Source organism: Girardinichthys multiradiatus, chromosome 17 (genome assembly GCF_021462225.1).
Source record: "Girardinichthys multiradiatus isolate DD_20200921_A chromosome 17, DD_fGirMul_XY1, whole genome shotgun sequence".
Taxonomy (NCBI): domain Eukaryota; kingdom Metazoa; phylum Chordata; class Actinopteri; order Cyprinodontiformes; family Goodeidae; genus Girardinichthys; species Girardinichthys multiradiatus.
The window spans coordinates 6827164-6899252 of NC_061809.1; the positions used below are offsets into that span (position 1 = coordinate 6827164).

Below are 72089 nucleotides of genomic sequence, written 5' to 3' on the forward strand. Positions count from 1 at the left end.
CTCTTGTATTTACTCGTTATCTTTAATAGGAAAATATGCTTGATGATCCGAAACAACTAAATAGGTTAAAAAGGCAACTAGAGAAGAAATCTGTAAGGGGCACAGATCTGTACTCCAGGGGAACTGAAAGTCATCCATAAAGATTTTCTTTCAAACCAATTATTTCTATACATGATACGTTTCACTGCTGAATACATGTAGGCAAGAAGGTGCTTGGTTGTCACACTTTGTCAAAAAACTGGAATTCTCTGTTCAATTTATTTGACATTTGTGTGATGAAATGCTAAAGTACACTACGTAGATAAATCTGTTACAAAGACCAAATGGTTTAAAAAAAAAAGAGATTTCAGGAATACGTTTTTTTTAATGCAGCCTTTTATTTGAAAAGATTTTCAGAGTTTAGTTGAAACAACCTCATATAGAGGCAACAACCTCGAACTGAGAACATATTCTTAAAAACAATCAATTTACAAACAGCATTTAGAACAATACAGCAGAACAAACAAATGCCTATCCAAAGCCCTCTTATTCCATTCATTCACTTCCTGACAGATATATATATAGTAGCTTTCCAGGGGAGCAGTCCTAGTTGTGACCTTCAGGTCTACTTGGGTCTGCTGTATTGAAAGGGCTCTCCAGACACCAAACAGATAAGTTTATCTTCGTCTGAAGGTGACTATTTGTATTCAAGTTTGCAAACTTCTTCTAATACATCATTTATTTCCTCTTCTGCAACACATTATGAGCTCATTTTACTGCAGAATGTTTGTTCATTTATGGAAAATGTGGAACATGTGACCACCAATGCTAATTGTGACTTTTGTTGGCAGTTAAGTTGGAGAGCACATTATGAGCAAACTATTTAGCTCTGCCTTTAGAGTTTAACTGGTTGTTTCAATGAAAATCGTTGGGTATAGGCCTCAGAGGAGAATCACAGAAAAACTAAAATGCTACATTTTGATATGAAAAACACTTATCATCCTCTTATCTTTGTGTTAAACTATTGATATGGTCATGTACCTTATCTCTAGGCACCATGGTTTAACAGCGCCCTCTAGTGATAGATGAACCAACACCAGCTCTCAAAAAAAAAAAATGTGGGTTTGTTTGAAATATTCTGCTACGATACAAGATTACCTTACTTATTCCGTCTTTCCCAGGGCTGCCAATAAATGCTTCAACAGCTGTTCTTGTTTGCTATTTGAACGTTACCTTTAGCACATTTTTTTAATAATATTGAACAAAAGATCATTGCACGACTAAACACAACAAAACCAAGTCAGCAGTGTTACTAGAATGTTTATGATTTTCTTGAATTAGTTGTGAAAACATCACAAAAACAAAACTCACTTGACATCTTTCTGCCACCAAACAGTTAAAAATTATCCCAGCTGGAGGTCTGCGAAGTTCATGCAGCCTTCTGCCGGAACTGGCTTCTCTTGTGGGGGGGGGGGGGGGTTGCGACACATGTGTTTCCAGAAACTGAGATGAAGACAAGCTTATGGTACAAAAACACATTCTGAGGTGTATTCATGTTGTAGACGTTCTCAGACACTCAGATGACCACACGTACAAAATAATCTTCGGGGATTCTGCTAGTCACAAACATTTACTTTTATAAATGTCCTCACACACATATACAGTTAGAGCAGCAATCCTGTTGTACGAGGAAGATTACAGCAGTGCACCAGGTCCTTAACTCCTCCGAGTCCAGCCTGATCCAATCAGGTTTTGATGGAATCCCCCTTTCACCTGACATGGTCTGATCTGGTCTTAAATAGTAGACTGAACATCCAAGTTCGGGTCAGATCAGGTTCTCTTGTCTTCACTGTCCCCTTTTTTTTTACCGGGCCGTTTGATATAGCAGGACATCAGTCTCCTCGGTGCTCTGAAAGTACAACAAGAGTGTGAAGACCAAACTGCACAGAGTGGAAAAGAGTTCTAGGGTCATCCCATTTTTAAGTGGTTGTTCCAAAGCACAGGAGATACTCTAGAAATTAGGTTCCAGGAACAGAGGCCCTGATAGTTTGTGGGGGAAAAGTGGCAGACAACTGGAAATCAGCTTTTTAACAGGAAGACATCTCTATGTGGGTTTATCATCATTCCTCTGCCTCAGTCTGAAGCTCTGTTCCTGTGTCCCCCAGGTCTGTGTTGGCTTACTCACCAGTGGCCCTTGGCAGCAGTGCTCCTCCTCTGCTGTGAGATGCTGTAGATCTCCTGGAGTTGTTTTTTCTGATCGTCACTGAGTGGAGCCGTCAAACACTGGTACCAGGCAGGGTTGCTGTTCTGAATCCCTGAAACACATACACACACATTCTTCTCAGGAACCTATAAATGCAGGTTGATTTTTCCCAATGTTCATTACAAACATTCAGCACAAATTAAACATTCACATTTGTCAGTAAGTATTCTGTTTGCTGGAAAACAAAATTGCACATGGAGATGTGTCAAATATTTTGTTCTGCTCTTTTGTCTGGGGTTCAAGTACTACTGGTGAAACCTGGGTTGCCTTTAGTGGGACTAAAAATAAATCAACCATATAAACATGAAAGCCAAAGCTAATGTTCTGTATTGAAGAGCTTCTAAGTCCCTATTAAATGAGCTGTTCACGCAGGAAGTGATTTTTTCTTCTTCTATATTTCGAAAGGTTAACCTGAGAAGAGAAGAATTGCAAATGGTTACTCTACTCAACCATGTTCCAACTGCCATGTGGAAAACCACAGTGGTATGCCAAGCTCTGTATTCAGTGTGAAGCCAGGTATAGTTCTTTGCTTTTTATATATCCAATCACAAAGGAGCAGGTTGTTACAAAGAATGCACAGTAATGAGTGTGTGGGAAAGTTTAGATGACACCTAAACAAAACAGAGGACTTTCAGCTGCCACTAAACTCCGCTGTTTGGGATCATTAAAGTTTCTCATGCAGCTGCACTGGTAAAAGAAAGATGGACCGAACCAGAACTTTGCGTTTCTTTAACAAAGATAAGGTACGTAGCTTGCTCTGCACTTATGAAAGACTGGATATTGTTGAATAATTAATCTATCCATCCCTGCTTATTCTTTCTTTAATAAAAAAAATGATAAATCATACCAAATCTCCAGGCCTTTCCTTAGGGGCAACGTTTATTTGTTTGTCTTGACTGAAGCAAAGTGTCACACTTTTAATAAAAACCTTTCAGTGTTTTCCTAACAACACAAACTAGAAAAGTCCAACTCCTGTTGCATTACTGTTTCAAAATGTGTGTGAGGATTGTGGTGTTTGGAAACCTTAGGATTTACTAAGATGATACTTGTGACTAAAAGGTTAAGAATCACTGGTCTAAGTACATATTCCTCTACAAAGAGGAGGATTAACCCTAACCTGGAGTTTGTTGTCGGAGTTACCACTGCCTGTAGGTCAGATGTAGAGTATGAGTTGGCCAAATAATGCGGAAAACATTAAAAACTATACACTCTGTGAGACTTCAATTATGTCAATTTCATAAATAATATAATATAATATAGAAACATGTAGCACAAGTCTTTGTAGGTGGGACAGTGAGTTCGCTTCGTTCATCCTGGTCGGTGTTTACATCCCGCCGCAAGCTAACGTGCAGGTCGCAGAGCAAATGCTCGCCGACCAGATACTGAGTGTGGAGCGGACCAACCCGGACTCCTTAGTAATCGTCGTTGGTGACTTTAACAAAGGTAATCTCACCCACGAACTCCCCAAATATAGACAGTTTATAAAATGTCCGACCAGAGAGGACAACATTCTGGATCACTGTTACAGCACCATCAGAGACGCTTATCACGCCGTCCCACGTGCTGCACTGGGCCAATCCGACCACATCATGGTCCACCTGATTCCTGCATACAGGCAGAAACTAAAGCTCTGCAAACCTGTTGTGAGGACGACAAGGAAGTGGAGCAGTGAGGCTGTGGAGAATCTCCAGGCGTGTTTAGGCTGTACATACTGGGATGTGTTCAGGACTACTACCAACAGTTTGGACGAGTACACAGAGGCTGTGACTTCCTACATCAGCTTCTGTGAGGACAGCTGTGTACCATCATGCACCAGGGTGAGTTACAACAACGACAAACCCTGGTTCACAGCTAAACTCAGAAGGTTAAGACTGGATAAGGAAGAGGCCTTCAGGAGTGGGGACAAAGACCTATACAGAGAGGCGAAGTACAAGTTTGGCAAGGCAGTGAAAGAGGCCAAACGACTGTACTCTGAGAAGTTCCAAAACCAGTTCTCAGCCAACGACTCTGCGTCTGTCTGGAAAGGGCTCAAGCAAATCACCAACTACAAGCCGAAAGCCCCCCACTCCATCAACGACCAACGCCTTGCCAACGACCTGAACGAGTTCTACTGCCGCTTTGAAAGACAAAGGGACAGTCCTGCAACCATCCCCCACGACGCCCCCCAACAGCTGCAGCCACAATCCACCACCCCCACCTCCCCAACCTCAAGAGGGGCCTTGGCACCTCAAACCCCCACCCTGAAGTTCCCCCCCACCAGCCCCCTACCCACGCCGAGGACGGCTCTTTCCATCCAGGAGAGGGACGTCAACAAACTCTTCAGGAGACAGAACCCCCGGAAAGCTGCTGGTCCGGATTCTGTCTCACCAGCCAGGCTGAAGCACTGCGCTGATCAGCTGTCTCCAGTCTTCACAGACATTTTTAACACCTCACTGGTGACATGTCATGTTCCAGCCTGCTTCAAGTCCTCCACCATCGTCCCTGTTCCCAAGAAGCCAAGGACCACAGGGCTTAATGACTTCAGACCCGTCGCCCTGACCTCTGTGGTGATGAAGTCCTTTGAGCGCCTTGTGCTCTCACACCTAAAAGACATCACCGACCCCCTCCTGGACCCCCTGCAATTTGCCTACAGAGCCAACAGGTCTGTAGATGATGCAGTCAACTTAGCCCTTCACTTCATCCTCCGGCACCTGGACTCCACAGGAACCTACGCCAGGATCCTGTTTGTGGATTTCAGCTCTGCCTTCAACACCATCGTCCCAGCTCTGCTCCAGGAGAAGCTCTCCCAGCTGAGTGTGCCCGACTCCACCTGCAGGTGGATCACTGACTTCCTGTCTGACAGGAAGCAGCGCGTGAGGCTGGGGAAGCACGTCTCTGACTCCCTGACAGCACCGGTTCCCCCCAAGGCTGTGTTCTCTCTCCTCTGCTCTTCTCCCTGTACACCAACAGCTGCACCTCCAGTCACCAGTCTGTCAAGCTTCTGAAGTTTGCGGACGACACCACCCTGATCGGACTCATCTCTGATGGTGACAAGTCCGCGTACAGATGGGAGGTGGACCATCTGTTGGACTGGTGCAGCCAGAACAACCTTGAGCTCAACGCTCTAAAGACAGTGGAGATGGTTGTGGACTTCAGGCAGAACCCAGCCCCACCTGCCCCCATCACCCTCTGTGACTCCACAATTGACACTGTGGAATCTTTCCGCTTCCTGGGAACCATCATCTCCCAGGATCTCAAGTGGGAGCCAAACATCAGCTCCCTCATCAAGAAAGCCCAGCAGAGGATGGTCTTCCTGCGGCAGCTGAAGAAATTCAACCTGCCAAAGACTATGATGGTGCACTTCTACACAGCCATCATTGAGTCCATCCTCACCTCCTCCATCACCATCTGGTACGCCGCTGCTACAGCCAAGGATAAGGGCAGGCTGCAGCGTGTTATTCGGTCTGCTGAGAAGGTGATTGGCTGCAGTCTACTGTCGCTCCAGGAACTGTACACCTCCAGGACCCTGAAGCGGGCCGGGAAGATTCTGGCTGATCCCTCCCACCCCGGTCACAGACTCTTTGAGACTCTCCCCTCTGGCAGGAGGCTGCGGTCCATCCGGACCAAAACCTCACGCCACAGGAACAGTTTTTTCCCATCTGCCACCAGCCTGGTTAACAAAGCCCGGAAACCACCCTGACACTCTCCCTTTCCCCCACACACCCCCCTTTTTTGCTGACAGGACACCTGTAACCTGCAACTCTATGCGTTACATTAACGCTCAGCATGGACTCCTGCTTTACTTGCACTGCCATACTTGCACAATGATCACCTGCACTGTTGTACTGCTCTTGCATCTTATACTGCTCTACTTTTACTCTCACTCACTTAAAACTGTGCACATATATTTATATTATATTGTAGATATGTTTATACTGTTGAATTTGTACTGTATTGCACCGACTACGCCAAAACAAATTCCTTGTATGTCCAAAAACGTACTTGGCAATAAAGCTTTTCTGATTCTGATACACGGCAAAGAAACATAGTGCTTACAGTAACTTGAACGATTTAAACGTGTTTCAACTGCAAAAACCTTTTCTAGGATTCTGGGTAATTTTCCATTGTTATTAAAAAAGTGTGGGGGTTAGTTCTGTTTCCACTGCATTTACCAAGGTAAAAAGTACCTAGGGAGACATTTGCCTCCAAAACATACCCTGGAAGGGGAGGTAGTACTTTTTCCCATTTATTACTAACTAAACACTGCTGTGGAAAAAGCTGGTGGGGTTTTTTATTAGGAAAAAATAATTTGTGTCAGATTGCTTTAGTCTTATGGTTGTCTTTATCATCTGAATCATAACTTACTTAGCAGAGCGGAGGTAAAGAACTGATACTCGTCCTCTCCGTTGTCATAGTCCAGAGGCGTGCTGTACTCCTCAAGGGGCGTTCCCTCAAAGGCATCTTCGTCCCAATACTCATCCTCTTCATTGTCGTCATCGTCTTCACCTTCCTGGCCTGTAGTCAGGCTGGACTGCTGATGTATGGCATTTTGGCTCTCGTTCACCTCATCTTCATCGCTGGGAATCTCTTCTGCTCACAGACAAAATGAATCACTCATAGTCGAGTAATCACCGTTGATCCTCAGGTGAAACATGCATCTGAATTAAAACGGTTTTAGGCAAATAGAACTTTATGTGTTGAAGGGATAGCTTTTTTTTTTACCATTCTGATCTTCAATATGAACCCCTGCATGGGCTAGCAGGTCCGGTCTGTTGATGAGACGGGACGCATACAGGTGTTTAAGACCCAGGAAAAGTAGCAGGATAGAGGGGATGATCTGACCAGCTATTCTTTCCAGGGCTGCCGGCCGGCTGGGAAGCTCCATCAGCATGCTCAGACCGATGATGCACATCTTACGGTCATGGAGCCTGAGGAGCGGAAATGTACGTCAAATTAGGTTGTAGTCATATTATGAGTCTTTAGGGGCTTGTAGGGTGGCAGTGGGAGAGATGTATTAGACAGCAAGAAAACAACTTGTCAGAAATGAAGAGCTGAGAGGAGGAGAAACATCAGCAAGTGTAAATATTTGAGTAGGTTCGATAAAGGTTAATGTGTGCAGCCTGTAGGGACGTGCCAGTCTCCACAAGTTGGAATCAACAAAAACAGTAAAACTGAATCAAGGCTTACTAATACACATGGGAGATTTCTGCTTTCGACTGGTCCATGCTGCTCACTATGTTACCAACAGAAAGCACTAATAAATGTAGATTTCTGTAGCTGAATGCAGCTCCTACAAATGGTAAAAAGTTTTTTCATACTTTTTAAAAAAAGAACGCATTTTACACCTTCAGTCATATCCAAATACTGTGAGCTAAAATCCTAAATACAAGTAAAAAGAAAAATGAGTAACATGCAATGTTGTAGATGGAGATCTATAAGAAAGGTGATAAAGCCAAATAGAAATCTTTCAAATAAATAAATTCAAATTTCAATTAACATAGAATAGCATTTTAAATCATTACAGAAGGTAGTGATTAAAGTTAGCAACTATCATTATAAAAATGTATTACCCGCTTGCTGTAGTGGTCTGCTGCCACAATGGGGCCAGTAAAGGAAATTTCCTGTTGTGCTACTTGCTATTAACTTAATGAGTCATCACAATGGTTAAAAAAAGCATTTGGTTAACATTTTGTACCATTTTTTAATTAGGACATAGAAGATGTGACAGTTTCATACTAAGTTGGCACTTACCCCAGGAAGAACTCAGTGTCATTAATCCACTGGTTGATGAAGTGCGCTGTAATGGGCTGTGGGGTGTGTACAAAGTGCATGTTGTCCAGCGTCTGAATGAGCAGGGCTGGGTTGTAGTACAGAGCGGCAATGACCACCTGCAGACACATGGTCCTTAGCTCGCTAGACTTCACCCCCCGCATCAAACGCCCCAGCACTGCCTCCACAAACAGAGGGATGCACTAGTGCAGGAAAAACACAAATATGGATAGCTTAGGCCATAGCTTAGGTCTTTCAATAAATATCAAAAAGAAAAAGAGATGGAGATGCTGCCTGTGTGGTTAAATAATTTTTGTGGATTCTGACTATTAACCTGTCCAAGTGAACTGCTGAAAATAGATATTATACAAAAAATTCTTAAACAGCATGATGGTTGCTAAATTGAAAGAAAAACCTTTTAAAATGTCCCCACATGAACACGAGTGTGGAGCTGCTTCTGACCTGATCGATGCCTCTGCCTCTGCATTGTAGGATGATCACTTCTAATAGTTTAGCAGCATGACACTCTGCATCATCACCAGCATCTACAGTTAGCACCTGCAGCATTTAAAGATGGAGAAACTGTTAAACATCATCAGACAGGCAGTGACCATCACCATGCACTGCAGCAGGAACACTATTCCATCCTGACCTTTTTGCACATGCTGTAGATGACCTCTAAATGCCTTGGGTTGGATAGAAGCATGTCTGTGTCCACAGTAACATAATTGTGCAAAAGAGGCATCATATCTGGAACACAAATAAAATCAACTATAAAAATTCCAAAAACAGGTATAACACTTTTTGAAAAGGAAATAAGAATAAAAATAAAAATTTTGGAAAATGAAATAAATACAGAGATGTCTATGAGTGAAGCAACTGTTGCTTAGGGGGAATAATCCTGTTTAAATGCAGCAGTGTGTGTCCTTGGTCAAAACTACGCCAGGGTTGTTATGAAATTTTCATGATAACAAAATACAAATAAAAAGATGTACCATTGTTTCACCAATTTAAAAAAAAGATTTAAAACCTAAATGTATAACATTGTCTAATTAGTTTGATTCACAACAACTATTTCAACTGCTGCTAAAATTACATATTAAATATTGGTGTTATATCTATCAAATGTAAAACATTTGGTATTTTCATTTTGAAAAACTTCAGTATACAGTACCAGTCTTTTGACGGACACTTTCTCATTTAATGGTTTTATTTATGTTTATGACTATTACATTATACATAGATTCTCACTGAAGACATTAAAACTGTGAATGAACACACGTGGAATTAGGTAGCAAACAGAAAATGAGAAAATAACATCTTTCAAGACTCTTTGGAAAACCATTTCAGGTGACCACCTCATGAAGCTCAAGTAGGAAAAACCAAGAGAGGAAAGCAGTCATCTAAGCAAAGGGTGGCTATGTTGAAGAATCTAAAATATAAAAATGTTTAGAATTATTTCACACTTTTTCTTTACTATGAAATTCACAGTTTTGTTGCCCTTGGTGAGAATCTGCATTGTAAATATTCATGAAAATAAGGAGATCTATTAAGTGAGAAAGTATATCTAAAACGTTTGACCGGTAGTGTATATACGCTAAATGTAGTGTTGATATTTAAATAATTGTGTTTAATGCATGGCCTCGGACTTGGAGGAGCTGATCTTCATCCCAGCCACTTCACACTCGGCTGCGAACCGCCACAGCGCATGCTGTAGGTCTTGGCTAGAGAGGGGCCAGCAGGACCACGTCATCTGCAAAAAGAAGAGACGAAATCCACTGGTCCCCAAACCAGACCCCCTCCGGCCCTTGGCTGAGTCTAGAAATCCTGTCCATAAAAGTTATGAACAGGACAGGTGACAAAGGGCAGCCCTGCCAGAGTCCAACATGCACCGGGAACAGGTCCGACTTAGTGCCGGCAATGCGGACCAAACTCCTGCTCCGCTTGTACAGGGACCGGATGGCCCCTAATAAAGGGCCCCCGATTCCATACTCCTGGAGCACCCCCCACAGGTCATCACGAGGGACACATTCGAATGCTTTCTCCAGGTCCACAAAACACATGTGAACCGGATGGGCAAACTCCCATGAACCCTCTAGTACCCTGTAGAGCTGGTCCAGTTTTCCACGGCTGGGACGAAAACCACACTGCTCCTCCTGAAGCCGAGGTTCAACTATCGGCCGGAGTCTCCTCTCCAATACCCTGGCATAGGCCTTCCCAGGGAGGCTGAGGAGTGTGATCCCGCTGTAGTTGGAACACATCCTCCGGTCCCCCTTCTTATGAAGGGGGACTACCACCCCAGTCTGCCAGTCCAGTGGCACTGTTCCCGACCGCCACACAATGTTGAAGAGGCGTGTCAACCATGACAGCCCCACAACATCCAGAGATTTGAGGTACTCAGGGCGGATCTCATCCACCCCCGAAGCCTTGCCACCGCGGAGCTTTTTAACCACCTGGGTGACTTCAGCCTGGGTTATGAAAGAGTCCAACCCCGAGTCCCCAGACTCTGTTTCCACCAGGGAATGCGTGATGGCAGGATTGAGGAGATCCTCGAAGTACTCCTTCCACCACCCGATAATGTCCTCAGTCGAGGTCAGCAGCCTCCCACCCCCACTATAAACAGTGTTGGCGAAGCACCGCTTCCCCTTCCTGAGGCGCCGGACGGTTTGCCAGAATCGCTTCGAGGCCAACCGGTAGTCCTTCTCCATGGCCTCACCAAACTCCTGCCAGGCCCGAGTTCTTGCCTCTGCCACAGCACGCTTGGCCTCACGGTACCCATCAGCCGCCTCAGGAGTCCCACAAGTCAACCACAGCCGATAGGACTCCTTCTTCAGCTTGACAGCATCCCTTACTGCCGGTGTCCACCACCGGGTTCTGGGATTGCCGGCGTGACAGGCAACGCAGACCTTACGGCCGCAGCTACGGGCAGCAGCATCGACAATAGATGCGGAGAACATGGTCCACTCGGACTCTATGTCTCCAACATCTCCCGGAATCTGGTCAAAGCTCTCCCGGAGATGGGAGTTGAATACATCCCTGGCCGAGGGCTCCGCCAGGCGTTCCCAGCAGACCCTCACTAAGCGCTTGGGCCTGCCAAGTCTGTCCGGCTTTCTCCTCCTCCAGCGGATCCAACTCACCACCAGGTGGTGATCAGTGGACAGCTCAGCCACTCTCTTCACCCGAGTGTCCAAAACATGCGGCCGAAGGTCCGATGATACAACAACAAAGTCGATCATTGACCTCCTACCTAGGGTCTCCTGGTGCCAAGTGCACTGATGGACACCCTTATGTTTGAACATGGTGTTCATTATGGACAATCCGTGACTAGCACAGAAGTCCAATAACAAAACACCACTCAGATTCAGATCGGGGAGGCCATTCCTCCCAATCACGCCTCTCCAGGTGTCACTGTCGTTTCCCACGTGGGCGTTGAAGTCCCCCACCAGAATAATGGAGTCCCCGGGAGGGGCACTATCCAGCACCCCTGACAGGGACACCAAGAAGGCCGGGTACTCCGCATTACTGCTCTGCCCATAGGCCGAAACGACAGTCAGAGACCTGTCCCCAACCCGAAGACGCAGGGATGCAACCCTCTCATCCACTGGGGTAAACCCGAACACGAGAAGGCTGAGCTGGGGGGCAACAAGCAAACCCACACCAGCCCGCTGCCTCTCCCCGTGGGCCACTCCAGAGTAGTCCAACCCCTCTCAAGGAGATGGGTTCCAGAGCCCACGCTGTGCGTTTAGGTGAGCCAGACTATTTCTAGTCGATACCTCTCGACCTCCCGCAAAAGCTCAGGCTCCTTCCCCCCCAGCGAGGTGACATTCCACGTCCCTAGAGCCAGCCTAAGCATCTGGGGATCGGGCCGCTGAGGTCTCCACCTTCGTCCGCCACCCAATCCTCCTTGCACTGGTCCCTGATGGTTCCCCCTGCAGGTGGTGGGCCCACTGGGGGATGGCCTTGTGTCTCTCGTTCGGGCTTGGCCCGGCCAGGTTCCGCGAGGAGCAACCCGGCCACCAGGCGCTCTCCGGCGAGTCCCGACCCCAGGCCTGGCTCCAGGGTGGGACCCCATCTCCGCCGTACCGGGCGACGTCACGTTCCTTGATATATTAGTCCTCATGAAGGATTCTTGAGTCTGAGGCCATGGTACTCGACCGGAAAAGGGTGGCTTGTCCTCTTCAGGTTGGAGGGGCGTTCCTGCCTCAAGTGGAGGAATTCAAGTATCTTGGGATCTTGTTCATGAGTGAGGGACGAATGGAGCGGGAGATCGACAGACGGATCGGTGCGGCTGCCGCAGTAATGGGGTCGCTGTGCCGGTCCGTTGTGGTGAAGAGAGAGCTGAGCCGAAAAGCGAAGCTCTCGATTTACCGCTCGGTCTACGTTCCTACCCTCACCTATGGCCAAGAACTTTGGGACATGACTGAAAGAACGAGATCCTGGATACAAGCGGCTGAAATGAGCTTGCTCCGTAGGGTGGCCGGGCACTCCCTTAGAGATAGGGTGAGGAGCTTGGCCATCCGGGAGGGGCTCGGAGTAGAGCCGCTGCTCCCCCACATTGAGAGGAGCCAGTTGAGGTGGCTCGGGCATCTATACCGGATGCCTCCTGGACGCCTTCCTCGGGAGGTGTTCCAGCCACTGGGAGGAAGCCAAGGGGACGGCCCACGACACGTTGGAGGGACTATGTCTCTCGGCTGGCCTGGGAACGCCTTGGGCTCCCCCCGGAGGAGCTGGAGGAGGTGTCTGGGGAGAGGGACGGCTGGGTGTCTCTGCTGAGTCTACTGCCCCCGCGACCTGGTCCCGGATAAGCGGAAGACGACGAGTACGAGTATGAGTGTTTAATGCACAGATTGTTCTACTTTTTTCTTGTTCTGCTTCTTGTAGGTCATCACTGGGAGTCTAACAATTCATTTTCTTTTGTCTTTTTGTGTTTTAAGCACTGAAAAATGTAGTAGGCTTCAGACTGCTACTCCAGCTCCTCATACTTTCTCTTCAGACCTGCAACTCATCCTCAGACTCCGTTGTAGAAAAAGAAGCCGACGTCTAAGTAATTTAGTTCCTTTTGTTTTATTTCGATAACTTTTTAAAGTCTAGTCAGGATGAGGTAGGAAATTAGGGTGATTTAGGATTGCACATTTAATCCAATGTCTCATTGGTGTTACATGCAATATTGATTGAAGTTATGCTAAAATGTTTTGATTGCTGTTTGAATACTGTTGAACAAAGTTTGAGAACAGTCTGAATGTCAGTGTGTTCACCATGCGTTTGATCAACTAGGTGCTGACTCAGTTGGGGTTAAAGTGGAGTTTAAAGTACACAGGCTGCAAACCTAGCCTCATGTTCATCTCCATTGTCTCACCATTTGTGGCCTTTGTTTTTTTTCACTGGGTCCCTGCCTCCAGGTTTTATTACCCTTTGTTTCGAGACTAGTTCGCTATCAGCCGTTAGTGGCTAAGAGGCCAGCTGCCAGGTGCTTCACCGTGTCAGAGCTGACCTGGTTCTACCGTTCTATCAGCTGACAGCCACCATTGAGAAGCATCAACAGACCATAGAAGGCTTCACAGTTTATTAATTCTGCTCCATTTTCCAAGTCAATCCAAATTGTTGTTTTTTTCCCATTTTTGTCCATAAACTGCTGGTTCAATCTTCATGGACACCCAGTGTGCATCTTTAATTTTGGTTATTAGTTTACCAATTTTTGTAGGATAGTACATGCTTAATTAGATGAAAGTTGTTGGAGCACAATAATGGATTGTAAGAGGGACTATTGGTTTAATACATTTTCACATAGATAAGGAGACAGCATTTGTGTTTATTTTGTGTTTGTCCATGACAAAACAGAGTCCTGTCATCAGCAGAAATACTCTGGAGCTGTCAAGTGGATCCGAGATGGAGAAGAGGCTGAGTACAGAGAGCTGGTAGACTGCTTTGAGGCAGTTATCTTATCTTGAATGTGAACAAAACAAAAGAGATCATTGTAGATTTTAGGAGAAACCGGAATAGGTCAAACACTTTTTCCAACATGGGAGAAGAAGTGAAGGTGATGAAGGTGTATAAATGCTTCTTTTTTCACCTGTACAACAGACATGACTGAAGACACAACAGTGAAGCCATCTACAAGAAGGGACAGACTGTACTTTTTGAGAAAGCTTAGGTTCTTCAGTGATTGCAGCAAAATGCTGCAGATCTTCTATAAAACTGTTGTGGAGAGTGTGATCTCTGCCATCAAAAGTTGGGGTGACAGCATCAAAGCCAGTGACCTTAAAAATATCAACAAGCTAATAAAAAGGATGGGTCTGTTCTAGGGACTCCTCTGGAGATTGATAAATGAAGAACATTACGGACAGCCCTGATCATCCTCTTCATCAGACTATCACAAGAATAGAGATTTCTTCAGATCTGCTGTAATACTGATCACTACAGGAGTTCCTTCCTGCCCACAGCCATCAGCATCTAGAACTATTTGAAGAAACCTGGGTAATACGAGTTAAAACGTTCAATTGCTTTTCTCATTAAAATCATGCTCAATATTAGTACCTTCAACAAGTCAATGGGCCTTTTTCTTCCACATTAGTAGTTTTTGACAAATATGGGTTTTAATTTTAGTTTTGAACCAGGACTAACAGCTCATAGGTCCACTCATCTACAGATCTACAGGTAGAAACAGAAAAGGTATTTGTCCCAGTGTTTTCATACTATGCAAATAGACACCTTTATTTTTTTTTTAAATAACAACCTGCTTTGGACAATATGCTCCAGCTAAGAACATTTTAGCTCTTACAAAATATAAACAAACCTAACTGAAAAAAACATAACTTTGGTCTGTGTTTTTAATGTACACACAAAAATGTCTTAAATTTTCACTGAAGACAATTTTTAACATAAAGCTAATTCATAAAGGACCAGGACCTACTCACTGTGGAAAGTTGTCAAGTACACAATAAGTGAAGCTTGTTTACCATGAACTTTAAAAAGTGTAAAAAATTAAAAAATTTTTGTAAAACAGTAAAAAGTCTGAAAAATCTAACCTCCAGTCAATTTTGCTCTTATGTCTTACATTCAACACCTAAGTGAGCAAGGGATCAATAAAACATAAATCAAGTCATTTAAAGTATTTAGGGTATGAAAATAAAATGTTTCCCATGTTTAAAGGTTTGGAGGACATCACAATGCTACAGGGAATCATAAGGGGTTTTGGAATCAGCAAAATCCCTAACTGTTACATGGTGTCAGGTTTATGAGCAGATACCTGTGAAGTAGTCAAAGCACTCTTGCTGGAAAACCTCATAGAGGACTCCAAGCAGCTGCCACATCTGAGGGGAGATGGTCTGACAGGTGAGGCCGAAAGCCAGAGACAGGATCTCCTCGTAGAACTCTGCATAGAACAGGATACACACATTCACAATTAATTTTGTACGTGCTGACATGTGGTTTGGGACTTGTGGAAAGCTAAGTTAGAGAGACTTAGGGAAATGTCCAGGGAGGTGGCTGAGTGGCCCTACTGTACCAAAGTAAAGTGAAAATATTGGCAACGCCATAAAGGGTATGCTGGGAAACCGTTACGAATGGAAAAGCAATTATTGCACACAGCAGAAACATAAGATGAACAATGTATACATTTATGTGTTGTGTGCAGTTATATAAGTGAATATCAAAGCATGTACAAAGAGGTGAAAAAAGCCTTTAACAACTTTGGTTTTGGTCCTATTAACGGATATTGCAAACAACATAGCACTAGGTTTACTTTACAGCATAAATAAAGTGGGAAATGGCTCACTTTTTCACTTCTACATTAATTTGCACCAATAGTGTGTGTAATCCATGTAACACAAACAGAGAGTAGTCTGATTTTACACAAAAAATATAGCTACTTGTCAAGATTGTGTTTTAAACACTTTGACCTCATTCATGGGCATCTCCAACTCCATTTCTTCTTCCCACATGGGGAAATCACCTTTGTCTGCACAGTAAGGAGAATCCCCTCTTATCTGATTAGAAAGGTTTACACAAAAAGATGTTTTACAGAAGCACTGATTATTCGAAATGATTGCATCATAAATTTCTCTTCTGATTACATCCCTTAAAAACAAAAAGGGGCTGCGAGATGTGGGGAAGTTGTATAAAGTATGGGAAGGAAAGAAGAATATATACCTCTACAAAATTTTATACTGAACAAATTAATCTATTGTAAAAGAGGCTATCTGAAAAGCTCTTACACAGCTAAATAAAGCAGGCTGAGTAACAAATACTTTTTTCTATTCATTTCTATTATAATTACTACCCTGTTACATATATTTAAAGCTGTTTATGTATACCAACTACCATCAAACAATCAAAGCTTTAACCCGCTTCTGCCTCAATTTGAATCACTGTATTTGCTGCCAAGCAAGATGCTTAATTAATTCTATATTGTTAACTTGAATATAGCACAACATAAATAAAATGCGCTATGTAATATGCAAATTTGCATAATTTGGCGTAACTCTGACAGCAGAGTGCTCCGTAGAAAGAGTAGATGTTTTGCAATCAGAGAGTTTTGGGTTTGATTCCACCTTGTCCATGTCTCCTTCGGCAAGCCACTTAACCCCAAGTTGCCTATTGATGTCCGTACGGGTGTTTGAACATGTGTTTGAACATTGTGATTTTGGCTGGACGAAAGTGGCTCTTGTGTGAGAAGTTAATCTGATTAGAAAATCACTACATAGACCCATTATTACTGTGTGTAGAAGATTAAACCAGTATGAGTGAGATTAGGACTATAGGCAGCTCGAGACAAAACCTAAATTAGTCTATATAAGCACTGTTCCCGACAGCTTCCCAAATCTGCCGCTTAGCACTCGATATAGTGGGACTGTCACTTTCATAAGTTGTAGTGGATCTTTTAGAGCTTGCCACAGTGGATGAATAAAGCATGCCAAATTCTCCAGGTTTAAAATGGTCACATTAGAAGCTTTTGGGTGAGAGCTGTGCATCTCTGCTGCTATTCATCCCACAATTAGGAACCAAACAAATCTAGCTTTTAAATAAAAACCTGAAAGTTTAGTTAACTAAACCTGATATGAAATAAGAGTTTGATGTTCTTCCACTTAAAGAAAAAACCCTGACCCTGAAATGTTTGTGTGCTTTTAAACAGTATGAGGCCCACTACGCCCCCCTACACACCTGCCATACCTATGATGGGCTTCTGCAGCACCAGGCCAATCACCTGCAAACAGATCCCCTCCAGCTCCTGAGTGATCTAAGGGAGGAGAGACATAATCAAGAATCAAATATTAAGTTTCAGTATAGTGATTGCATTTTACAAATACTTTCCATATCTGGACTTACCACTCACTTATTTAGGTCATTCAAGTGTGTTATTTAGAAGCAGATTGAATAGCTAAAATCAGACCAATTACTTTTAGATCATACTAAAACAATTATGGAACATTTTTGTAACAAATCACTGGACCCTGTTTATTTATGTAGATAGATAAAAGTCCACAGAGTTGGCTGATGATCAGGAAACAATTCAATTCAATAAAAAAAAGCTTAATAAACCCTAAAGGGAAATTAAATGTGTTTGTAACTCATTTTGTGCAAAAACGTAGTTGTAGATGGTGATGGCTGTGAGCAGGAAAGATCTCCTGTAATGGTCAGTATTACAGCAAATCTGAAGAAACATCTGACTGTTGTATGACAGTGATGAAGAGAATGATCAGGGTGGTCAGTAATGTTCCTTATTTTACAAAGATTCTTTCTTTCCATAATCATCTTCAGAGGATCTAGAGTAGAACCAGGCTTTTTTAAATCAGCTTGTTGAGATTTTTGAGGTCACTGGCTCTGATGCTGCTACCCTAACAGATGATGGCAGAGAAGATTACACTCTCTACAACAGACTTATAGAAGATCTGTAGTATATTGCTGCATTCACTGAAGAACCTAAACTTCGTCAAAAAGTACAGGTGGCCCTTTCTTGTAGATGGCTTCACTGTTGTGTCTTCAGTCATGTCTGTTGTCCAGTTGAAAAAAGAGGCATTTATTCACCTCCATCACCTTAATTTCTTCTTCCATGATGGAAACAGTATTTGACTTATTCCTGTTGCTCCTGAAATCTACAATCATCTCCTTTGTTTTATTCACGTACAAGATGAAACGACAGTATCTACACCATGCCAAAAAGTGGTCCACCAGCTCTCTGTACTCAGCCCATCTGTACCCCATCTCTGTGATCCACTTGACAGCTGCAGTGCTTTTCTAATCTGTAGTGCTTTTTGAATCTGTCATTTCTGCAGGTGACAGAACTCCGCTTTGTTACGGAGTTTTAGAGTGAAAAGGTAAGTTGAGATCAAAGTCCCCTGTGGTGATCCTGTGACAGTGACCACCTGATTAGAAGCAATACCCTGCAGTCTCACAAACTGTGGTGTGTTAGTCAGGTAGTTGTTGATCCGGGCAATTGTTGGGGCCTCCATCTGAGTTTCTGACATTAAAAAAAAAATCTGTCTGAATTGTGTCAAATGCACTGAACAAATCAAAGAACATGATTAGCTTTATTCTCAGACTATTGTCTCAAAACAACCTAGCAAAGCCTCTTCAGCTTCTTGTGACCAATTTCCCAAAGTTCTTTATCACAGGTTGCCCCTGAGCCCCTGGGGGTTTATTCTCCATAAAAAACAAGATTTTGATATGATGTGTAGTGAATTGGCACTAGATTAATGAACTTAACTGAATTGCCAAGAAGAGATCTTGCCTTGGAGATGTATGCATCCATGATGCACAAAACAAGTCCAATGTTTTATTTTTACTGGTAGAGCAGCTGACAAACTGTTTAGCGGAAGAGTACATAACCCTGGTAAACATGTTACTGCTAACAATTTAATGTCCAGGCTGCAGAGACGACACTTCACAGTAACAGGTCCTGGATTACACCATCTGTTGTTGACAAGCACTTCTTATCCACCTCCTTTGATTTTGGTGCTCCTCTTTAAATTACTGTCTGCTTGTATTGTCAGAAAGCCTGCAGAGAAACACTGGATTTGGGAATATCCTGCAGCCATGTTTCAGTGAAACACATAAAACTGCTTTCTCAATACTCTTGCTGTGCTTGCAGTTCATCCAGTTTATTTTCCAAGAATCTCACATTGCCCATGGAAGAGATGGTTTGAACATCCTCCTTCTCTCTTCTCTTTGCTCCGGCTCTGTATCCACGACACTTTCTTTTCAACTCATCTTGGATTCGGGGTTGTACTTGAGGTGTTTTTTGAGCTTCAGAGATGTTAATCAGCTCTTCCTGATTGTAAAAAAATACCTTGTTGCTATGCCCAACGGTAAATATTAGCAAAAATCCTTCGAGCTGCACAGCATCTAAAACCAGAGACAACCCTTACCCCTAACCTTAGCCATAAAAAGCAAAAATTTAGAGTTTTAAAAATAATAAATCAGAATGAAAGTAACAGAGCAACAGCATGTTGGCTGCCACCTTGAACAGGGTAATTCTAGAACATTATCTTTGTCAAGTTTTTTTTCTCCATCTGAAGTCACTTCAGCATTTTCCCAAACTTGAAAAGGCTTGCTTCCTCCACAGAGACACAGGAACAACTCAGCTCAGTCACATTTGTTTATTAATATTTTCTTTTTAGATGGATCTTAACAGCAGTGCAACATTCCTAGGACATAAGTAGGTTGATAACCTACAAACAGATGAGATAAACATTAAACATCAGAAACAACAATGTTTACTTTGACTTTTCATATTTAACTAGTTTCTTAATTAATGCTTTTAATAATTTACTTTTAACTTAACAGTGAATGAAAAAGGTAAACAAACTATGTTGCAAAGCGTGCATACTAATATGTATCCAACCACAAACAATCAGCAAATTTCGGTACAGTTTTAGTTTTTCGAATTAAATATGTATTACGTACTTCAAATAATATTGTCCAGTGGTGTCTTTGGAGAAGCTTTCAGCTGAAGTTCTTTCTCTGAATAGAATTCAATCTGAGCACAGGTGAACAGGATTACCCTATAGATTTGCCTGCTGAGATAGAGCAATGACAGGGAAGGGTGTGCTTGATTTGTTGTAGAGTGCACTCCAGTTGCATGGAGATAGTAAACCATTTAAAACCGTCAGATTTGTTGTATTAACTTGACACCTCCCACTTGAGCTCCTGAGTTTTTTAACCTTAGGAGGTCACATCTTTCTATCTTCATCGTCAGATCTTATCACTGCAGTGTTCCTTGTTCTTCCATTGGCAATAACAACAATGCACCTGACATCTCTATGAAGTATTGTTGAAGGTATCTTCATTGAGAGTTTTTTCCCCTTTTTGTTTGTTTGTCCTCCAGCTTTAACAGTGGGCACAGGGTAACTTGGATAAGTTCTTACATATACATCTCTCACAATCCCCTTTTTGTCATTGTTTACCCCAATCACTTTGCCAAGTTTGTACTGACCTCTCAGGGCATTTTGGTCTGCAAGCCAAATGATGTCCCCAGTAGCTACATTCCTTTTCATTGAATGCCATTTACTTCGGACAAACAAATTTGGTCCTGCCAGTTGACCCCACTTTTTCCAGAATCTGTCAACTTCTGTTTGAATGAACTTTAGTCTTTTGAGGGAATACCCTTCAAACTCAAAGCCATAGCTATCACCTCTGGGATCAGCTCTTCCCAGCAACAGAGAGTTAGGAGTTATGTAGTTTATGCAGCCTTCTCAGCTTTGAGTTCTTGCATCTATTGGTCTTTCATTGGCCAGATTTGCTGCAATATACAGGAATGTCTGAAATTCTCCCCATGTGAAAACTCCATCTCCTCCTAAATTGTGTAAAGCTGGCTTGACAATCTTTACAGCTGCTTCTGCTGCTCCATTTCTGTGGGGGGAGTCTGCAGGATGTATTTTCCAGCACCATTCAGTCCCATGTTTCAAAGTTTCCTGTTGAATTTGTTCTTTGTTAAGTTGGTTAAAAAACAAATAGAAATCACTAAGAGCAGATTTAGCTCCAACAAAGTTTCTCCCACCATCTGACCACAACTTTTTTGGATGCCCCCTCAGGGCTGTAAATCTTTGGTATGCCACCGAGAACCCTTCACTTGATTGATCACTTACAAGATTTGTGTGGATAGCTCGAGATGACACAGAGCAGAAGATGATGCCTCACAGTTTCAGTTTCACCCTTTTCCGAGCTTCATCTCTCACTTCATAGGGCCCAAACAGATCAATAGCTGTGTACTGAAACGGTCTGGCAGGCTGTGTTCTTTCAGGAGGGAGATCCCCCATTATCTGCTTACACCTTTTTGCTTTGGCTTTCCGGCATATCACACAGTTATCCACAACTTTTTTAGCCAATCTTCTGCCTCTTACAACCCATGCTTTTGTTCTCATCCGCAATAATGTTCCAGCAATATCTTTGTGATTTATCTCATGAGATTCAAGGGCAAGCAGTGTGGATATCCATGAATCATATGGTAAGATAGGAACTACTTTTTTGTCTTCACCAAAAGATTGAATGCGTCCCCCACATACCTGAAGTCCAGAGCCTTGTTCTTTAAACACAACTAGTCTGTTCAAAATGGTGTCATTGAATAGCGTACTCTCTTGAGCAGCCAGAAAAACATCTTTCATCGCATCCTCACACTCTTTAACACTAAGTCCAGCATGAATGGCTGTCTGTTGGTTTGTGCAGATCTTTACTTTCCCTTTGCTGGCACTCTGTCTTTTTAATATGAGTTTCCACTTTTCAATAGCTCTTCTCACCCATGCAATAACTCTGACCAGTTTAGAAAGATTACTGTATCTTCTCTCTTGGATTAATTGCTTGGCAATACAAGTTAGTGGAAAAACTTTGCTTTGACTGCCCTTCTCCTTCCACTCACTGGCTTTTAATGGATTCTTTGTCTCATCCTCCTTCCTAATTTCTTTCTCATTAATTTGCTTGGATTGTGCCCTGGTCGTCACTGCTGAAAAAGCTTTCCTTTGGAGCTTTGCGACACTTTTTTTTGCAGACACAGCAATATCTTTGGCAGACTTTATCGGCCATTGTTCAATAGGTTGGCACAGGAATTTTGGTCCATTTTGCCACTGTGAATCCTATTGAAGGTACTCAGGAGATGCTCCTCTTGTTATACTGTCGGCAATATTAAGATCACCTGGAATCCACCACCAATCTGTGACAGGTCCAGCTTTCTGTATTTCACCAACTCTGTTTGCAAAGAAAGACTGGTATCCATAACTGTCACGCTGAATGACACCAAGCACGGTTTGGCTATCCAAAAAATGGAACCAGTTTCCAATGTCCATCCTGCTGTGCTTTTCAACATACCTCCTCAGGCTGCAAACACTGCACCACAAATTTCTGCCTTAACAGTCTCCTTTTTGATCAAGTGGAATGAGCTTTGCTTTGGATTCAACCAATCTCACTTGGATCCCTTGCTTAGTCTCCCATCTGAAGTATAGAACTGCACCATAACTTTTGTCGCTTCCATCTGAAAAGGTTATTCCATGGGTTTTCCACTCCAACCAATTGGTGTCAAGCTCCTGTAAAATATAATTTGTCTCATTCTTGGAACAGTTCAATAGCCTCATTTCTAAGCCCATCCGAAAGTGGTTGGTCCCAGGTGTCCACTGCTTTATCTCCGCTTCTGGCTTCTTGAAAAGCCTTTCTCACTAAAATTGCCCCCTTCTGTTTGATAGGTGTAGCTAGACCAATGGGATCAAAGAGGCTGGCTACTTGGCTCAGAAGTTCTCTTCTAGTGAGAGGATTTGGAGTATTTATCTTAACTTCCTCCTCTCTTAGGTCCTGTCCCACCTTCATTCTTTTCCTTCTTTTTGAGAAGTTGATTGATGTCATCACATAGAGTTTATCTTCTTCCACCAGGTATCCAACACCCAAAGCCTTGTTGTCCTCCTCCTTCAACTGGTTGGGGAGTATAAAGACTTTTCCTTTATTAGGAGAGGAAATGTCCTTTTCTAAAGAAGTGTTTTGCCTCCCACTTTGGCCTGACAAGATCCATGGTTTCAAAAAAAATCCTCCAGCTTGCAAGATTTCTTCCACCTTCTTTATGTGGTTTTGCAAAAGTTCTGGATTATTGTCAGATGTTAAAATGTCATCAACATAACAGTCTTCTTCCAGAATCCTCTGCTCCTCTACACAACAATCAAACATTGGTGGTTTTGCTGTTTCCCGCATTGCTATTTGGGCAATACATCCAGCGGGACGATCCCCAATATTAACTCTGGCAATAGTAAACTCACTGATTTCCTCTCTTGGGCTGTCTCTCCAGAGAAATCTGTGCAGGTGTCTCTCTAGGTCCTCTAACCATACAGAGTTGTATATTTTTTTAATGTCTCCCAAGGCAGCATGTACTCCTCTTCTGAACCTAAGTAAAACAGCACGTATAAGATTTAAAACATCAGGACCTTTCAGCAGAATGTCATTGATACTCTGCCCTTCAAATCTTTGACTGCTGTCCCATACTAAGCGCACAGGAGTGGTTACAGAGTGAGGATTTGGTGCCACCTGATGGTTTACATACCACACAGGTCCTTCCCACCTGTTTAAAGTTGCCTCTGACAGTTTAATTGCTGCTTTTCTTTGCACCATTTCGTGCACTTGGGCTGCATAAATGGTTTTCCGTTCAGGTTCTTTATTCAGTCGTCTCTCTGTTTTCAAAAATGTTGATTCCACACTCTCCCATTTCCACCAGTCAATGAACTCTTTATTGGAAGATGTGCTTTTGCATCTCCACACACAATGCAGCCATGATTCTCTCTTATAGATCGAGTAAAAGCATGTCGTTTCTCAAACTTCTTCTGTTTTCTCACCAACTCCCAGTTGCTCTAGTTTCTCCAGAACTTCCTCTTGCGTCTTCAGGAATTTGAGGAAGCTGTCAAAATGATTGTCTGCTGTCACCCCATTAATAGGATTAACCATAAAAACTAGCCAATCTCTTTTTATAACATCAGGTAGTTTGCTTTCCAAAGATTTAGTAACCAGAGGATTTTTCATGGCTCCAGTATTACCCAACTCTGTCAAATCAGCTAGAGCCTTTTCAATTGCTTGTATAAGGTCTATCACTTTCCTTGGCTGATTTGTTTTCAGAGGTGGGATTTTCTCAAGCTCTTCAATAATCTCCAAAGCAATACTTGACTTGTTTCCATATCTATTTTCCATCACTCTGAACATATCTGTAGCAGTAAACAAGTGCAATTAACGACATATCCTTTCATCCACACTATCCAACAATTGAAACTTTTTCACCTCAACTGAGCCAGTTGGATCCCCTGCTTCTGTAGATTCTCCCAGTCTTTCTTCCATCTATGAAAATTCCTTTTATATCCATAACATTTTGGAAGGCTAATGGGACAGATCTTCACAATGGATGTGGCTTGTGCCTGTATAGGTCAAGATGTGAAGTCTGATTGAGCTGCTGCAGATTTACTCTTTTCCTTTGCGATTGTTTGTGCTACAGTGAACTGTGATTTTCTTGTTTGAAGTTTATTTCTCATCACTTTAAGCTGCCTTACTTTACCATCTAAACTGTTTCTTTCTTCTGCTGGAACCCATATTTCCCAGGTAGCAAGGCTTTTAAATTGCTTCGTGAATCACTTCCTCCACAAAGGACAGCTGCATTTCATATGCCCTTTTGTTCACAGCTAAAACCTGTATATCAGCAGCATCATCACAAGCCTTTTCTGCCTGCTGAATTGCAGTACAGAGTTCATCTTGACCATATTTCCTCCACAAATTGGACTGAACTATTTGTTTGACTTCCTCTAATTTCAATTCACAGTCATTAATAGTTTTTTCCAAATCGGCTCGTTGCTGTTTATCAAGTTCCACTTCACCATGTTCCCCAACTTTGTCTTCCATTTCTCCTAATAGCCCAGCTTTGTAATCATCATTTGAATCACTCAGAGGTGAGCTTTTTGAATTCCTCCCGCAGTTCCATCTCTGTCATATTGGGAGCTCTTCTGCTCAAGAAGTTGGCTTGCTTGGTGAAGGAAGATTTAGCCATGGTTCGCTCCAACTTTAATTGTTTTAGTGACTTTCCAAACATTTCTTCAGCCATTGTAAACCTTAATGCTGATGCTTGATGTCCTCCTTGATTGTCCTCTTCTGCTCACCAGAACTCTCTTTTATCAGGTCTTCAGTGGAACCATGGTTATCAACTGTCAAGTTTTTTTCTCCATCTGAAGTCACTTCAGCATTTTCCCAAACTTGAAAAGGCTTGCTTCCTCCAAAGAGACGAAGGAACAACTCAGCTCAGTCACATTTGTTTATTCATCCTTTCTTTTTAGATGGATCTTAACAGCAGTGCAACATTCCTAGGACATAAGTAGGTTGATAACCTACAAATAGATGAGATAAACATTAAACATCAGAAACAACAATGTTTACTTTGACTTTTCATATTTAACTAGTTTCTTAATTAATGCTTTTAATAATTTACTTTTAACTTAACAGTGAATGAAAAAGGTAAACAAACTATGTATTATGTACTTCAAATAATATTGTCCAGTCCCTACCAGTGGTGTCTTTGGAGAAGCTTTCAGCTGAAGTTCTTTCTCTGAATAGAATTCAATCTGAGCACAGGTGAACAGGATTAACCTATAGATTTGCCTGCTGAGATAGAGCAATGACAGGGATGGGTGCGCTTGATTTGTTGTAGAATGCACTCCAGTTGCATGGAGATAGTAAACCATTTAAAACTGTCAGATTTGTTGGATTAACTTGACAATCTTGTTGAAAGATTTGTAGTTTGGTGCGTTCTAAAACTCAGCATGCATACAGGTAGGCCAAGAAAGACCTCTAATGGTGTGTTCAGACCGACCACGATTTCAGCGAATTTTTCGCCTCATACGTGTGCTGTCGCTCGCCTGACATTTCGCCAGCACTTCGCATGACTAACGGCCGACAACGCTCCACCGCGTCATCAAATAGGAGTAGCTTCTAACTGCTGCTTGCCGGTTTTAATTCAACATGGCGGACTTGGACTTTATGGAGCGAGTGATGGCGGTTTATTTACGTATGGAAAGCTGAACAACGCCGCCGTCATCGACATCTCTGGCTTCACCAGATTCTCTCAAGATGGAATCAGTTTGGAGAGTACCACCAACTACTCAAGGAGCAGCGTCTGGATGACAATCGCTTTCAGTTGTACTTCCATCTATCCAGGACCGAGTTTGAGGACCTGCGTTGGGGGACGAATCAGCCTCCAGGACACCAACTTATTTCAAAGCCACCCACAAACCTCCCATCGTAAACCTTCCTTCATCCTACATGTACATGAATGTTTCTGTCTTTTTCAGATATGTGATGTTTGCGTGTATGGATTTGCGTGTTTGGATTGTAGGTATTGTTTTCCCTTCTTTGCAGGGACTGCACTGACTGATTTGCGACGCGAATTGACAGAAAAGTTCAGATTTTTCCACTCCAGTGAAATTTGCTTCGCATCCATCGCAGGGTTGTTTTCCATGAGATCAATGGACTGTTTTCCCTTAGACTGATGCCATATCCTGTTTTACTGCGTCTGTCTGATGTGTCTGATCCCCAGTCTGCATTACTGTATGCCTTCAATCCTAGTCTGTCTGTCTCATTTGTTTTGAAGCTTAGTTTTTGTCCTGATGTACCTTTGAGGTATCTGTACACATGTTTTACTGTGTTCCAGTGTTCTTGTGTTGACTCAGAGAAGTGTTGGGACAATCTACTAACCACAAAGCTCTGGTCTTCTGCAAGTAGATAGGTAAATTAAACTTGCTACACCTTCCCTGTACCTTTGGATCCTTCATCTTTGCCCTCATTGGTGGTTTGGTTTTATAGTTTTAGAATTACCAGGTTCTGGAGTGAGTCCTAGACAATTCTCTGTAAAGTCCATAGGAATGGGTCCCGAATTAGGAATTTTTTATAGGAACTGACCGAATTCCGTCAGTACTACAGAGTACTAATTCACGTAAAATCAAACGTTACCATGTTTCAGTTCCTAAACGCATCATGGCTTCACTTTTCAAATTGCGATGCAGATTACACTCGCTGCAATATTTCTAATCTGAGGAAGCACCTGGTTAAGCACAAGGGGAAGAGTGCACAATTTTCGTCAGCCTCAGTCAACTCCTGCATTCGGCACCATTAGAAAGCTTGCATCTGTTAGTACGGAGCCTGGCAAGTGTCAGCGAGTGAGTAAAAAAAATAAAATAAAATAAAAAAAGCCGGTGGAAATTTGTGAGCACGGTTTGATAAACAGTGCGCTCCGTTTTGCAATCCATGTGCGCAGATTACTCAGTGATTACTCTTTTTTTACCTGCTGACACTTGCCGGGCTCCATCTGCAGCCAGCAACATGGGAGAAAAAAGTTTTGAAACAACTGAGATGTTACAATGCAAACAGCTGAATGTTGTTTCAATGTATTCATTGAAGTTTATATACTGAGAAATAAACATGTTAAATTTAAAAATTTTGAAATGTTATTATTAAATGATTTAACATTTATTACCAAATAAAAACTGGTACCGTTAAATACCGGTATCAATTCCCAGGTACCGGGTATTGTATCAGTTCAAATGTGAAAGGTACCCATCCCTAATGGTCCATCAAGTGAGTTCTGGGTCTGCCACCTGTATCTTCTCCAAATAAGATCAGCACCCAGGCAAACTGGAGCAGATGCTCAAACAACCTCTGCTGGCTCGTTTTGATGTGAAAGAGCAACTACATAAAGCTCCTTGCAGATGACGGAGCTCCTCACTCTGCCTTTAAGGCTGAACCAAGGACAAGCTAATTTCTGCTGCTTGTATAAAGGATCTTCATTAGATCATGATCCATATCTGATGACATTAGCTAAAGGTCAGATTGTATTTAAAGAGCATCAGTTTTTGGCTCAACTGAAACAAACATAGCTGATAAGGTAAGGCTTGATGTGAGGTGAAGGACTGTCAGGATGGCAGTCATGAGTTCAACAGTAAATCTTAAGATGGAAACCAAAGTTATGCTGTAGAAAGTATGTTTTGTGAATACAATAAGGTTTAGTGTCACAGATAAATATCCTACAACAGTTTATGTTTCCTTATTTTTTGCCAGGGGTTGGTGGATGTATGAGTGTATGTAAGACACCTCTTTGTGGTCCTCCATGACAGTAAGAATGGTGTCTATGGTATTAAGGATGCTCAGAGCCATGACAGTCTTGTCCTCGTTCTCTTCATACTCTTCACTCTGCAGGACCCTGGTGAAGATCTCCGCCTGGTGGCACCAAACACAAAGTCATGTTTGCAATCTTTCAGACAAAATGTAACTCATATGCACCTGCTTGGGTCTCTATGTAATATTAATTTTATAAACAAAAACAAAACAAATCTGCTGCAGGTTTCTTGAGAGACGACGTAGCTCTGAAACCACTAGAAAATAAAGGAATAAAGCAGACACCATAGATTATATATGAGAAAAATGCGAGAAGGAAGCCAATATTGTAATTTCAAGGAAGACTGGGGAATAATAATTTAATTAAATTTAGTTTTATTTATATAGCGCCAATTTACAACACATGTCTCGAGGGACTTTATAAAGCCAAAGCAATCTAAACATACAGATTTTAAGTCGAGTACATTCCAGTTAATCCTAACTATCAAACAATGCAGTCGGATTCAGTTTATATATCAACCAATTTGAATAATAAACTGATTAATAAACAATGCAGTCGGATTCAGTTTATTATTCAAATTGGTTGATATATATATATATATATATATATATACAGTACAGACCAAACGTTTGGACACACCTTGTCATTCAAAGAGTTTTCTTTATTTTCATAACTATGAATATTGTAGCTTTACACTGAAGGCATCTAAACTATGAATTAACACATGTGGAATTATATACTGAACAAAAAAGTGTGAAACAACTGAAAATATGTCTTATATTCTAGGTTCTTCAAAGTAGCCACCTTTTGCTTTGATTACTGCTGCGCACAATCTTGGCATTCTGTTGATGAGCTTCAAGAGGTAGTCACCTGAAATGGTTTTCCAACAGTCTTGAAGGACAGCACAGAACTGATTAAGTTTCCTTTCCTTTCCCAAAGGGAGAAAAAAGGACCTGCAGAACCAAGCCTTTCATAGTTTTTGTCAGGACCTGATATAAGGTACAGTGTAAATCAGCTGCATGAATCAGAAGAGGGAAGGAAAAAAAACTAATTTAACTTCTTCCCAGCAGCTGCTCTGAAAAACAATGAATTTGTACCTTCCATAAGCATCAGTTAGCACTTGCGGACAAAAACTGCACCCCACTGTAAGTACTGTGTCAGAGACTGTATGAAGACCATTTGCATTAGAACTAAGCCTGTTTTAATGAGGTCTCTACCCATTAGATTTATGGGATTCAAACTCTGACAACAGAAAACAATACCTGAAGGAGAAGCTTCACACTACAATATTCATAGTCATGAAAATAAAGAAAACCTTTTGAATGAAAAGGTGTGTCCAAACGTTTGGTCTGTATTATATATATAGTGCCTGATCCCTACAGCATGTTCTAGCCTTTCTAAGAGAATATTGTGATCGACTGTATCAAATGCAGCACTGAGATCTAACAGGACAAGTACAGACACAAGACACATTATCTGAGGCCATAAGAATATCATTGACTTTCAGCAGAGCCGTTTCAGTGCTATGATGAGCTCTGAAACCGAGCATGCAACTTCTTATGTTCATTAGCCACATTTAATTGTTTTATTTTTCTTTTGTGTCTGAGTACTATTTATTTTTAGATTTTTTTAAATCTATTTTAATTTGGCCATGGGCGAGACATTGTCTTAATAGGGTAATAAGTGGGTAGCAGTACAGAAGCTGCAGAGAGGACTGTTAAACTACGACCCTGTTTTCTAGTCCGAACCCTAGGTTATCAGAGTTTGGGAGAACTAATAAATTTGGCCAAATTCCTAGAAAGAAGAGCTGCTCTATCCAAAGTGGGATGGATGCCATCTCTCAGGATCATACCAGGTCTTCCCCAAAATGTTCGCCAATTATCAATGTAGCCCACATCGTTTTCAGGACATCACCTAGACATTTGACTAAGGTTGCTGGTGTCTCAAGTGCCACGTTTCTGACTATGGAGTTGCTAATTACCAGAGTCAGTGGGTGTGTCGATGAGTGGGAAAATCTGTTAGAAACACAGACGGGTTGGTGGTGATCCGTGGGCTGGGATCTAGGACTATGCCTTCTACGTACCGGGCTCTGCTGAAGGAATGCTACAGGGAGCTGCCCTCAGTGGATCCGCGCTGGCTAAGGGGTCTCGGCTATCTGCCGATTTTTTTAACAGTGCGGAGCGGGGCCTCCAATTCAGACTAACTCACATTCAAAATTACAAAAATGCTACATTTATTACACGTGCCATTATCACTAAAGGTGGCAGAAGAATAACTGAACATCTGAATAAATTAATTATAATGAAAAACTACTAATTCTACGTTTTGGAGAGAGCATGGGTGGAAGAATATACAAAGATTCTTCGTACACCCGGTCAAAGAAAACTTGCAGATACAAAGTGCTGGAGACTATGCGGAGCTGAAAGGGTGGATCGCTATCATATTTTTTGGGGTAGTTCATTATTAAATCAATACTGGGATGAGATTAAATTGGGCCTTGACAATGTTCTGAAAACAAATATCCCGCTTACTGTTGAAACTATGTATTTAGGAAAGACAAATATGCTTAACCTAAGAAGATCTGAGGATTACAAATTGTTGTGGATCATGCTGGTGGGCAGCAAAAAGTCAATTACTAGGAGGTGGTGAAGTGGAAGAGTGCCTAAAGGGGATGACTGGTTTAAAATAATGCTTAGTATTTAGAATATGGGAAAACTGACCATTGTACTGTGATAGCAAAATCTGAAATGCTTTTGTCCTTCTGAGGTGACGATCTGTCTGGCCTGACAATGGCTTCCACCTTCCTTCCTGCTGGGCATCCCCACTGCATTTCAAAGCTAAAGGGGTAATGTTTATCATCACAGAGGAGTTGAGGAACATAGTAGAGAATTAATTCAATTTCTCACCTCTGCTCTTCCTGAAGGGAATTACAATTCTGATATAAGCAGGTGTTTCCCTTTGTCTGGTCAGAACGGGTTCGGCTCAACTCAGTAACACGTCTGATGCTGGAAACCTGTCTCCCTTATAAGGCTAAATTAATAAGCTGACTAAATGGTGATCATCGTTCTGTTTTGCTAGTAAATACAATTTTTCTTCAACAATTTCACATTGCTTGGCAGGATTCCTTGACTAAATTCCTCTAAGGACATCGACGGAGAAGGGCTAGGCCAGCCTTGGAAGAGTTTTCCTCGTCTCGATTTACTGTTACAGGGAACGAGGACTTCAGCGTCGAGGTTCTTGGAGGCTCAGAATTCTGGAATTCGGAAAGAACCAGATTTTTTCCCAGAGACAGTGAGGTCTTGAATCAGCATAACAGAATACCCAGATTCCACATTTTGCGATGAAGAACGCTTATTAACCGCTGCTCATGTGACATGCTTGCTTGACGTTGGCAGACATAGCGGGTTAAAATATTATTTTAGGGTTAGAAAATTATCTTTAAAAGGGTAATAACTTATCTCATTTAATACTTTCCAGTTATTTCTTTTAGAGAAGCAAGTTCTCTCTCTTGTCGTGGAATATTCAGAATCAATTATTCTAGTTATTAAAAAGCAGAGCAAGTTACAATACCTCCAAAACTCAGCAGTAACCATGTGTCTATGTCATTTTAAGGACAGATCTCATGAAGGAGCATTTTCAAAACCCAACACATGCGCAACACCTGATGGGCTCTCCTTCGGCCATTGCTTTTTGTTGTCAGAGTTTGTATCCCGTAAATCTAATGGGTAGCGACCACGTGAAATTGGGCTTAGTTTTACTGCAGGTGGTCTTCATACAGTCTCTGACACAGTACTTACAGTGGGGTGCAGTTTTTGTCCACAAGCACTTAGTTACGCTTATGGAAGGTGCAAATTCACTGTTTTCACAGCAGCTGCTGGATTGAGGTTATATTAGCTGTCTCTCCCCCTTCCCCTTGATTCTTAGTAATCTGAAATTACACAAGGTAATTTTAGATTACTAAGAAATAAAATATTGGAAAGAGGGGTTCTAGTAATGATTTTCTCCCCAACTCTCAAAATTAAAAAGGCAGAATTTAAAAAAAATTATGTCTTTCCTCCTTGTGAAATGCTATGTGGGACAAAATCTAGTTTGGGTTAGGGTTAAAATGTTAACGTCAGCTTAAAATACTTCTCTGCATTTAACCTGAGCAGAGAAATTCTTGAATACAGCTGCGATCAAATTGAGCCAAACAAAAAGAGAATTTAACAATAACTCTCAGGATTGTAATTGCTGTTATTATTACAGAGTTACAGTACAAACAATTGGCAAAGGGTTTCAGCATCAGTAAATTTGGATTCATGTAAGAAAAACTGTTGCTGTGCTTCTAAATTGTTTTGAGATCTTTTTGGACTATGTGCAATCATCTAAACAGGATCTGACGATTCTCATAACAAAATTGATTAATTACAGCCTTTAGAGATATTGCTGAGAAAAAATATTTTGAAAAGAGATTGTTAAAAAACATTCAGCATAACTCGTTTATGAAGTCATGACTCATAAACGAGTCATGTCTTCATACTTGGTAGGAATTAATGATTAGATTCACTTTGTAGGGTTTATGCATCAAAATTACATTAGATTTCCATTAATCTAATACTCATCTTTATTCAAGACAAATCAGGATGATATGAATTAATTCTAAGTGAGACATTGATGAACTGTACAACTGAAGTTTGAGTTTTCTTGTTAATGGAACTGAATTGGAGTTAAAAACAACTGGATTTTTTTATGTCGCTTTCAGTAAATTCATAGTGGCACATGGTTTGTCAGAATGTTTTTTGGTTCTATGTAATGTAATCCTGGTTATTAGAACATTTGTTTGAAAGTTTTGCTGGATTGATGCATGGGTTGGACCCTGCGTCAGAAGAGGGGAATTTCAGAATAAAGTAGCACGGGGTTACAAAACTGGAAGTCCAGACGCTGGAGCGACCCATGTCAGATCTTACTGGTCACCCACACCGCTGTCAAGGTAGCAAAGCGTGTTACCTGGATACCTGCATCACACTGCAAGAAAGCTCCAGCTCCTCCAGATTGAAGGATGCCTTGTGTCCTGGGAGCCAGGACACAAGGCATCCTTCAACTGAATCATCTACTGCCTAAACGGTGTGAGGACAGCGGAACACCACAAGACAAAGATATGTAAGCTGATCACCGGCGGGTGTTTGAAGAGGTGGTTGATGAACACTGTTCTTACAAGGGCACAACAATCCCTTGGGCAGTGCAACGTTATTTCAATTCAATTCAATTCAGTTTTATTTATATAGCGCCAATTCACACCACATGTTGTCTCAAGGCACTTCACAACAGTCAGGTACATACATTCCTATTAATCCTAACAATTGAACAGTGCAGTCGGAGTTAGCTTTTTATTCAAATTGGATAAAACGTTTTTCTATCTAAGGAAACCCAGCAGATTGCATCCAGTCAGTGACTTGCAGCATTCCCTCCTCCCGGAGGAGCATGTAGAGACAGTGGACAGTCACTGGCGTTGACTATGCAGCAATCCCTCATACTGAGCATGCATGTAGCGACAGCGGAAAGGAAAAACTCCCTTTTAACAGGAAGAAACCTCCAGCAGAACCAGGCTCAGTATGAGCGGCCATCTGCCACGACCGACTGGGGGTTTGAGAGAACAGAGCAGAGACACAAAAAGAACACAGAAGCGCTGATCCAGAAGTACTTTTTATGGGAAGGAAAAGTAAATGTTAATGGATGTAGCTCCTTTAGTCATTTCACCTAGAAAGAACAGATAAACTCTGAGCCAGTTTTCAAGGTTAGAGTCTGAAAGAGAGCAAATATAATTAGTTACAGTAAAAGCTCAGTCAATTTCCATGTCTAGGAGAGAGAAAGGGTTAAACACTAAAAGACAGGGCTATGTGGATCATCAGTAGAGGGTGAGCATTAAGTTGTTGCCAGCAGAATCTCGGACGATTCCCCTCTCCAGAAAGGTGTCACAGGCAGACACAGAGCCAGTCCAGGTGTAGCTTCTAGGAAGAGAAAAGAGAGAACAAGGTAGATTTCAGAATCTACTTAAGGCCCCACCGCCTTGCCTGAAAGGTAGAAATCATAAGGTCATCTGCCTCATTGCGCACACACCACGGTGAGAGACGGATAGGAAAATACAGGGAAGGCCTCTACACAGGCCTTTGCACATAACCTTTCTCCGGATGATAGACTGGCGACGTCTGCAGCAGAGAGACTGTCAGGCATGCGTCACGATGCTTACTCTCCTTAATTCCTTTACTGTGATTTTGATGATTTTACCACTGTTTAGTCTCCATTTTTTCAAACGATTATTTCCTTACTGTTAACGAACATTTTACATTCATCATTTTTTGTGTCTTGATTCTGATGATGCTATAGGAGTAATGAACACACAGTGTTGATGATTTGGGAATCATGTTTTATATTGCATTTTTTGTTGTGTTTCTTTTATTTCTGGTCATTCCTTTACCATGTCGGTGACCGCCTTGGCGGAGGGGTCATGTGAGTATTTTCCTGCATGATTGTTAATATACGAATGTGTTTTAATTTCCGTTGGAAAGGTTTTTTGCTCACACAGAGGATGACTGTTTCCCCTTTGTCTGGTCAGAACGGGTTTGGTTTCGCTCAGCTCAGTAACGCGTCTGATGCTGGAAACCTGTCTCTCTTATAAGGTTAAATTAATAAAACTGATTAAATGTGATCATCATTCTCTTTCGTTAGTAAATACAATTTTTCTTCAACAGTACTTAGAATGGAATTGGACAAATTGAAATTCATCTGGGAGGGCTGGTTACAATATGTGAAAAAACTGAGAGGGGAGGGGTGGTGTGACTTATGATCCTCCTCTACCCCAAAGTTCTAAGACAGTCGTAGTTGGTGTTGATAACAGGTATGATTAAGTACACTAAATGACTTATGAACCTGTAACAGATGATAAGACAATGGTTATCCACCATATTATCAGCTACATCACTACAGAATTACTTTATTGTTATAGTTTGAAAGATGAGTTCTTTTCTGCCTTTTTTGTGGGTGTTTATTTTGTTCTTTTCTCCCATTGTTATTTAACATAAATTACAAACTATAGTCTGTAGTGAACTGAAGTTATTGTCCTTTTTTCTTCTAAAACATTTGGGAATATGGGAGCACCATGTACTTTCCTTTTTCTTTATCTGTTTGGAAATTTTAAATAAAAACATAAATTAAAAAAAAAGAAGATAAAGGAAAAACAAGATTACCCCATTTATTATTATTTATCTGATTCTTTAAAATATTTTAACTGAACTCCAAAAAGTGCATTAAATAACATGCTGTTAGTTGATGCAATTATAGATCAAAAATGGTGGGAGTTCTTCGTTTTCCTGCCATTAACAAATCAGGAAAATACATCTAATTTCAGTGTTTGATTTACAGAGTCAATCAAGCACAAACTGGCCTCTGATTTGTGTTTTTGTATTTCACAAACTGAGAGGTTTGAGACACTTCAAATACTACTTGTAACTCAGTAACAGTTTGGTAAGTCTAGACACAGACAGAGCACTTTCCTACCAAGTTTTGTGTCATGTCCACTGCTATAGCAGCCATTTCCTGGTTGTATTCACAAATCATCTTCTGAATGACGTTGGTCAGGTCATCATTCTCCGTCTCTCTGACCACATGTAGCAGCTCCTGCATCACCTGACGGATATATGGCCTGATGTACAGCTTGGCTACACACAGAGCAAAAGATGCAGTGTAAGGACTGTGCTTCCTCCTCTAATCATAAAGCTAAAAACAATCAAACAGTTTTGGTCAATGCACCTTGTTCCTGATTGCTGACAAGTGTCTGCAAAGCAATGGCTGCTTCCACCTTAACAGGCATCTCTTTGTCATCTATCAGGTCTTGTCTGACCAGCTCCACTGCGTTCCTGAGTACCAGCTCGTCATGGAAACGCAGAGGGCTGAAGCAGTGCAGCACCCAGCATGACTGGTGGAACACAGCATTGAAGTTTAGGTTTGTACAATGCACCCACAGGGCTTTAAAAATAGACTAAGATCAGCTTTTCTGAAAAAGGAGTGTGTGGGTGGGACTGTACTTACCCTGGCCCGGAGGTAACCCATTGGAGAGTTGAGTAGTGGAAAAACATAGTTTTGCAGCATCAACTCCATTTGCTCCCTGTATATTCTCTTCTGTCAAATAATATTTACCAAACCACACTTCAAACATGTGTATCACATTTTATTCAGTCATATTTTCTAATTAGGAGCTCAGCCACAGAATTGTGTTCCCATATACCTTCAGTAAGAGCTCAGCAAGAGCTCCAATGCAGTGCAGCGCTCCATCCTTACTGCAGGGGTCAGCAGAGGGGTCTACAAGGATCTTGTGGCAGAACTCCATCATCTGAGGAAGAACCTGACAAGCAGAAACCATGAACTTCAGGCTGTGTTTAGGAAACATTCCCCTAATGGACATAGATGCACATTAACGTTGGACTTTTCTTAAAGCAGTTCTATTGTTCTTTTTCCAAGGTGAAATGACTTTAAATAAAACAATTGGATGCACAAGTTCAAGTTTATTGTGGATTTTCTCTTATCCAAAAAATAAAAAACTAATGTTCATAAAATGTGTCCACAGTGTATTTTACTTTTATCGCTGTAAAGGTTTGACATGTGATTTGGCACACTTAAATCGGAGCAAACAAAGAAACAAACTTGGGGTTACTCAAGGCTGTATTCATGGGCCACTTTTATTTAATATCTATATGATCGCCTATCTCAGATTATCAAGTACTACAACATGTTTTACCACTTGTATGACAATGAGAAAACCCATGTATCTTAAAAAAAAAAAAAAAATTACATGACCATAGTGTTGCTGTATTGTTAGTACAGTTCATGAATCAATGCATTCATAATATCATTTAGTGGATTGGTCAGAATTTCCTTCAGTTTCATGCAGAAAAGACAAGTAGTTGATTTAAGTCCCAAAATACAATGTTAGACATCAGTCGCCTACTCTGTAAAGCCATATTATCGTGACCATATCTTTGGTGTTTATTTGGTTTATATTTAAAATGTAATGTTTCTTATTTATTTGCGATACTTAAATTTGGCCATAGTTATTTTAATATGTTTTAATGAAGTTTTTTCTGTCTATGTTTCTTTATTTTGCAGCACTTTGAATTATTTTGTTTATGAATAGTACTATACAAATAAACTTGCATAGGATGAGAGCCTTCAAACACAGCTAAATCTACACTGCCTCTGCAGTTCTATCTAAAAGAACTGAAAATACTCTTGAAAATGTCAATGAAGTTCTGATTATTTCAGGCCTATAACCTGTCCGGTATCAAGATGATCCAAAGGCATCAAATGTTCCTAACCTCTTTCCTCTTGCGAGCAGCTTTACACAGGAGGCTCTGTGCAGCGGTGGCTGGAAGGGAATGGTCGTCATAGAGATCTGCAACAGAACAATACACAAGAAAGATCAACCACGTCATCTACAGACAGCAGAGTGACAGAGTCAAATCAAACTGAAAGTTTAACAGAAATACATTTGGTTTCTAAGGTTTATACTGGTTTTACTGCAAATGAAAGACTCAAAACATATGCACATTGTATAAAACAGGTGAGAAATTCATGCCAATTAAAGCTTGAAGTAGGTTTAAATGAGCAAAATGATCAGATTTTTAACACACTGTGTATGTGTATGTGTGTGTGTGTGTGTGTGTGTGTGAAGATGATCAGATTTTTTTTTTGACCACTCACTGAACTTCATCCGGATGTACTCATATGGGTCCTCCTGCCACAGCCTCTCATCCTCATCTCTGTAGCACATTAGAGGGAAGATAACCTCTTGGCATATAGTCTGAAAAAGACAAAGGTTGTTATGAATCCTTACTAAACTCTGCATTCAGAACACAAATTGAGAACAAATAGTTAATGAAATTGAGCTCAAATACACTTTCAAATTGTTATTACCACCATATATTAGTAAATCCTTCAAATAAAAAAATCCCATGAGTCAGGTACATATGCACACATACCACCATATGTGGCTTCATCTGTTTCCAAGTCAGTGAGTGTGACAGGCCCTGGTTGAAGTAGTTGAGGCACTGTTGCAAAACCCGAGGAGTAACAAACTGACCCCGTCGGTGCTGGTCGACCACTTTCAGCAGGACCTGCATGATACAATGCAACACAGAAAGGTAAAACCAAAATCATCCCAGTCTAAACTGTCAAGTTAAGCTAATGCATTAAATCAAATGTCAAACAAATGCTGCTAATCAAAGCATTAAAATCTACAGAGCAGCATGTAGTGGTTGATGGCTTTGAATATAAAAGACATTTTGCGTGATTTCACTGATACTGATGCACAGAGATGAAGCAAGATATCGATTACTGAGTGGAACCATATGATTTTCCAGCTTGACCAGGCCTGACCAAAATCATTTCTTGGGGACTGGGGTGATGGTGGAGCATTTAAAGCAGGAGGGAACCTCACACAGCTCCACGGACTTGCTCTGTGTCCTGTCTTCTTTCTGAGCCTCTTTTCGCATATCTCCCCAATTGTGAAATATGGATCTGGTCAGCTGGTCTCTCAACGCAATTGATAACATTTTCTTGACGGGAAGACAGGGTTAGGGAGAGCCCTCTAGTGCAGACGGGACATTCTTCTCCGGATACACAATAGACTCCTGGCAGAAGTGGAGGATTGTGTGTCTGACGATGATGTCAGTTGAGGACGTGGAAGATGTGCACATAATTGGATTTCTGATAGCAGGATTTCTGCTTTTCGGAGGTTGCGGTTACCTGGCATATAGTGAATTTGGGAAAACGTCGGCAGCAATTTGGCCATTGCAAGGCTGCCCGGTTTATGTAAATGGATCTGCAGAGCTATCAACACTCAGACTGAAATGTTAAGGGAGCGGAATCGCAAACTGGAAGTGATCCTATAAGATCGCAGGCTGGCTGCTGTTCTTGGACTTAGAGGTGAAATGGGATAAATCTTGGAAAAGTTGCACGCTCAGATCTGGCGAAAGACCAGGAATTTGGCTGTTTGGATTTGCGATTGAGAAGCAACAGCGAGACTCTCAAGGCTGACGGAAAATTAAGTGTCAGCCTGACCCAAATAATTGTTGTTTTTCTGAATCTGGCTCCCCTGCACGGCTTTGATGCCTGACTATCTTCAACTTCTCCTGGAAGTTATGTAAACACGATGCTCTTGTACCTCTGCCCCCTCCCTGTCCTGAGGTGATCTGTGGACCTGCTCAGAACTGTGTGGCCGGTTGATGAACATTCCAACGTATCATCAAGGACAGTGGCCTCTGTGACAGTGCTTCGTGGACTTACTTTGCACACACTCACTTGGAAATCTTTGGCGATTAGCAAGACACACTCAATAAAGGAGTGGTTCTGCAGTTGGGGACCACAGACCACTTCTCAGTACCTATGCTTTCTGGCTGATGTTTTGGTCACTTTTGATTGTTGGTGGTGCTTTCACACTCGTGGTAGCATGAGATGGACTCTACAACCCACACAAGTGGCTCAGGTAGTGCAGCTCATCCAGGATGGCACATCAATGCGAGCTGTGGCAAGGTTTGCTGTGTCTGTCAGCGTAGTGTCCAGAGCCTGGAGGCGCTACCAGGAGACAGGCCAGTACACCAGGAGACATGGAGGAGGCCGTAGGAGGGCAACAACCCAGCAGCAGGACCGCTACCTCCGCCTTTGTGCAAGGAGAAACAGGAGGAGCACTGCCAGAGCCCTGCAAAATGACCTCCAGCAGCACCATTATATACCGAGATGAGATCCTCAGACCTGAATCCGATTGAGCACATCTGGGACATCATGTCTCGCTCCATCCACCAACGTCAAGTTGCACCACAGACTGTCCAGGAGTTGGCGGATGCTTTTTTTCTAGCACAGGATGAATTCCTTACTACAGAGGACCTAATGAGCCAATTACACAGGGGCTAACCCTTACCAGTAAACCCCCAAGGATTATTAATGTCATTTGATTTGTTTTTCTTTGTTTGATTTTCAGTATCATTGCGATGTTTTTTTTTTCATGTACAGCAATTTGAGTGCCTTGTTGCTGAAAGCACTATATAAAAAAATTACTTGACATGACTTAAAGATATGAGTGAAGATGGGGTTTATACTGTGTTCCAACCTTGGAAGTCCGAACTGGAATGTCAGAGTTACGTCATGTCCAAGTTGTAGCATTCCAGTTTCCTGCTTGTTTTCATTTGTATTGCTAGCAACAGCAGTCTTACAACAATAACAATGACAATGACATTGTTATTGTTAGGACGCAGTGTTTCGTTTATAAAAACAGCACGAAACACTGCGTTGAAACGTTAAAACATCTTGCCGTATAAATACTGAAAAGTAGTATGTGTACAACTAAATGTTGCATAACTAATAAAGACCTGCTAAAAACAGTTAAAGTAAGAACGTTTTACTACTATTGATACAAGAAGCAACCATGTTGAATGTGGAAGTCGGATATGGTCGTGTTGCCCCAACTTTCCGACTGGTAATTCCGACCTTCGCGGGACGTTCCAGTTGAAATTTTCTACTTTGAGGTCGAAAATTCAGATTTCCGAGTAAAAATTCTGAGAAAAATTCCGACTTCTTGATTTTCAGGTACAGAGGGGAGACATCTTAAGGACTTGGAGCTTTCTTCCCTTTCAAACAATGGAAGATCCCATTAAAATCTTCCTCTTTGATGTTTAGTGCAAGCTGGAGGAGAGAGAAGGTGGTTGTAGAGTTATTGGTGGGAGATGCAGGTCGACCCTTTGTGTGAGATTGAGATGTTCAAGGTTGGTGAAAAAACAAAAAAACGAAACAATTCAGATTTTCAGCCAGGTGGGGTGTCATCACAGCATGGGGTGTAGGGCTCTTACAGTTGGTAATAGTTTGCAAACTCCACACTGAAGTACTGTCATTAGCTGAGATGCTGTTTTTTATTTTCTCATTGTAGGAACCTTTGGCTAGTTTGGTCTCCTTTGATAGTTTGTTTCTTGCCTTCTTATAAAGGGGCAGGTCTCCAATTTGGTAAGCCTAATCTTTGATTGGACACAGCTGCCTCAGATGTCAAGTCATGGTCATGGACGACAATGCTCCAGCTCATCAAGGTTGCATCATTGCGAAATGGCTAGTGGAGACTGGGGTACCTGGAATGGAGTGACTTGCACTTTCGCCAGACCTGAATCCAAAAGAAGAGTGGGAGAATGCCATGCCTCAACAAACCAGACGTCCACCTGTCATACTTCGTTGTCAAGCTGTAATTGATGCTCAAGGACACATTTAGGGCACAAGGACACGTTATTGAAACATACATTTTTTGTTGTGGTATACCCACCACTGTTGTTGGCTTTTGTTTCAAATAATTGGTTGAGATGAGGAAATCAACAATGCATGATTTCATTTAAATGCCCTACTTTCATGATATAATAACACTGTAGAGGGAAGTTTTTACGTTTCCATAAATTTTACTAGAAAGCCCAATATCACAAACTTTTTGTGAGTAATGTATATATGTGTATTTTGGTCTTTTTTGCATGCCTTAGCTATTTTAGACTAATCTCAGGGTTCGGGAAGACTATACTACAATAACAAGCTGGCAAATAGGAGCTACATTCATTTAACACAGCAAAAAAGGGTTGAAAATGAAAAAAACGGCACAGAATGTCCCAAGAATCCCTTGAGCATCTCAGTGACACAAGCTGACCTGTTGTATGCCCACTGTATATGTCCTGAGGAATAAATCTGCACAAGCTAACCTGTTGTATGCCCACTGCATATGTCTTGAGGAAAAAATCTGCACACTCTTGGTACTCCTTGGTCACATTGCCAGGGCTTCCATATCTGTGGTTAAGACCAAAGGGATGAGGATGATTACTTTGCTCTCTCTGAGAACTCTAACTCTGCTTCTCTGCTCCTGGACCCACCGCTCAAACAGTCTGGTGATGATGCGTAACGCCCACTTCTTACACTTCCACCACGCCAGCTCCGGACGGTCATCTTCATCAACTTCCAAAGTCTCCTAACAAACACATACCTTGGTCAGTTGAAAGTGGAAGACCTGAAAACACTTCTGCAAAACTCAAGTCTTCATTACATGAGTTCTTGCTGACATAGCTATCAAAAATAAAGAAGGATTTTTATATTGTTGCATTCTAAGAGAAATGTGATCATATTTCATGTTGTACTGTGACAAAAAAACATAGCATTAAGAAACAAAACGGGTTCAGAGTTTTCTAAAGCTGACAGACATTAAAAAAGATGTTTGTGTTCTTATTTTAACAGCACATGACTTTCCAGTAACACCAACATTCCACTTCTACAGTGCCTTATTCACACTGATGGAACATCTTACATTGCAAGCACAACCCCATTTTACAAGATATTTTACTCTTTTGTGTGATGGACCAAAATAAAGTTCTGTATAACTTTTTCACAACTAAAAATGTAAAACGTGTGAGATACATTTGGATTTCACAGGTCCAACTCCAGTAGACACTATTTTAGTATGTCACCCTGCTTTAAAAATTTCCACAATTTTCTTCCTGACCTGCCTGCCAATTTTTTCTAGCAAACCTGCGGAGATCAGCTGCCATTTTACTTAGATTCAAGTACCCACAGATAGACTTTGTTTACTAATTAGGTGACTTCTGATAGTATCATTGGATTTTAGCAAGGGATATCAGAGTAAAGGGGACTGAATACCAAAAAAAAAAAAGGTTTAAATTTCTTCCACTTCACAATTACCTACTGCTGTTGGTCTGTCACATAAAGTCCCAGTGGAATAGGTTTGTGGTTGGAACATGACAAAATGAGGAAAAGTATATTCTGTAGAAAGAAAAAACTTTTTTCTTTGTCTTACAACAGGAACGTCTCGGTCCATAATGGCTCGCAGGATTTCCATCCACTGCGTCATCACTGCATTGTTGATCAGCCGCAGAGGCAGCGAGTACTGTAGGATAGCATCAAAGTTAATAGTATCCCATTCCTCAACACAACTGCAGAAATTTCTCATTTCTCTCCATCAATGTTAATTCATCGTTATTTTCAACAAAAAGGTTCGGGCAGTCATTTCTGTTCAGCTCCATCGAAACTATCCAATGAAAAAAATATTTAATAGATTGCAACTCTGTTTTTGACTGTTAGAAAATCATATAAAAATAAACCTGAATCAATTTTTCTCCACAAATCAACTTCATGTTACCGTACATGCTAGAAATCAATGTGGTGTAACAGTTTTCTCTTTCTGATAAAATTCCCAACTTTTCAGGGGGCTGAGTGATGAGACCAATGGCATTAAGTGTGAGGTGGATCATGTCAATCTACTGGACAAACAAAGAAACACAAACCTACCTGGACAAGAGCGTGGAAGATCTTGATGACCTGTTTCTGGATGAGGACAGAGAAAATGGTGGCATCGGCTAGTAGCTGGCTGATGAGCTGTTGAATCCTAGGCAGAAAAATCTGCATGGCTGCCAGCAGCGGCTCCCTCTCATCCGCCTTCCTGTACCTGAAGTCCACAAACACAGCAGTGACATCAGTTTACCTCAGACTCCCTCTGAAATCAGGTAATAAAATACAACATTATTTCATCATTGTTCATTTATTAATTCGAGTTTCTAGTAGATAATGTGATAACCCTTCAGCCTTTATTTTTTAAAACCCCTCGCTTTAGGGTGCGCCTGAGCAGATAATTTTTTCACTGTCCCTAGCTTTCTCCTCAGCCACACCATTTATCTACAAATCCTCCTTCACTATATCCACTAACCTTCTGTGTTCTTCCTCTTGTCCCCTCTTTCCTATCAGCCTCATATTCAACATCCTTTGTAATAGATCATCTATCTCTTCCGTACATGTCAAAACCATCTTAGCCTCACATCTCTAACTCTGTCTCCCAACATCTCAATTTGAGCTGTCCCACTATCAAAATATCCAACAGATTTCTACAGCTGCATCATCCAGAACATCCCGACCAACTCAATCACTGTGTGGTATGGAGGCTGCACCCCCTAATACTGCAGGCATCTATAAACTGTAGTCCTTATGGGGGTGTGGGCTCTGTCCACGAGGAATGTGCAGAAGGTTGATAGAAGGTTGATAGGAAACTCCCTAATTTAATTGTGTTACTCACTCATATGTTTTGACGAGCTGGTAAAGAGCCAGCAGGCTGCCATACCAGCTGCCGCTGTTCTGAGACTGGAGATACATGTCAATCTTGTCTACGATGGCAGTCCAGCGGCCTGGAAAGTCGTGCTTAATGATGGCTCTCAGACACATAGTCAGCTGGGCTCTATGGGCACATAGAGAAAAGAAAAAGGGAAGGACATTATTAATGTTAAAGTATGGTTGTCATAATACTAAAATTTCAAACTTGATACCAATACTAAGAAAAATTATTTTATTTTATTATAATAGCTTATCTCTGGTGTGCCACTGTGTGCTTCCATTTGCTTGTCAATCCCATGTTTATCCAAAAATTGTTACTACTCAGAAACATAAAAGAATCATTCTGAAGTAAAATAAATAGGGTTTCAAAACAAACATGGATCTTGTGCATACAAAACCGATTTTGGCCTAATTACAGCTCTGAGTGGTTGTCCATGCTAATGTATTCAAATGCAGCTCTGTACAAATTCTCTCTTTCTGGTAATTTAGCTGAATATTTTCTTTAATGATCTTCCACAGCAGCAGGTGTGGGTTTTTACTGTTTCAACTATAATCACCGACTTCAGTCTGGTTCTACCATTACCTGTGTTATTATGAGCCACATTATTACCTTCATAACTAAACTAGGAGTAATGGACGGATGGGGGAGCACTGGTTTGTTTCGTTGCTTCACTATTTAGAAGCTGAGTGAGCCGTCAACCGATTAGCATTTTCCTGCGTTAATTCTTACGACGGTAGAACGGAGCATTGGGTGGTGCACAATTGGGAGATCATCTCAACGGGGGAGCTAAATCCGAAGGAACACCGTCCTTGCCCTGTCTGTGTTCATGAAGCTAATATTTAAAACAGATGGCTTTTGTTGTCCAGGGGTTCACTACTCCACTGTTGAAGATACAGGAGCCTCGCCGACCTTGTTAAGTTGCTCTCAAACATCAATGTCAAAACGTGTAGTGATGGGACTTTTGGTTCTTCGAAGGGAACCTAATCTTCAGGATCCGTTCACTTCAAAGAGCCGTTTAAATGATGGGTTTTTGAAAATGCTCATATGTCAAAGAACAAGCCATTTTATCCCCAATCTAGAACTACATATATTACTATAGGCAAACCTGGCATGTGTGGCTGAAATTCACAAAAAAGTTGAATCATCTGTATTAAGTATGATTAATATTTGTACATATAAAAGGCGCAGAATACAACCACAGTATGTTCTAGCAAAAATAATTTTGATACTTTCATCAAATTAAGTATAAAATATCAACATATCAAATACACAAGTAGTTCTTTACTACAAGTGTTGTAATATAGAAACAAGATAAAGAAAGCAAAATGTAACAAAGTTAAAACAAAAAGTGCCGTTGCACTAGAAAAACTCAGCTTTCTGTATTTCACATTTATTTTAAATAAAAAAAATACTAAACATTTACCTGATATTTTTTACAGCTGGTGGCTTTAACTATGGAACCTAGAAAAATCATGGACTGAAAAGAAGAAATGACAGAACGATACAAGGAAGGAGGACACAAGTGTGCAAGGAAAGGCAGAGGAATTGAAAGATGTTCACAAGAAAGGAAAATAAGGACATAGTAGGAAGGAGAGGAGGTGGGACACAAGGAAGAAAAGTTGCAAGGAAGGAAAGACATAAGAACAGTAAAATGAAGGAGGAAAGAACGACGAACAAAAGCAAGTCCTGGAAAAATATTTATTTAGTTTTCAATTTTAGGACATTCTTTTCTGTCCCACTGCCTAAATGTTCTGTCTGTTCTTCCTTAGTTTTATTTCCATCCTTTCTTCTTCCATCCTTTCCAGACTTGCAGAAATCAAATTCCAGATTTTCCAGACTGTGTGGGAACCCTGAATGATGTTCAAGATGCTGCGGTCTACCCCAGTTTCTCTTTACAGTGACAGATGTTGCCCAACTGAAGTATTTTCACAGCCACCTTGTTTCTAAACATATTTTTGAATGGACACATAGAGCTCCTCATGTCTATTTCCTGCAGAGTAGGAACCTCATCCAACAATTAGCTTGGGGTTGCAATACTCTTAGGTCTCACCAAATCTTGAGCTTTTCCCATGATAACAAAAGCTTGTAAAAATGTGTCCTTGATATCTTATCTAGAAAATTTCTTTTTAACAGCACAAACCTTTCTAATGAACATCCATAATACAGACACCATGTAAAGAGTCCCACCAGAATAACAAACACACAGTCATTGTCTGCTTCTAAGCCTGTGGTTCGGACTGTTAAGAAGCGCACTGATGAGTTAAAGCAGATGTTACAGGCCTGCTTAGACCTGGACTGTTTTTGAAGCTTTGGTTACTGACCTGATGAACTTGCTGAAACTGTGACATCATATGTCGATTTTTGTCAGGACACGTGTGCAGACCAAGGCCTCTTAAACATACTAGGGCTGAAACATTTAATCGGATTAATTGTGAATAATCAATTATTGAAATAATCAACTAATTTAGTAATCGAATAGTTGTTAACTGAAGTATACACTCTAAAACATGCCATTTGCTGTAAAAACAACCCACTCAGAGCTGTAATTAGGCCAAAATTGTACAAAAAATATACATTTTGCATTTAATATGAAAAACCGCCTTTGTCTGTGAAAATGCTCTGTCCAGAGCTCCTCAAGTGACATAGCTTTAGCTTCACCTTGTTCAAATTCCTTTAAATAAACTCCTAAGCACGTTTTGCTATCTGATTAATCAGAAAAAACAATAGTCGACAGATTAATCGATTAGCTAAATAATCGTTAGTTGCAGCCCTAGCAGATTCAACAACAATAAACCTTGCTTTTCTTCACATCTGAGGAGGCCATGTCAGACCAAACACGAGGTTTACAGGAGGGGGGACCGGGCCCTATCTAAACAAGCAAGAAACAAGCTGGCAAAGGAGATCAGGGCAGCCAAGAAAAGCTTTAACGAGAAGATAAAAGACACCTTCTCAGCTTTAGACCACTACCCACAATCACCACCCACCTCCCACCCATTCACCATTCAAAGATCTGTAAAGAGGATGCGTGGCAACTTCTTTGGCATCAGAATATCAAAAGCTCCAGCACTTGATGGTGTGCCCACTTCCGCTTTAAAGCCTGCACTGACCAACTGGATCCCAGCTTCATTCATTAAGTCTCTGTGGCTGTGTGAGGTTCCGTCCTGCTTCAAATGCTCCACCGTCATTGTGGTCCCCAACCCCGACGCACCATCTGCAGCTGAAGGACATCACAGGTCCCCTGCTGGACCCCCTGCTGTTTGCTTACTGGACAGTAGGTCGGCTGACAATGCAGTCCACATGGGAGTACACTTCATCCAGCACCACCTTGACTACCCAGGGACTTACCCAGGATCCTGTTTGTAAACTTCAGCTCGGTGTGGCCAGAACTACCAGGAGCTTAACCCATTTAAGACTGGGGAGATGATGGTGGACCCCACACATCCTGGACACAGACTGTTTAGACTTTTACCTTGGGGTGCCACACATTATTTAAAAAATGTACTGCCATTTTAAGTTAACCGTACTCCCTGGGCTGTCTCAGCCAGAGTAGTCAGCCACTCTACTGTGAAAATGTTACTTCAACGCTGGACTATTGTAATTCTTTACTATCAGAATGTCCACAAAAAGCCTTTAACTGATCCAAAATGCTGCAGCAAGAGTTCTGATGAAAATTAAAAAGAGAACACATTTCTCCTATTTTAGCTACTCTTTATTAGCTCTGCAAAATCCAGAATATAATTTAAAATTCTCCTTCTCACATATAAAGCCATTAATGATCTACTTCCATCATACATTAGAGATCTGATTGTTCCATATATTCCTAACAGAGCACTGGAGGTTAACTGGTGGTTCCTCCCAGATCCCAGTTTTAGTCCTCGAGGCAGACGCCCTGTCTACTTTTAAGGCTAGGTTTAAAACTTTCCTTTTTGATAAAACTTATATAAAGCTACATCTGACCTGGCTCTGTGTTTAGCTGTGGCACCTTCCTGGAGGGGGGCATCAGCTGAGCTTCTGCTGCCAAAATCATAATGCTCACGTTCTACAGATGATCCTCTTTGCCCTGTCTTTCAGTGTGTAATGGAAATTCTTTTATTAAGTGCTCTAAAGTGTTCCAAAGTATATGACCTTTAGGTTACCTCTCTCCTCAGAACATCTGTGTTTAGAGGAGGAAGCTGTAAAAGCCAGTATCAGACGTTTAATGGTTAAAACCCATCTTATAGGGTGATATCTCTGGAAGAGCAGATGGTCCGCCCGTAAATAACTTTGTTACCTCTGACCCGGGAAGGGTCTAGGGCCATAAAGCACAAACTCTTAAGTTGAGGTAACACCCACATACTCTTTAAATACTGTGTGTAAATGTTGATCGGGGCTCTGCTTCACTGACTAACCTCAGTGACACGGTCTTCAAACGCTGAATGCCTTTGAATAAAACTTATAAAGTTAATGAGTTAATTTCTCTCCCACTTTGATAAGAAAATTCCACAACAAGTGTTTAACCCTGTCTCTCCTAGACATAGCTACTGGCTGAGATTCTACTATGACTAAATGTATCTGCTCTCTTTCATACTCTAGACTTCAAAAGTGGTTCAGAGTAAATCTGCTTAGCTGTCTTTCTCTCCTAGATGAAACCACTAAAGGAGCTATAACCATTAATGTTTCACGTTTCTTCCCCAGCGAAAGTACTACTGGATCAGTCCTTCTGTGTTCTTTTTGTGTCTCTGCTCTGTTCTCTCAAACCCCCAGTCGGTCGTGGCAGATGGCCGCTCACACTAAGCCTGGTTCTGCTGGAGGTTTCTTCCTGTTAAAAGGGAGTTTTCCTCTCCACTGTCGCTACATGCATGCTCAGTACAAGGGATTAATGCAAAGTCAATGCAAGCGACTGTCCACTGTCTCTACATGCTCATCCAGGAGGAGTGAATGTCACTAACTTGATGCAAACTTTTGGGTTTCCTTAAATAGAAAAACATTTTAATCAATTTGAGTAATAAACTGAATCTGACTGCATTGTTTGATAGTTAGGATTAATTGCAATGTATGTACCTGACTTGAAATCTATATGATGAGATTGAATTGACTTTGTAAAGTGCCTTGAGACAACATGCGTTGTGAACTGGCACTATATAAATAAAACTCACTTGAATTGAATTAAAAATACAAATACTTGCACTATTGTAACCTGTCTTTAGAAAAATAATAAGTTACTGGTTGTACATACATATATGTTCTTTTTATTTTTGATCTCATCTAAAGTTTATATTTTTATGCATAATATCTGTGTCTATGCGTGTGAAAATGAAGTCAAATGATTTGTTCATGCACACAAACTTGGCCAACAGGGATGGTGTGTGTGTGTGTGTGTGTGTGTCTATACCGTATGGATTCTGGACAACGGATGATGCCCTCCACTATGTTGTCCCGGATTTGCTGCCGGTCATTCTCGTGAATGTTGAAGGGAAAAACCACCTGCCCCACACATGGTTCCCTGTCCTGCCAGTATTGACTCACCATGTTCTTCAAGTAGATTGCGGCTAAGTAGGTGTGCGCGCATGCACACACACACACACACACACACACAAACACACACACACACAAAAAACTAAATATAGCATCCAAACACATGGAAGAACAGTGCGTCTCTGCAAAGAATTTCTTTTCTCTGATAAACTCAAATGTACATTGATGGTAGGCAGAAAAATTAAGCACACCCTTGAACCATCTGGTCTCCAACAGGTACTAAAATAAGACCATTATAACCACATTGTGATAAATGTTTTTTATTCAGTACAAACTCTTTTAAAACCTTGTCACTGCCGCAGGAAAATGATGGAAATGGTTGAACCAAAGACAGCTGAAGAATTGAAGATCTTACCTGCTTGGCGGACAGGAAACTCTACCTGCTCCGACACAATGATCTGAAGCAGGGTGGGAGCAAAGTTGATGATCTTATAGGACTGAAACACAGAGAAGAAGACAGTTTAAACTTTTTGTTCAGATTAAAAAGGAACCATTTCTTCTATCTTCTATAAAATATTTCAAAAATCTATTTCATCACAGTAGTTGCTACTCAGCAGAAAGGAACTTACCCTTTATTCATGCTTAATTTAATCTAAATAGTAACGCAAGAAATCAGGACTATGCATGGAGCTGACCACAAATACCTCCTATATATGTAGGCAACTTTCTTTTTTTCTGATAACTGCTCTGCACTCTGCTACTCTTCTGCCAGCTAGAAGGTCCTGGTCTGAAGTAAGTCTCTTCAGATTTCCCCGAGGTGTCAATGGGCGGGGTTGTGTGCAGCAAGGCATGACACCAGCATCTGCAGCAATGGTGGCGGAAGTATAAAAATGAATCATTTTATACCATTAATTTGTCACAAAAAGGAGTTTTAAGATGTTTTTAAGCCAGAGAGGATTGCAACAAGTCTTTTGCCTGTGCAGTTGAGGAGAAGTGTCCGAGATTTATGATTAAAAGTTGCCCTCGACATGGTCTCTGTAAAGTTGTTAATATTCCTGTCCCACCATTGCTCGCTGTCTCCGCAGCCAAACAGTTTGTCAATACAAATTATTCTCTCTTTCTTGTTTGGACACGTAAACACAAACACATAAGGAGGTATGTCATTTAGATTTTAGTAGATTTGATCACTGTATACACAAACATGAGCTCACTCCAACCTCAACATTTTATGCACACATTGTGATTAAAGGTCAACAACAGCTACGAAACAGTCTGATGTGGCGACAGGACAAGACAGGATCTATTCTTAACATGCAGCTCACTCTACCGTGAACAACACAGGGATTTACAGTTGAGATCTATCTGCAGCCTTCTTAAGAGAGTTTTTCTAAATAATGGGTATGTTAGATTGTTTAACAGCAGATGGTAAGCGAGTATAATACCAGTCCAGCATACGTCTCCTTCACTGTTAGATGAGTGCCGATAATGTTTTCCTAAAATATGTTGGTCACAAAACACAGACATTCTCCACTTCAGTTAATGCCGTGGCTATTTATGCATGTCCGCAGTTGCAATTATTTTATTCTGGTATGTTTATTTGTGAATGGGATGTAATGTGTTACAAGTTGAAGTGGTTATGGTCAACGGCAGTGTTCCTGAAGCGATTGTTTAGAGTCTTTAGAAACATCTGTAATAGGCATAGATTTCAACCAGTTAATCTATCACACTGACACTCTGGGACTTCCTGCTACCTGTTATCTGTTGGTGGCGGCTGAAAGTGAATTGAAAGCATTTAGTAGGTATGTGGTGAATAACCGCAAGTACCAGAATATAAAATGAAATATATTTTGCCACAAATGTTTCACGACAGTTCTGTAAGAAAAATATTTTAATGCAATACTGATGACCAGAGAAAATTTTTTCCATGTACATGAAAAATACACATTATCCCAGAGATTGCCTTGAAGTAAACCTAACTTAGTGGAGTGTAAACTATTATTTTTCATTTGGTATAGTTTTATACAGACAGCTCTGCAGGAGGAGAGACCACAGTTCCAGGTTTGGATGCAGTTTCCCACAAGCTCTGTGATCCTATTCACCCTCGTATTCTGCCATCTCTACTCCACGGTCTATGCATCTTCTACGTTATATAAATACCAGCTTATAATTACTCAGTTAAGGTATCAATTCCCTGTACTTCTGGACTGATTATCTGGTCTTTTTCTATTCTAATAATTAACATTTTTACTTAAGACAGTTTTCTGTATGTGCTGTGGTTATCTGATATGAGTTTACCTGATGATAATAAAAGAAAAATAAGTTTGTTAATCAGTGTTTAAGTGATCATGCTGTTGTAAAGCAACAACTCTGGTCTGATGCAGATTGGTAAAAAAATTGAATGTAAAATAATGATTTAAACTTTTCCTGCTAATGGATCCAGTGCAACTTAAAAAATAATGTAAGGAATTAATCAACTCTAAAGCTGCTCATGATCTATTATTTATCAGCTGACACAAAATTATTATTTATTAGCTAATATTCTTTTAAAAGGGAGTGAAGGAGTACTCTCATCTGCTGGACTGAAGGTGTATTGTAATTTTCTTCCCCATATGTTATCAGCCTGATTTAAATAAATGGTCCATGGTATTTCTGAGCAATGGAAACAAAACGTACACAATTCCCTAGCACTCCTTTTACCCAGGTAGAACCAATAGCTGCTTTTTCAGTAAAAAAGGTGCTATTTATGAAGACAGGAACTGTCCTGGGTACATGACAGACTAAAGTCAAGAAAAAAAAAGTCCCTGAATAAAGAGAAGTTCTCTAAATTTGGAACAAAGGGGCATTGATAAGAAAATAAACAGGTTTCTTTACAAGATAAAGATTTATTTACCCGTAGCAGTCCGCTACACTGAAAGTTGTCATCGCTACGCTGAAGGCGTAGGCTTCTTCTCCTTGTAGTTTGTACTTCGGCTATTTTGCATGCGTTGAGTCTTTTCCTGTTTCCTTTCACCCTATGACCCTGTGCGACCGCTAACGGTAAAGCTTTCTAAAATCATGTCAGCTTCGAAGGGTGTGTATAAGCGGCGTCATATCACGTGTTCTTCCAGTAAAGCATGACAAAATCTAAGAATCTAATAAGTACAGAAATGAACACTGAGCAGCGAAACGTAGCAATACACAGTCTATCTTTATAACATATTCATATCTTTATAACATTTAAACGTTTGAAGTATACGTCAATAACATGTATAAGTCTACATCCCGAACTCGTTTTGCCCCTCAAGCCATTTCAGTACCATTTTTTATATGAGACAGAATGCATTACCCTACTGAAAGAAACCACAGAAAACTGGAGATATTGTTTAAATGAGGAGGCATGCTTGGTCTCAAACAATGCTTGGGTAGGTGGAACATGTTAAAGAAATATTTACATGGATGGCAGTACTTCCACATGACTTAATTAGAACAGACTCCCTTCTTCTACAGGTACAGTAGCCGTTTGATCGGCTACACAGGCCAGTCTTTGATCCCCACATGCATTACTGACCCAGTCGCTGGTTCATCACTGTTCCTTCTTTGGAACACTGATACTGATGACTGCAGACTGGGAACACACCACAAGAGCTGCAGGTTGGGAGATTATTAGATCCAATAATCTGGTCAACACATTTTACCCCTATCAAACTTCATAAAATTATTAGGCTTGGCCATTTTTTCTGCTTCGAACATATCAACTTTTAGTACAAATTGTTTATTTGCCGCCCAACTATGGTGATAATTTGTTTTACTTTTCTATGATCATCCTGAGTGATCAGAACATCATATTAGATAATTGACATGAGCTTTATTGTCCTAAAAGTTAAATTAACATTTAAAAAATCTGGATAATAATAATAGCAATTAGTATTATTGTTGTTGAATGGCACAATCAGTAAAGACGCTTTAGGATGTTCAAAAGTGTCCAAGTGCCAGGACCATCACCTTCTGAGCAATGTGTTACAGAATGATGTTGCCACCAGTGTAGAGTTTGCTGATCACTGGCAGCTGGAGGGTGAGTTCATCAATGTGCACAGAGAGGTCGAGACTTTTGGACAACAGCCTTGTAATAATATTGCCAGGAATAAAGGCATATTTTTCAAGAAAAACATCAAGTACAAGATGAAATTCTCCAAGACCTTCTCGGGTGGAAGTACAATGATGGGCAGGAGAAGACTGGTGCAGAGTTACCTTCTCTGCTCAGTTCTCTTTCTATTAGTTTGGGGCATCTGATAACTCATGTGTCTGTAGAAAAAAGGTGAGCGGTATTATGTGTCCTGTGTGGTGCCAACAGTGAAGCATTCTGATACAGCCCATATGCAGGATTGCTTCTCGTACAAGCTAGTGGGCCTCCTCACAACACTACCCAAGAACACTGACACAAAGGAGTGGGGTCGAAACATCGTTGAGAAACAACTTCGGCCAATGATCCAAGTCCAATGTGATGATCTAGAAATAGGTAGCATGATGCATGTGTGTTTAACCTGTGGTCAGTTGTCAAAAACAGGTAGAAAGACGATAGGAATGGGTCATCATCAAGCAGGATGCAGCCTAGATAGTGATAGACCGCATGTCAAAGAGAATGAGCAGTTCTAATGTCACACATACACTGAAAATATTGACGCTTCAAATGTGATTTTAATAAAATTACGATTGTTCATTGTTGTACCACAGTTTAAAATGCTTTAATGTCAACATCTGTGTCAGTATCAGAAATCGAACCCATGGGTTCAGTTTACCAGGGTTCTATTGTTGGTAACTAAGCTAACTCAGCTCAGTTAGCTGGCAGTCATTTTGGAGGAATTCGTTCTCGTATGTAAACCAGACAACAAAGAAAGTTTGAGTTATGCATTACCTGCAGTTGACCCATGTCTACACTGTTTGGCTCACATTAAAACACCCTGGTCCGCGAACATTTTCACCAACTGTGCTGAGATGTTCCACTGCGGGCCAGGCAGCAGCGGAACAGCAGTTCATGGAGCCATAAGGCTGCCTGTCAGAACCGCTCTGCACCGCTTGTTCCAGCGACATGTAAACAGTTTACTTAAACTGGTTTTGTCGGGCCTGTTACACAGAGACGCAGGACTAACAGCTGCAGCTATACTTGACGGGCTAAAACGCTTCGGAAACACAGAGAAAAGCAGAAACAGCCTTAGCTTTCCCACCTGATTGAGCTCATTCTCCGCCGCAATCCTCAGACTGGGGTCGATTGTACCCTTCAGAGCCTGGATAATCCGGTTTGGGTCCATGTGAGGTCGGTTCGGTCGCCCTGCCGGTTTTACTCGAACATACGCTCAGCATTAGCTAAGGTTGCAGCACGACTCTCTGCAGTAAGAAGACTGAAAAAAAACTTCCGGGGCTTGGTGTACAGCTTCCGACCATTCCATTCAAAATAAAACACTAAGAGCTAACCCGGGTGCTTCAGTAGTGATGCAGCACTTCATCGGAGCCGACGGTCACTACCCTTGCGACTACAGCAAAGTAAACAAACGTAACGATTCTTCTAGAGAAATGTGCTACCACATTAGGTTTCAGCAGGACCGAGCACTTATTTGGTTGTACTAGCACTTTTTTTATTAACCACTTTTTTAACAATACAGCATGACAAAATCTAACAATCTAAGTACAGAAATGAACATAGAGCAGTACAACCTAACATTGCACAGTATGTATAACACAATCATATTTCTCTGTATAGCCTATATATGTGTAAACATCTATTGCTACCTTTCTGATACAGAGAGGCTTTATTAAGCTTACATTGTTTCAAAGCACCTTTCAAAATAAACATTTAGTTTTTAAATGCCTCAATAACGGAAACTTTTCAAGAAACGACATTTGTGAATAAAAAACATTTGCTAATATAATCAAATTACTATTTCCAAAGTCTGTTAATTTGTTTCCCGTGGTTCTGCTAGTAGATCCCTCCAATGGTGCTGGATACCATCAGACATTGGTAGATGCCGCGGTTATATCCAGATGCCTCCAGATGACACGGACACTGGTAGATATCATACCAGATAACAGCAGGTATCATCTGATCCCGATAAATGCCACCATAGTAGGATAATGGGAGATGCCTCTGATTCCACTATACACTCGCATTACATTGGAAAACTAAATGTTGTAAGCTGAAAGGTAACTGTTATTAACAACATAATGGCCATTATATAAAATCAAAAAATATTTTTATTAGAATAAGTTTTAAACTGCCTATGTCGATGTGAGACATCTGATGTGTGTCTTGTATTGATGGCGAGATGAAGCCTCTTGAATCACTGAGGCCTTCTATCCCTCGACTCATAGGCCGAGGCATCAACATGCCTCATTTGCTCCACTGCGCCATCAAGTGGACAATTGGACAAATGTAAAATAGGCAGAATTATTATAATGACGTGCATTTCTTGTGTAAAGCTTTACACCAATAAATGGTGTTTGTGATGAATTCTGAATATGGTGTCAATATGATCTCAGTCTGTCTTTATGATACAATGACTGGATCAAAAGGAAAAGTGGAAACAAATATGGTAAAGGGTTGTGATATGAATTTGCTTGTGTTACTTATAGCTATTATGCTTATAATAACAGTCTTTATTTAACCAGGTGAAGCCTCCTTGAGATTAAAACTTTTTTCCAAGATAGATTTATGAAAAATTTTTGCCTAACTGGGAATTGTCGAAGTAGGAAAAATTCACTGGCCGTCTGTTAATTCTTTCATCACTCCTCACCTCTCATCAACTCTTTTATTTGGCACCCCAAAGGACAATACTCAGTCAGATATAAGTTGTACGTTTCCATAAGTTTATTAAAACCAATCTGAATTCAGAGAGGGAGACATCACACACACTGCTACTTGGAAACCTCTGTGTGTTGTCTGACTGGGCTGTGTTCCATTCCTTTTTATACCCCACCGTTGCTGTGTTGCACCTTTTTTCAGTTACATACGCAATCATTCTATCTGTGGATGTCTCCCCAACAACAGCATAAAAAAACAGAGATACATTTAATCATTTAATTAAAGAATTGTTTAGCAGACATCTTCTAGAAGTTTCTGGGTGGAATAGTAATCAGACGTTTCGGTCTGTGCAGAGGAGTGGCACACCGCCCCACAAATCCTCCTGGCTTCTCATGGTACAGACAGAAAACACCTGCAAGCATTAACCTTTAATAATGCATACTCATGTTATGATACTAGAAGCTAAAGTTAAGGATTTTTCTAACTATCAAAAGCATAACTAGAACTCCTAATTAAAATCAGTCTATAAGCAGCAGAGTCCCAAATATATCTTAGTCTTAGCTACTAATGATAATGCATTTATATTTCCACAGAATCGAACCCAGATAACATAGGTGGAAGGGCTAACTCTTAACCACTGTTGGAATTATGATTATTGATTAATTAATTTTTATCAATGGGCTGCACGGTGGCGCAGTTGGTAGCACTGTTGCCTTGCAGCAAGAAGGTCCTGGGTTCAATTCCTGACCGGGGGTCTTTCTGCATGGAGTTTGCATGTTCTCCCCGTGCGTGCGTGGGTTCTCACCGGGTACTCCGGCTTCCTCCCACAGTCCAAAGACATGCCTGTTAGGTTAATTAGTAACTCTAAATTGCCCTTAGGTGTGTGCGTGGTTGTTTGTGTGTTGCCCTGTGATGGACTGGCGACCTGTCCAGGGTGTACCCTGCCTCTCGCCCATGGACTGCTGGAGATAGGCACCAGCTCCCCCGCGACCCACTATGGAATAAGCGGTAGAAAATGAATGACTGACTGACTCATTTTTATCAATAATTATAATTTGACCAAATTAATTTCTTAACCAAAATCCTCATTTATGAATCGAGACCAGAGATGTCTTCTGGTGTTGCAATTGTGGCTCAACGCCTCTGATAATTACAACCGTTAAATACTCAGTAATAATTGATAATTACCAGTTTAATTGACCGTTTCTGCTGAAACGTGTGGAACTTCAACCTTATCTTGACTAACGAGTCACTCTTGCACAAAATAAACAGATGGTAACAGAAGGCGTTCTGTTACCATCTATGTGAATATTTATTAAATCACAGCCCTGATACACTCGCTCTTCCGATTTAATAATCCTCACCTACTCAAACATGCAACGTTCTACACAAAAGGGGTAAAATATCTAACTAAACAAAATAAAGCAAACCAGCAGTTATGGCAAAAATGATAATATGATAAAGGGGTGTGGTGGTGAGTGGATGTGGGGGCGCAGCTCCAACTGTAACTCAGTTATACTCAGTCATAAAACCTCCCCCAACTCTGCGAGGTGAGCAGACAAAGGGTTATAAAACTTTTGGCGGCAAGCTAGCAAGCAGTACGGTTGAAGACAAAGAAAATGGGGAATTTCACCATGAGGTTATTTTAACAGTCCAGTCTCTCAGCGCACCTGCGCTTGCTCTCAGGTGTTCAACAACCCCGCAAAACACACACAAATCTGGGTAGCGCAGCGGCCGGCCTCCAGACGTCCAACACGGCACATCAAAGTTTCAATAAAAAGGTTACATGCACATATCATTCAGAACACATTAGATTAAATAGCGAATCTCATCGCACTAAAACCTCCTGTACCCTGCCCAGACTTTCTAAGAAAGAAAGAAAAATCAAGGATGGGTTTTACTTGTTGTTGTCTCCCTTCTGAGCAGGGTTGAGAGAGAATGGGATGGAAGTTGGAAGTTACTGTGCGTCCACAGTTAACGTCAGGAAAAGCGGTCAATCTTCGTCCTCTGGCCTCCTTGGCGAAAGGGAAAATATGATCCGACCATCACAGTCGACTAGGACAAAACAAGGTGGCTCCTTAAAACTCCGTGGTTTTTTAGTTACGTGTTAAACTCACGTCTTCGATCGGCAAAGTGAAATTTCTGGCCGCCTTATTTCAGAAACCTCAGTTATGAATTCTTCGTTGGCCAACGAGAGAGAATAAATGAAATCCACTCGGGACTGTTCTCCAGGTGATGCTTCAGATGTTGGTAATCGTCTCACGGTCTCCAGCTGAAGGCAAAATGGTGGGTCGTCTCATCCTCTGTTATATAGTTGACGGTGGCCTCAGGGCTGCAGGGGGCCGACGGGATCTGTAGGCCCGGACTGTCCTGGATACAAAATGGCCGAAAACGCCAGGAGGCCTGGTGGCGTCCGGCAACATGCAAATGGTCCAATATTCAGCAAACAAGTGGTCCAACATTCCCCCCTAGGTTCAAAGGGTGGGATGAATAGCAGTCTTTGAACCATTGGGACCATTCTGTCCTTTGCTGACTAATCAGTGATCCGTGGCGAAGCAGAACAAACAAAACTGTCTCTGTGTTCCTCAAAACCTATGACTGGGCAGGATAGAGGTTAGCCTGGGCAGGACTAAACTCTGACTAACTCATACCTTTCTACGTTGTTCAATGAGAAATTACAGGACAATACATTCATATCATCATTACATTCTTTGATCATCAGCTTTGGTAACCCTGAGACAAACTGAAACAACAATATAGGGTCATATATATAAATAAATAAAGCAAAACAAAAACAAACAAAGCAAAACAAAAACAAACAAAATCATGATTCATAGCTTATTCGTCCAACCAACTTCCATTAGGCGCTGGAACCTGGCTGTGTCATTGGCAAAGGTGGTGCTATGAACCGTGGGGGAATGAACGTGAGGGAATCAATCCTGACCTGTAAACGCTTTTCCTGCCTGTATGCGGTGTGTGCCATTACTGCCGTCACGACCCACCCGATTACAAGGAGAACTACTGTAACGGTCATAGTGTGGGTTTCTGTCCATTCTATTCGCCGGGGGAACTGAGGGAGAGGTATGAAGCTTAACTCTGCAGGGGTGAGGCTGAACTTAACCTGTTTGGTACCTTCCACTACAAGTTGTTCTTCAATACTAGCATCAATGCTGAAATTATATCCCTTGAAGGCATCCATAATTTCAATTTCTGTATCATATCGATCGAGATTAAGTTGATGAAGGATTATGTCTCTGAGATGTAGGAGTGCACCTTGGGGTACGGAGACGAACATCGTTTGGTTGGGTAATTTTATTCTGGTAACTGTGTCGTGCTGATCGTAGGATAGCAAGGCTTCTGTTACTGGTGTGCTTACAAGCCATCGGTTACCCGCACGTTCAACCTTGGTTTCTAACCCTACATCCTTCAGAGTTACTTTAGCCTGACAGTTTTGTTCAGGAGATCCCTCCCTTAAACCAAACATATAATCGGTGACGTCTCTAATAAACGGGTTACTTGGGCACACCCAATGGAGGTCCTTGGTTTTGGTGCACAGGTCTAAATTGGGATTCAAATAAAGCTTTGGGTCGGCATCGTGGTAAGCCAAGAGTGATGGGGTTTTTAGTTGTACGTGTGTGTTTTTCTTCGAAAACCCGATGTTTAACACTGTTTTAAGCCTGTACACATTTGCTCTTTCGATGATAGGATTTATGCTAAATCTTCCTATCTCTAAATTATCTGGATTGACGAAAATTTGAATTGCGCTGCCTAAGCTATAAGCTAGGTGTGTTTGTGGAGGTTGTAAGGTGTCTGTTGTGGTGAACATTAGGATTTTCTCTACCAAATCCAGCGGAACTAGGTAAGTGGGTATCCGTTCTTCGGTTAGGCTGTCTACCGATGAACCAACCTCCCTAATCAGGTCTTGCATCAAATCTCTTACAACCTGTGTGTACATCAAATAATTCTTGACCACTTCTGTGAGGGTTTGCAGTGCAGTTTGCAATAAGTTTACAGTAACCACGGTGCTAATGGAATTTGCTGCTGAAAGGCCAATGGAAAACAAAGATCCCAGCACCGCAGCTGAGACTATCAATCCACCTAGAAATCTCTTTGGGCGTTCACTGCCACTGAGGTCCTCTTCGGTGACCATGAATTTCTGCAGTTGTTTGAGGATATAGATTGTAGTTTATTTGGCATGGTCTATGGTGTCGGGGGTTTGAGTCCCCTGAGGGACTTCCTTCAGTCATCAGTGGCGGAAGACGGATGTGTTTGCGGTACACGTCCCACGGGTCTAGACGCACGAAGACCCTCTGCATGTGGAGTCTACAGTGCGTAATAAGGAGCCCGGGGGTGTCTTGCAGGACTGTGCCGGTTGGTGGTCCTATCTCTATTACACCGGTTGGTAGAGCAATTGTGGAGCCAACAAGAATGCCAATCATCCAGATGACCTCCATCCTGCAACAGAGAAATCCTGATTATAGAAGGGAATTTTTTATTTTATGGGTGGAGTTGTTAGTGGTTAGTGCATGTTAGTGTGGAGTTTATTTTACATGCATCTATCTGGCTGACCCTATACGCTATCCTCTCCTCCCTCATTTCCGGAAGGGAGCCCTGTTCCTGTGGAGGAGAGTCTGTTGTAGGGTTTGATCTGGTTCGCATGAACCCATTTGTACATCGGGGCCTGTTTGGATTTTGAGATTCTTATTCTGTAGGCCACTGGTGAGAGTTTCCCCACAATTTCGAAGGGGCCTGCCCATTTTGGGAGAAATTTCCTGGAACACCCGGTTGGTAGGGCAAATCTGAAATAGAAAACTTTTTCGCCCACTTCGTATTCACGGTGGGTTGCTTTCCGGTCATAATATCGCTTTTGCGCCCTCTACGCTGGCTTCCAGGTTTGGTTGCGCCCAAGCGAATGTGGATCTGAGGTGCTCCTTCAAGTCTGCGACATATTGGTGTGCTGTGTAGGCAGTTGTCACACTCACATCTTCTGAATGGTACAGTAGATGGAGTGGGAGGGTCATTTGCCTTCCAGTCATCATCTCAAAGGGTGTTACTCCTGTAGAGCGTTGGGGGGTGGACCGGATGGCCATCAAGACTAAAGGGAGTTGGATGTCCCAGTCCTTTCCTTTGCTGCTAACATACTTCTTTAGCATGGCCACTATGGTACGGTTCATCCGCTTCACCTGACCCGACGATTGAGGGTGGTAGGGAATGTGAAATTTTACTTCCACTCCCAGAATGTCAAACAGTGCTGTCATGACGCTTGAGGTGAAATGTGTCCCTCTGTCTGAGTTAATGGACAGGGGAAGGCCCCACCGGCTGAAAACATGGTTCAGCAGAAGAACAGCTGTGGTTATAGCTGTGTCGTTTGGTGCAGGTAAGCACGTCACTGTTAGGAGGTATTTATTACCTCTGGTCGATTTGGGGACTGGTCCAAACCAGTCGATTTGCATGTGGGACCACGGGAATGTAACCCCCCTTCGCTGAAGTGGAGCCCGACCGAGTGGCTGTGATGGTTGGAACTGACAGCAGGTCAAACATCCTTGGATGTAGATTTGGGTGTCGTGAGCCATTGATGGCCAGTACGCCACCTGTTGGAGGGTGTGGAGTGTGGCTTTAAGACCCCTGGGACCCCCTACAGGAGAGTCATGAGCGTAGGCTAACATGACCCCCCTGTGGTCAGTTGGTACCACCCATCGGGGCGTCCCGCGCCCGTTGTGGGTGTAGACTAACAAACCTTTCTCCAGCTTCAGGTGAGACAGGTTACGTCGGAGGGTCCTCAGTTCTTTGGTCTCACCCGTCGCCAATGGCGACGTTTCCACTGACAGACCGCTGGCCACTAGCTCCCCGATGGTGTGGAGGTTCGGGTCTTGTACCTACCTGCATGGTTGCCAAGTCTGTGTCACTGGGTTTTCGTCCAAGGTGGAGAATCTCCCCGGAGCTTTTGGGGTCTTCACGCCTCTCCTTCGTCTGTCACCGAGTAACGGCACAGATGACATGGGTATGAGAGGGAGGAAGCTGTTCTTTTTGGAAACTCCATGGGGTTCCACTTTCAGCTCCCAATTGGGCTAGACGGGCTGCTTCATCATTTCCGTCCTTGTCTGGGCCCAACGTCCGGGAATGACCTTTCACCTTTTTCCAATACATTACCATTCCCTGTTCTGTGGTGAGATGGTCACATGCCAGGAAGAATTCAGAGTGTTTTACCTCTTTATTCCTGGCATTCTTCATTCCATTCTCTTTCCACACCGGGAGGTGGGAGATGAAACTGTGCCGAGCATAGTTGGTGTCGGAGCAGATCACCAGTTGTTTAAAGTCCAGGGCTGTAGCCTGCTGGAGGGTGAGTACTGCTGCGATCTCTGCATACCGACTTGTGTTCGGCCCCAGTTGGTAGTGGTTTGGTTCGGTGACGTGGTGTCCAACCCAGATTATGCCCACACCAGCCTGTAGTCGACCCTTATGAAGAAAGGCGCACCCGTCAATGTAGGCTCTTGGAAGCCCTTCGCACACGTTTTCATCAAAATAGCGGTGGCTCGAGGAAAACTGGGAGGTGGCAGGTTTGTCAATGGTGGTCGCTACGGTGTCGCATTCACAGTGCTGACATTCTGCTAACCCTTATCCCAACACCATTTTATTATTCTGACCGTACTTCACCTCAACGTTATAACCTTGGAGTGCCATCATCCATGTTGCGATGCTACTGTTGGACACTCTTCCTTCTCTCAACCGTTTGCTGTTCAAGAAAGTGACCGGTTGGCATGTCTCAATAATGACTTTCTGCCCCCCAATGTAACTGCGGAAATGTTCAACTGCCCAGACTGTAGAAAGCAGAGCTCTCTCACAGTCGGAGAATTTAACCTCTATGTCACTCAAAGGTTGGCTTGTGTATGTGACAACTCGCATGTCCTGGTCATGTTTCTGCTTCAATGCAGCATTTAGACACCTGGAGGAGAAACCAGCTTCCAGGTAGAACTCCTTGTCCTTATCTGGGTAGGCCAGACAAGCAGCAGAACCAAGTTTGTGCTTCAGGAGTTGGAAGGCATGCTCTTGGGGTTCTCTCCAAGTGAAAGGCGTGTCTTTGCGCAGGAGTTCTGTGAGGGATCTGGCCATCTCCGCACAGTCCTCAATAAACTGGCGGGAGTAGTTACACACCCCTAAGAAACTCCGAAGTTCAGACACATTCGTTGGAGCCTTTATGTCTTGGATGGCTCAGATCCTGCTAGCTTGGGGCTCAATGCCGTTTGGGCCCACGGTTAAACCAACGTACTCCACCTTTGTCCGGCACCATTGGCCTTTGGCGAGTGCTAGCTTAGCCCCCGCTGCGCCAAGCTGGTCCAGGACGTGCCGGAGTTCGACTACATGTTCCTCAAATGTCCTGCTCCTCATAAGGATGTCATCGACGTAAATGAGGTTTCCCCGGGTTGCGGCATCAGACATGGCCTTGTGAAGGAAGATGTTAAATTCAGCCGGAGAGTTTGAGTACCCAAAGGGGCACCTGTTCCAGGTATATTGGTGGTTCTGGAAGGAAAACGCCAATTTGTACTGGTCGGCCGGGTCTACCTTCATTGTCCAGAAGCCATCCGCCATGTCCACTGTGGAGAAAAAGCGAGCATCTCTCACCTTAGCCAGCTCCTGGTCCAGGTGAATCATGGGCCAGCGTAAGAGGGGTACCTGCTTGTTAAGTGAACAGTAGTCGATTGTCAGGCACCATTTCCCGGTCGGTTTCAACACCGGCCAAATTGGGGAGTTGTACGTGGAGTTGCATTCACGTATTATCTGTTTCTCCAACAGCTTGTCGAGGATCTCCTGAATTGACTCGTAAGTGGCCAGAGGGATCTTATATTGGCGCACGAACGTAGAGGGTGCGTTTGGGTTCGTTGGAATACGAATCATGTGGAGGTTGGTGACCCCACAGTCATGGGAGTCCTTCGAGAGGACTGACTGATATTCATAAAACAACTTCTTAAGAGCTGTTCTTTCCTCTTCTGTGCTTAGCGCATTGGCTTTCTCCAACTGCTCGCTGACCTCTGTCTCAAAACCGGGCTAGGGCTCACTAGATGAGTCCTGGGTCCCTGGCTCTTCTTGAGCTGGTTGTCCTGGGTGTGTCGCCAGTGCGTACACTACCAGGTTGCCTTCAGGCCCCAGGGTAGCACCACAGGTGGATTTGGTTGTCAAAACCTCATGTCTCTCAATTGTGATCATGTCCGACGGAAACGTGAACACGTCTGGAGAGTCCTGTCTATCGGACACAAATAAGGGCATGTCTCCAATCATGGGGATGGTTAGCTCGAAGTCATGATAAGAGCTGTCTATGAGCATCCCCAGGGGTTTTCTTGTGGTTACCTGGATCGGCACTTGGGTTGGATTCTCCACCAAAAGATAAGTCAAACGGTTGTTCAACTCAAGCATGGGCGTGCCACAGACCACCAGGTTCAGTTCCCGGAAGTAGGGAAGAGGTTGAAAGAAAACGCGGGTGTTCTGAAGCTTCTGTCCCATTTTGACTTTCAGTCGGATCGGTACCCCTGCTGTTCGCTGCGGTATTAGTGATTCGGTCTCACTGATGGCCTGGCAGGCCTGAGGGATAGTTTGTCCTGACAGCATGACCTCAGGGGTTCCCAGGAAGGGACTTGAGGGAGCGTTGGCTCGGGCCCAAACAACCTGGTTGAAGGTGTCCAACTGGGTGCCCAGCCGAACCAGCAGATCTGCCCCGATGAAAACCGGAGGGCGCAGGTACTGAGCAATACTGAAGGTATGGGAGAGCTGTCTCCTGCCCACCTGCACATTGAGGATGCAGACTCCGGTTGCCTTCAGCAGGCGGCATGGCCAGCCTGCTGAAAGTGGACTGTGGCTGCGTCGCGCCTCAATTAGATGTGGGTTTTCCCGGGACAGACGGTCATTTAGCTCCCTGCTGATTGCGGATTTCTCCAGCCAAAGTGCTAAGATCACTTCCGGTGTGAAGGTGTTCTCCAGGTGCACACCTTCCACTATTTTGGGGTTGTAAGGTTTCACCCCTTCGCTTTCCAGACAGCAGAGAAATGAATCATGACCGCAAAGTGCAGTTTCCTGGGTGGTCGGGTGCACTTGTGCACCACGGGTGCCCGAGACTGGCTCTGTCGAAGGCACGAGCTTCGCTAGAGGTTCTTTGGGCCTCTCCACACTGGAAACTTGGTTGGTGGAAAAGGGTGGTTTACTGCTTGCGCCCAGGGGTTTTGGCGCCTCCACCTGGTCCCAAAGTTGGCCCTGGTGGCAGTCAATGAGCGGGGCCAACCTGCCCAGCAGGTCCTGGCCGACAAGGAGAGGCTCTGTGTCCAATGTGCAAATGTAAATGGGGTGGACCAAAGTCATGTCTTGGAATGAAACATCCAACCACACCCGACTGGTTATGTATGAGCGGTCTTGGGTGTAGCTGGTGATGCTTACATCAAAACCCTCAATTTGAAATGGCTTACCAAGAGCGAGCATAGCTCTACTCACCTCCTTAAACAGGGTTGAGCACATCAGGCTAATTTCTGATCCTGTGTCCAGGAGTGCGTTCGCCTTAACGCACCCCCTATAATTGTCGGACAGTATAGGCGACCGGCATGTGTGTTGTGGGTTAGTTCACCAAAGAATTTTAGGAAGGAAGTCCGGGGTGTTTCTCCTGATGAGGTCTCAAGGGGTTCTTGAGGTTTCTCAGTTTTGTCTCCCCACCCGACCAAATAGACTCTGGTTGCCGTGGAAACGGAGTCCACGCCTAGTCATGCCGACGGGGGTTTCGGATCTGGTTTAACAGGATGGTCGGTTTCCCGTTTCGAAGGTTGTGGTGGTGCGGTGGCCTCACGCACCGCTTCTGTTACCATCTTGCGTAAGGCCTCCTTCATCTCTTTCCCCATAATTCCTTCTGCGTGTCGGTCCCACCCTTTTCCATCAGTCTTACCTTTCTGCCTCGCTTGATGGTCAGGGCGTCTGTTGTACCTAGGGTTATCCGGTTTACCAGATTCTGGTGGCCGTTCATTGCCAACCCCCCAGTCCAGCTGACCAAACATACGTTGTTCCCTGAACCTGTTCTTAACGTGGGTTCCTGCTGAAGGCATTTCCTGACCTTCTAACGCCAGGCTGGTTCTTTCAGTCTGGACATGTAAAATCCTAGCCTCGCTCTCTGATCCCTTGGTCGGACGAGCATGTGTTTCCCACGCCATCTGATGTTTGCGGATCTCTTGCATGCTCATGGTCTTGGTTCTGCAATACATAGTAACATCGTATCGCTCACTTTCATGAAGGTTGTGGAGGAACAGGGATTTAAAAGCAAGTTCCTCCTCAATGCTGGGTGCATTGCATCCTTGGAAGTAAACAGCTCTCAAGCGCCGGTAATACTCCCTGGGTGCTTCGCTTTTCTTTTGCTGGATAGTGAAAGCACCAAGTGAAAGCACCAAGTGGCCCGGTCCGTGTACACAGAATATTCTTTCCTTAAAGCTTCGCAAAGGGTTGAATAACGGTCTCGGACTGCGGGGATCAGGCTCTCCATGAAAACATGGACGCTCCTGGATGTTGTCTTCCAGATGAGCTTCAGTTTTTCCCGTGCTGATGGGCAATACAAATCTAGAAGACAGCGTTCAACTTCCCTAAGATAATCATCAATGTTTGATTCTGCATTATTAGGGTCAAAGCGCTCTATGTCTTTGGCCAGAGACTCAAGCTGGCGGGTGCGCAATCCACTCTCAGGGATTGGTGCCGGCCCATCTGAGTCATCATCGGAGAGTTTACTCCGGCTGCACTCAGGGTGTATCAGTGCATCACGCCTCATCCTCGGAGGAGGCAGTGGAGGCTGCTCCCATTACAACGGTGGGCCCTCTGCTTCCCGGACTTGGGTCCTGGGCAGCGGTTGAGGGCGGTAGGGACCACCTGAATCCCAGGGGCGGCTTTCATGTCGCCTTGGTTGAGGCGAGGGATCGTAGGACCATACTGCGAGTCAAGTTTGAAGGCTGCTCGCATCTGAGCCGTGAACTATTTACACCTGCTGGGTCCCCAGCCAGGTACCGTTCATGGCTGCTGATTGCAGTGGGGTGGGGCACCGCACCACTGAACCTATTCTGACTACTTACACCTGTTCTTGCCTCGGTGGATGTATGGGGAACCCCATGAGCCTGGAAAGGTAATCTCTGGAAAGCAGCTTCTACATCCTCCAGATCTGACCTGCAGGTTCTCTTAGGGTTTCGCAGGTGTGGCTCACCTCCAAAGGTTTCAACCTGTGAGGTGGGTTTCGGTTCGCCCCCCCATTCCTCCAGGGATGGGGGGGTGGCATGGCTACCCTCTATTGTCTCCAATCTATTTTCAACTTCTGTTAGTTCACCTCTAAGGACATCCACCGTCTGCAAAGTATCATTCAGCTCGAACTGCAGTTTAACACGCTGGTCAACTTCCAACATTAACATTCGCTGATATAACAGAGTGAGCTGTCCTAACACATCTGAGACCCGTCTGTCCTTTGGTGGATTTTTAATGACTTGGAGCAACTCCTGAATCCTGGCTTCACATTGCTCAATGCCATAATCATTGAGACCTTTACGCTCCTCTGGGGACAACAGAATCAATGACCCAATCACCTCTTGTGCCCGCATTCCTATGGGGTCCTCCACCATACACACATCTCCAGCTGTTCTATGATTAAAGAATTGCTAAAATTAATTAGCAGCACACAACAGTCTAAGCTGCTCAGTGATTAAATGATAGCTAAATTAATTAGCAGCACACAACAGGCTAAGCTGTTCAGTGATTAAATGATAGCTAAATTAATTAGCAGCACACAAGAGGCTAAGCTGTTCAGTGATTAAATGATTGCTAAATTAATTAGCAGCACACAACAGGCTAAGCTGTTCAGTGATTAAATGATTGCTAAATTAATTAGCAGCACACAACAGGCTAAGCTGTTCAGCTAGCTGTCTGATTCATATATGTATCTTCCAGGTGTATGGGTTTGCTTAAAATGGGCACACAGGTTTGACTGTTCAAACTGTGGCTTACCCAAGTCTATGCTTTAGTGGGAGTAGTCAAGCAAACACACACAAAAAGGGAAAGAAAGAAGAAGAGAAAGAATTTTGAAATAACCGAAAACCAAATTCAAAATAAAATATTAAAAATGAGAAAATGAAACTAAAGCATTCAATGCTGTTCTTAGCTTCAAATAAATGTTAGTGCTCTCTAATATGGATCACCTACCTTCCTGTTAGACAACTAAGTTAGTTTTATGAGTCAGATCAAAACATGCTTCACACAATAAAACCCAGCAAAAACGCTTAAATCTTATCCCAAAAGTGGTAATGTTATGCCCTTTTGATCATAGGTGATGGAATTATCTACCTGTGTTAATGAATTGAGTGATTCAAATCAAGGTAGGAAATGCAATTCTCACTAGTGACCACCAGATGGTAGCGAGTGCAAGTCTGCAGTTTGGGAAATCCAGCTGCAACTGCAATGTTATTAAATGGCCACCAGATGTAGGTGTTGTTCTCTACCTGACTGGAAGAATGTTGGTCTCAACTGTAATTACGCCCAGCGGACACTGGGGGCAGGTCTGCTGCTTATCAGCGCTGGTTTTCTGCAGCTAATGCAGTAGGCTGGCCGGCTGGAAATTAACTTTAAATTTTCCACAAGTTAAACCAACTTTCACCTTGCATCCACAACAAACACCTCTGAAAGATAATTGTATCCTCTGCAGCAGAACTGAGTTCTGAACGTTCAGAACGTTCTGTGCGAAAGTAAAAAATCTCACAATAAAACGTCTAGTTAACGGAGATCACAATTGTTTATTCTGTGCAACTGTGATTTGATGTCTGTCTTTTTAAGGCCCGTCAAGGAACGCCATATGTTGGAATTATGATTATTGATTAATTAATCTTTATCAATAATTATAATAAAAAATCATAATTTGACAAAATTAATTTCTTAACCAAAATCCTCATTTATGAATCGAGACCAGAGATGTCTTCTGGTGTTGTAATTGTGGCTCAACGCCTTTGATAATTACAACCGTTAAATACTTAGTAATAATTAATAACTATTACCAGAGATGTCACTGTTTAATCGACCGTTTCTGCCGAAACGTGTGGAACTTCAACCTTATCTTGACTGACGAATCACTCTTGCACAAAATAAACAAAATGCCTTCTGTTTATCTATGTGAACATTTATTAAATCACAGCCCGGATACAATCCGTTCTTCCGATTTAATAATCTTCACCTACTCAAACGTGCAAAGTTCTACACAAAAGGGGTAAAATATCTAACTAAACAAAATAAAGCAAAACAGCAGTATGGGATCAAACCAGCAGTTATGGCAAAAATGATAATATGACAAAGGGATGTGGTGGTGAGTGGAGGTGGGGGCGCAGCTCCAACTGTAACTCAGTTATACTCAGTCATAAAACCTCCCCCAACTCTGCGAGGTGAGCAGACAAAGGGTTATAAAACTTTTGGCGGCAAGTTAGCAAGCAGTACGGTTGAAGACAAAGAAAATGGGGAATTTCACCATGAGGTTATTTTAACAGTCCAGTCTCACAGCGCACCTGCGCTTGCTCTCAGGTGTTCAACAACCCCGCAAAACACACACAAAGCTGGGTATCGCAGTGGCTTCCATGCATCCAACACGGCACATCAATGTTTCAATAAAAAGATTACATGCACATATTATTCAGAACACATTAGATTAAATAGCGAATCTCATCGCACTAAAACCTCCTGTACCCTGCCCAAACTTTCTAAGAAAGAAATAAAAAGAAAGGATGGGTTTTACTTGTCGTCTTCCTTCTGAGCGGGGATGAGAGAGAGTGTGGTGGAAGTTGGAAGTTAATGTGCGTCCACAGTTAACTTCAGGAAAAGCGGTCAATCTTCGTCCTCTGGCCTCCTTGGCGAAAAGGAAAAATATGATCTGACCATCACAGTAGACTAGAACAGAAAACAAGGTGGCGATTCGTCTCCTTGAAACTCCGTGTTTTTTTTTAGTTACATGTTAAACTCACATCTTCGATCGGCAAAGTGAAATTTCTGGCCTTCTTATTCCAGAAACCTCTGTTATGAATTTTTCGTTGGCCAACGAAGGAGAATAAATGAAATCCACTCGGGACTCTTCTCCAGGTGATGCTTCAGATGTTGGTAACCGTGTCACGGTCTCCAGCTGAAGGCAAATGGTGGGTCGTCCCCTCCTCTGTTATATAGTTGACGGTGGCCTCAGGGCTGCGACGCCCCTGTCTTATCAGTCGCAGGGGCTGCTGGGTTTTGTAGGACAGACTATCCTGCGGTACAAAATGGCCGATGCCGTTGGAAAGGCATACTGGCGTCCAACAACATGCAAATGGTCCAATATTCAGCAAACAAGTGGTCCAACAATATTCATAGTCATGAAAATAAAGAAAATTATTTGAATGAGAAGGTGTTTCCAAACATTTGGTCTGTACTGTATCTTAGAAGATGAACGACCCCACTGACCTGGACTGCACAAGTCTGTACAGTTTGTTATGACATCGACCGTGTCGGAGCTGTTCTCCACATTTTATGTAGTTGTTTTTTTTTAAACTTGTAAATTTTCCCACTACAACTACAAGTCAGTGAACACAACCTCTCACATCTGCCTCTGCGCATGCGCAACTTGTCCATTACAGGTGCACCGTGTGGGGTTGTTGGCATAAACTGATTACTTGACTCATGAAATCTAGTTCTTGACTGGGACTAGTAAACGAAGAGTCCCATGCTCTGAAATTCTCTGGCCTGTTGTCAAATTGGTAAAGGCCTGAAGTGATTAGCTCTCACTGTGCCATATACTGGGCAAGGGGCTCAGCTGGATGCGATACTCTGGCTGGTTTATGACAGTGCGGCGCAAATGGCAAACTAAACCGGTTCAGAGAGGCATTTGCTTTTCTTAATTCAGGTTTTGTTTCACCTCTAAACTTGACTGGGCATATTATGGTTAGTTAGGGCAGCAATACTAAGCTTTGCGAGCTTTGGTGATGCTGGGTGATGACTCTAAATTTCATGGCAATAGCATGTTATAAATGTGTTGGGCAAGCTTACTTGTGGGTCAGAGGTGATCTGTCCCATAGGGCATGGAGACAGAGGGCATAGTTTCAAGTCCATTTGATATTTTACATATTCATTTGTACGTTCTAATTTTACTTCAGATTTCTGCTCTATGCTCCTCCTGTTCTGCTTCCCCATGCTTCAGCTACGGCAGCATCAGCTTCGTTTTGTCATGTTAGTACTTCCTATTCTTAATCTATTTCAGTTCTTTCCAATTCACTTTGTGCTTTACCAACTTTCGTCCTCATCCTTCTCCTACTGTGTCTCCTCGCACTCCCGTTTGTCGTAGTCCTGGTTGTCCTCGCCTTCATCATGCTCCTCCTTCTTCCTCTTCTTCTCCACCAGAAGAACAACAGCCAGAAGAGGAAGACAAAGAAGGAGAACAAGAATTAGACAAACAAGACATAGAAGACTAACAAAACATAGAAGACGAAGAAGTACAAGGACAAGAACAAGAAGACAACAAAACCACGATACAGAGGAGACTGTTACACCAGGGTTACTTTTCAAGAGATAGAGGCAAAATACAATAGTATCCTCACCTGTGCTCGCAGCAGGGGCA

General features: G+C 42.4%; 2 protein-coding genes across 5 annotated transcripts; both read right to left on the reverse strand.

Annotated features, from left to right (window-relative positions):
* Window positions 1-353: 353 nt before the first annotated feature.
* Window positions 354-55108, reverse strand: ipo8 (importin 8). Of its 4 annotated transcripts, none has more exons than XM_047389729.1 (25): window positions 54909-55107; window positions 50123-50204; window positions 49625-49781; window positions 44218-44376; window positions 43440-43596; window positions 42949-43038; window positions 42014-42108; window positions 41846-41930; window positions 38105-38239; window positions 37827-37926; window positions 37442-37518; window positions 36355-36471; window positions 36159-36248; window positions 35880-36045; window positions 35628-35788; window positions 28070-28195; window positions 17159-17225; window positions 15237-15362; window positions 8643-8740; window positions 8453-8548; window positions 7973-8193; window positions 6944-7149; window positions 6587-6811; window positions 2165-2294; window positions 354-1888 (listed from the first exon to the last, which is right to left on the reverse strand). In XM_047389729.1, coding segments are annotated over exons 1-25 (3051 nt in total). In that variant the 5' UTR covers window positions 54993-55107; the 3' UTR covers window positions 354-1887. The 4 variants fall into 4 exon arrangements, with proteins under 4 accessions (XP_047245685.1, XP_047245684.1, XP_047245687.1 ...); XM_047389728.1 differs by having other exon boundaries at window positions 17150-17225; XM_047389731.1 differs by lacking the exon at window positions 54909-55107 and adding an exon at window positions 54599-54711 and having other exon boundaries at window positions 17150-17225.
* On the reverse strand, window positions 19570-26219 carry LOC124882978. The gene is made up of 2 exons (XM_047389733.1): window positions 25492-26219; window positions 19570-25314 (listed from the first exon to the last, which is right to left on the reverse strand). The coding sequence occupies exon 2, from the start codon at window positions 23564-23566 to the stop codon at window positions 22520-22522; it is 1047 nt and encodes a 348-aa protein (XP_047245689.1). The 5' UTR covers window positions 23567-25314; window positions 25492-26219; the 3' UTR covers window positions 19570-22519.
* Window positions 55109-72089: the final 16981 nt, after the last annotated feature.

Coding starts and splice junctions, on each gene's coding strand:
- LOC124882978 (XM_047389733.1), bottom strand. CDS start 23,566: ATGGTGCAAAGAAAAGCAGCAATTAAACTGTCAGAGGCAACTTTAAAC.
- ipo8 (XM_047389728.1), bottom strand. CDS start 54,992: ATGGACCCAAACCGGATTATCCAGGCTCTGAAGGGTACAATCGACCCC. Junction 28,196..35,627: donor TGGACATGACACAAAACTTG/GTAGGAAAGTGC, acceptor TGGTGCCACCAG/GCGGAGATCTTCACCAGGGT. Junction 17,226..28,069: donor TCATGGAGGACCACAAAGAG/GTGTCTTACATA, acceptor CTCCTCCCTTAG/ATCACTCAGGAGCTGGAGGG.